At 36.5% G+C, this 72089-nt stretch overlaps 1 protein-coding gene and 1 pseudogene across 1 annotated transcript; both read left to right on the top strand.

The window, feature by feature from the left end:
* Positions 1-48450: 48450 nt before the first annotated feature.
* On the top strand, positions 48451-49449 carry LOC134387373 (vomeronasal type-1 receptor 4-like). The gene has a single exon (XM_063109859.1). It carries the CDS (start codon positions 48451-48453, stop codon positions 49447-49449), a length of 999 nt encoding a protein of 332 aa, XP_062965929.1.
* Positions 49450-71749: 22300 nt separating this feature from the next.
* LOC134387372 (myotubularin-related protein 6-like) overlaps positions 71750-72089 on the top strand; it is a 1354-nt pseudogene continuing 1014 nt past the window's right edge.

Genomic DNA, 72089 nt, shown 5'->3' with positions numbered 1-72089 from the left:
CAGAAAGTTATTCCATTTATGAATTTTCACAGTGGACATCACCATGTAACCAGTACTCAGATCATAAAACAGAATATCAGCAGTTCCCAGTTCCCTCGTGCCCCTTCCCAGCCAGTACTGCCTAAGGGCATCTACTAACTAGGCTAATAACACCATCTACTGTCATCATTGTTAGCCTAAATTCTTCCTTGATAATTTCTCAGTCTCAATTTAGCTCTCTCTTAGGCGTCTTAAGTAATATTATCTTAATGTTCATGTTCTATTCTGTGTCCATGGTGTGTGTATGCAGATCTCACTCACAATTTAGCCCTGAACTGTGCTTCTCATTATTTTGTGTCTGGTCTGCTCACCTGGAAATAATACCCAAGGTCGGTAGAATCTGAACTTAACACTGCAGGTTTAAAAATACACTCTGACTTTTTTCTATTTATTTATTTTTTGTAATTTAGACATAATTGATTATACATATGTATGGTGTACAGAGTTGACTATCAGTATTTGTATACAGTATGTGATGATCCAATCAATATCATTAGCATGTTCATCATTAGAAATCATAATTACCCTTTGTGTCCCTTACCCTATTACTCCATAACCCTCTCTCCCTTTCCTGGTTAGAGTAATTATATGTCTGTTCTTTCCCTCTGAGAGCTCAAAATATTATTGTGGTCTCTCTTTTTTCTTTATCTGCCACTTATGAGTGAGGACATGCGGTATTTCCTTTCCGTGCCTGGATTTTTTATTTAACATAATTTTCTCCATGCTCAACTATGGTGCTGTGAATGGTAGAATTTCCTTTTTCTTTATATGGTTGAGTAGTATTAAATTTTGTATGTATCAAATATTTTTCTTATCCAGTTGACTCTCAGTTGTAAATAGAGTTGCGATAATCATGGTAGTGCAGGTGTCCCTTCAACATGATTATTTCCATTCTTCTGGGTGTTTTCCGAGAAGAAGGATTACTAGATGGTATTGTAGTTTTATCTGTAGCTGTAAGAGTAACTTCCATACTGTTTCCAACAGGCACAAAAATGCTGAACATCACTTATCATCAAGGAAATATAAAGCAAACCGCACTGAGACATCATTTCATTGCAGCTAATGGGGCATCATAGGCCATATAGCTAAAACCCTAAAACTTGTTTAGGTCCTCCTCTATTATACAACATTTGATGCCTCCTCATTTCTCAATATGGGTACCCTGCCAAGAAATACTTCCATACATACAGTTGCACATGTTTTCTAATGGTGCTAAACTACCGTATATGAAATTACTGATTGAAAGTGTATTGTCCTATTTCAAAATGGAGCATTTCTAAATAAATTACCAAAGGCTTTCACAGTACAATTTCTCAGTGTAAAAATGAGATTGCCCAAAACATTATGACATCTGTAGGATAAAGTATCAAAATTTAATTGTTTCCCAAATCCAATGAGAAAAACACATCTCAATCAATTTAAAATTTTTAATTTGTAAAGTTGGTCAGTATTCATGTTTGTGGATAGATTTGTTTTTCTTATTTGAGAGCTCAAGGAATACCATGAGTCAAAGACTAAGTGCTGGCAAATAAAGAGGGTTAGGTATCATTATACCAATTTTAACTTTCTTTGAACATTAAGGCTAAAGTAGGAAAATTATTTTTTCCCAAAGTTAATCAGACAACAGGGTTTAAAGCCATTAAAGTTCAAAGACAAAGAAAGAATTCTTCAAGCAGCAAGAGAAAAGTGTCAGGTCACTTATAGGGGAGCCCCCATCAAATAACAGGAGAATTCACAACCCAAACCCTGCAGACCAGAAGAAAAGCAAATGAGAAGTTAAAAATACTAAAAGGAAAAAATTGCAAACCAAGAATTCTTTACCCTGCAAGCCTCTCCCTCATAAATGAGGGAGAAATAGTGTATTTCCCAGACAAACAAAAGTTGTGGGAGTTCACGATCACACGACCAGCCTGGAAAGAAATTCTCAAGGGAGACATTCATCTGGAATCTGAATAATGGTGACCACTATCACAAATACACAAGAAGGAGAAAAAATCCACAGTTAAAACAAAAATGCCAGCAAGAAAGAGAAAGAGGCTAAATCACTCTGCCTTAAATTCCCAACTAACATTGAAGAAGAGAAATAAAAGTGGATATAATGATCAAAAGATATTTAAACCACCTATACAAGTAGCAATTAAATGACAGGAATTAAACAACACTTCTCAATAACTACCTGAATGTGAAAGGACTAAACTCCCCATTCAAAGAAATGGATGAACTGACTGGCTTAAAAAGCTAGACCTAAGTATGTGCTGTCTTCAAGAGACCCACGTCACCTCTAAAGACACTCATAGGCTAAAAGTGAAGGGATAGATAAAGATATACCAAGCAAATGGAAACCAAAAACAAGCAGGAGTAGCTATTCTTATATCAGACAAAATAGACTTTAAACCAAAACCATTAAAAAAATACTAAGATGGCCATTATATAATGATAAAGGGAACTATCCAGCTAGAAGACATAACAATCATAAACATGTATGCAACAAATACCAGAGCACCCAGATATATTAAGCAAACACTCTAAGACCTACAGAAGGAGATATGGCCTAATACATTAATGGTGAGTGATCTGAACAACCCTCTCTCAGTATGGAACAGGACCTCCAGGCAACAAGTCAACAAAGAGACAGGATTTAATCTACACGCTCGACCAACTGGATTTGGCAGATATATACAGAACATTTCACCCAAAAGCTAAAGAATACACTTTCTTCTCATCAGCCCATGGTACATTCTCCAGGATAGACCACATATTAGGTCACAAATCTAGTCTCAGTAAATTTTTAAAAATTGAAATCATTGCAACAATCTTTTCAGACCACAGTGGACTAAAAGTGGAGATAAACAATAAGGAAACTGCCGGAAGCTATGCAAATACATGGAAATTAAATAATAGTCTCCTGAAAGACCTATGGGTCCAAGAAATTAAACAGGAAATCAAAAATTTCTAGAAACTAGGGAAAATAAAGACATATCATACCAAAACCTGTGGGATACTACAAAAGCAGTACTAAATGGCAAATTTATTGAAATAAATGCTTATATCAAAAGAATGGAAAGATTTCAAATAAATGACCTAACACTGTGCCTCAAAGACTTGAAAAACAACAATCCAAACCTAAAAGTACTAGATAGAAAGAAATAATTAAGAGCAGAGCAGAACTAAATGAAATAGAGACCCACAAAACAATAGAAAAGATCAATGAAACAAAAAGGTAAATAAAATAGACAAACTATTAGCTATGTTATTGAAAAAGACAGAAGACCTAAATAACACAAATCAGAAGTGAAAAGGGAGATATTACAACAGATACCACAGAAATATGAAGAATCATTAGAGACTATAATAAAAAAGTGTATGAAAACAAATACAAAAATATGGAAGATATGGATGAGTTTCTTGACATATACAAACTGTCAAGACTGAACCAAAGAGAGACTGAAAACCTGAACAGACCAATAACAAGCAAGGAGACTGAAGTGGCAATTAACAATATTCCAGCAAAGAAAAGTCTGGGTCTGGATGGTTTTACAGCTGAATTCTATCACACTTTTAAAGAGGAGTTAATATCGCAGTTCTGGTCAAGATGGCAGAGTAGTCAGTTCATGGTGTTGCTCTTTCCCACAGAGTGAGCAATTTGCAGCTTTTGAGGAGCAGCGATGGAGGACCCGAAATCTGTGCTGGAGCAGACAGGAGCCTTCCATTGTGGGACAACAGTTCAGGTTGCTCCCCATTACATAGAGAGACATTAGAGCTTCTGGGCTCACACAACCCAAGCCTGCCTGCCAGAGAAGGCAGGCAGAGCCAGGGTGGGACTTCCAGCACAGGCAGTCCCATCACTGTGAGTGACTGGAGATCCTCCAGGCTCCCAAGCCCCAAACCAGGTTAGCCAGTGAAGAAAGGTGGGGTTGGATTTCTGGCCCAGGCCATCCTGTCTCTGTGAGTAAATTGAGAGGCCCCAGGCCCCCATGTACTTAGCCTGACCATCTCGTGAAAGCAGGTGGGGTGGGGCTTCCAGTCCAGGCTTGTTTCTACTGTCCAGAAGCAGCAGTCCCTTCAGGATCTAAGCCAGACATCAGGGTGAAATGAGTGGACTTTGATACCCCCAGCCATGATGCCAAAACACCAAAGTAAAGTAACCAGAAATATGAAAAATCAAGAAAGTACATTGCCACCAAAGGAAATTAATAATGTTCAAGTGCTAGATCCTATAAAACAGGAAGTCTTTGAAATGACAGACAAGGAATTTAGAGTAACTATTCCAAGGAAACGAAATGAGATACAAGAAAACTCAGTGAGACAACACAATGAATTGAGAAAAAATATACAGGATCTGAAAGAAGAAAGGTACTAAGAAATCAATGCCTTGAAAAAGAATGTAGCTGAGCCAATGGAGCTGAAGGATTCATTCAGTGAAATAAAAAACAGAGCAGAGAGTTTAACCAGCAGACTTGAACAAGCAGAAGAGAGAATATCTGATCTCAAACACAGACTGTTTAAATTATCACAGGCAGACAAGAAAAAAGAATTTTAAAAATTGAAGAAAATCTGAGAGAGACAACTGACAACCTTAAGTGCTCAAATATCCGAATCATGGGTATTCCAGAAGGGGAAGAAAAAGGAAATGTCATTGAAAACATATTCAATGAGATGATAGCAGAAAATTTCCCAGATATAGGGAAAGTTACAGATCCCCAGAATCAGGAAGCCCAAAGATCACCAAACACATTCAACCCAAAAAGGTCCTCTCCAAGATATGTGATAATCAAACTGACAAAACTAAAAGACAAAGAGAGAATCTTAAAAGCTGCAAAAGAGAAGTGGCAAGTCACCTATGTGGGAGCCCCAATCAGAATAACATCAGACTTTTCATCAGAAACTCAAAAAGCCAGAAAAGAACAGGATGATGTATTCAAAACACTAAAGGACAAAAATTGCCAGCCAAGAATACTTTACCCAGCAAGGCTCTCCTTCAGAAATGAAGGACAAATAGTATATTTTGCAGAAAAACAAAAACTGTGGGAGTTCACTACCACACGACCAGCCCTACAAGAAATTCTCAAGGAAGTACTAAGTTAGATACCTCAAAAACAACCATTGCTGCCATGAATACACAAGAAAGAGCAATACCTAAAAGCAAAACAAAATGCTAACAAAAGAGAAAAAAATAGTTTATCTATCACCCCAAGAAACAAATAAATACAGAAGACAAACAGAAAATTTGAAAGAGAGGAACAAAAGATACTTAAGACATCTAAACAAAAATCAGTATAAGGCTAGGAGTAAGTCAAAACCTTTCAATAATAACTCTGAATGTAAAGGGATGAAATTCCCCACTGAAAAGACACAGACTATGGTATTAAAATGATGGACCCAACAATATGCTGTCTCCAAGAAAATCACTTGGCCTGTAAATTCACACAGAGACCGAGAGTGAAAGGATGAAAAAACATATATCATGGAAGTAGAAATGAAAAATGAGCTGAAGTAGCTATTCTAATATCAGATAAAATAGACTTGAAAATGAAAACCATTTATAGCGCTAAAGGTGGCAAATATATAATGATTAAAGGATCTATCCATCAAGGAAACATAACAATCATAAATATGCATGCACCCAATGTTGTAGCAGTGATATTTACAAAGGAAACAATATTGGATCTAAAAAAAGAGGTAGACACTAATACCATAATAGTGGGGGACCTGAACACCTACTCTCATCATAGGACAGATCATCTAGGCAAAAAATCAGGAGAGAAACACAAGATCTAAACAATGCTTTAGATCAATTGGACTTGGCAGATGTCTACAGAACATTCCATCCAACAGCCTCAAAATACTCATTCTTCTCATCAGCACATGGAACATTCTCCAGGATAGACCACATGTTAGGTGACAAAGCAAGTCTTAACAAATTCAAAATAATTGAAATTGTTCCATGTATTTTTTCTGATCACAATGGATTAATATTAGAAATCAATAATTGATTGATTGAATGAAACTCTGAAAACTCTACAAACTCATGAAAATTAAACAATGTTCTACTTAATGACATGTGGGTCAAAGAACAAATTAAACAGGAAATCAAAAAATTTCTTGCAACTTATGAAAATAATGATACATCATACCAAAACCTGTGAGATACTATAAAAGCACTATTAAGGGGGAAATTTATCACATTAAATGCTTACTTCATAAGAATGGAAAGATGGCAAAAAAATAACCTAACACTTCACCATAAAGATCTACAAAAACAAGAACAATCCAAACCTAAAGTGCGTAGATGAAAATAAATAATTAAGATCAGAGCAGAACTGAATGCAATAGAAACATGAAAAAAATACAAAAAATCAATGAAACAGAAAGTTGGTTTGAAAATATGGAGGAAAAGGATAAATCTCTGGACACACACAAACTACCAAAACTGAGCCAAGAATATGTAGAAAATCTGAACAGACCAAGAACAATAAAAGATATTGAAGCTGTTATCAGAATGCCCCCAACAAAGAAAAGGCCAGGACCAGATGGACTCACAGCAGAATTCTACCAAACATTCAAAGAGGAATTGAGACCTACTCTCTACAAACTATTACAAAACATTGAAACAGAGGCAATTCTCCCAAACTCTATGAAGCAAACATCACCCTGATAGCAAAACCAGGAAAAGATACAACTAAAAAAGAAAACTACAGGCAGACACTCTTGATGAAAATAGATGCAAAAATCCTCAATAAAATACTAGCTAACAGAATACAGCAACCCATATGCAAAATTATACACCATGATCAAGACAGATTCATCCCAGGGATGCAAGGCTGGTTCAACATATGCAAATCAATAAATGTGATACACCATATCAATAAAATCAAACACAAGGACCATATAATCAACTCTATCAATGCTGAAAAAGCATTTGATAAAATTCACACATTCATTATAAAGACTCACTATAAGTTAGGTATAGAGGGAAAGTATCTCAACATAATAAAATCCATATATGATAAACCCACTAACAATATCATCTTGAATGGGGAAAAGCTGAAAACTTTTCCTTTAAGAACAGGAACTAGACAAGGATGCCCACTCTCACCATTCCTATTCAACATAGTGTTGGAAGTACTAGCCAGAGCAATCAGAGAAGGAAATAAAGGGCATCCAGATTGGAAAAGATGATTTCAAGCTGTCCCTGTTTGCAGATGACATGATCCTATATATCAAACAGCCTAAAGCCTCTACAAAAAAACTCTTGGAATTTATAAATGATTTCAGCAAAGTAGAAAGATACAAAATCAACACACAAAAATCAGTAGCATTTCTATTCTGCAATAGTGAACATGCAGAAAGAGAAATCAAGAAAGCTTTCCCATTTACAATAGCCACCAAAAAATAAAATAATTAAGAATAGAGTTAACCACAGAGGTGAAAAATCTCTATAATGAGAACTAGAAACCACTGCTGCGAGAAATGAAAGAAGACACAAGAAGATGGAAAGATATCCCATGTTCTTGTATTGGAAGAATCAATATTGTGAAAATGTCCATACTACACAAAGTGATATACAAATTCAATGCAATCCCCATCAAAATTCCAATGATATTTTTCTCTGAAATAGAAAAAACTATTCAGACATCTATGGGGAATAACAAAAGACCATGCATAGCCAAAGCAATTCTGAGCAAAAAAAAATAAAGCTGGAGGCATAACACTACCTGAATTTAAACTATACTAGAAAGTTATAGTAACCAAAACAGCATGGTACTGGCATAAAACAGACACCCTGATCAATGGAATAGAATAGAGAATCCAGAAAATAACCCACACACCTACAGCCATCTGATCTTTGACAAAGACACCAGCCTATACCCAGGGGAAGAGACTGCCTCTTCAGCAAATCATCCTGGGTTTAGTGGATATCCATATGTGGGAGAATGAAACTAAACCCATACATCTCACCATACTTTAAAGTCAAATCAAAATGGATTAAAGAATTAAATATACACTCTGATACAATAAAACTTGTTAAAGAAAAGATAGGAGAAACACTTCAGGAAGTAGGACTGGGTACAGACTTCATGAACATGACCCCAAAAGCATGGGCAACCAAAGGAAAAATAAATAAATGGGACTATGTCAAACTAAAAAGCTTCTGCACAACAAAAGAAACAATTAACAGAGTTAAAAGAGAACAAACAGAGTGGGAGAAAAAATTTGCAAAGTATACATCTGACGAAGGATTAATATCCAGAATATACAAGGAACTCAAACCACTTTATAACAAAAAAACAAGTAACCCAATTAAAAAATGGGCCAAAGAGCTAAATAGGCATTTCTCAAAGGAAGATATATGAATGGCCAACAGACGCATGAAAAAATGCTCACCATCACTCAGCATTCGGGAAATGCAAATCAAAACCACACTGAGATACCATCTCACCCCAGTTAGGATGGCTAATATCCAAAAGACTGTGAATGATAAATGCTGGCGAGGTTGTGGAGAAAAAGGAACTCTCATACATTGTTGGTGGGATGCAAAATGGTGTATCCTCTATGGAAAATGGTATGGAGCTTCCTCAAACAATTGCAGTTCTATCATATGACCCAGCTATCCCACTGCTGGGAATATACCCAGAGGAATGGAAATAATGAAGTCAAAGATATACCTGTTCTCCGATGTTCATTGCAGCACTCTTTACAATAGCTAAGGGCTAGAATGAGCCCAAATGTCCATCATCAGATGAGTGGATATGGAATATATGGTAGGTCTACACAATGGAATTGAACTCTGCTATAAAAAAGCATGAAATACTGCCATTTGCAACAACATGGATGGACCTAGGTAGAATTATATTAAGTGAAAAAAGTCAGGCACAAAAGAGAAATATCACATGTTCTCACTTATTTGTGGGAGCTAAAAATAAATAAATAAATACACAAATAACCTGGGGGGGGGAGGGAAAAAGACACAACAATTACAATTCCTTGATGTTGATACAACAAGCAAACAGAAAGAACATCGTTGCAGGGGAGGGAGGAGAGGGAGGAGGGAGGGAGGTTTCGGTAATGGGCCACAATAATCAACCACATTGCGTATTGACAAAATAAAATTAAATTAAAAAAATTTTTAATTGAGTATTTAGCAACACTTTTACTTATTTATTTATTTAAACATAATTGACTATACACATGAGTGTGGTGCAGCATTGAATACAATACCTGTGTGTAATTTGTGATGCTCAAATGAGGATAATTAGTATATTTGCATATTATTATTCTTTACAAGTAACTGAGTTTTTACTTTGTTTTCCTTTCTATTTTTGGTTGTCTTATTCTACTTGTGCCTGTATCAATTCTCTTTAGTTTTTTAAAGATTTATTTTGCTGTTTTTTTCCATCATTTTTTGTTAAGTTTTTAATCTAGTCTTTGTATTTATTTCCATAATAGAGATTTCATAATTCATTTTTATAAGGGATTTTTCTTTTTTCCTAAACGTTTACTAAAAGTTAATGGTATGTTTTGAACATATTGGGAAATCAGTTTTTTTTCTATTTTTATTTATAACTTATAATTGTGTTAAGATCTATTATTTTGCTAAATTCAACTCTTGAAATTTACTGACACTCAGTGAACTGCTTCCTGTATGACTATATTTATTACTTGGTACATATGTGCCTGGGGACGAAAGATGGGAAATTTATACTGACTGTGTGTGTTGTTTTTATGGAAGTTAGTTTGAGAGTATACATTGATTTTCTCAAGTTTCTTATATTGTCAATGATATTTTGCATACTGGTTTTGAAAGTTACTAAAAGATTTTGATTAAAATATCCCATTGTCTTATAAGTGACTTGATGATTCTCTCTTGTAGCTTTTAAGATTCTTTTTTTGTCTTTGAGTTTTGCCAATTTGACTATAACGTGTCATGGAGAGGACCTTTTGGGGTTGCATATGTTGGGGATCTTTGAGCATCCTGAATCAAAAAATTCCAATAACATTTTTCTCTGAAATGGAAAAAAAATCCTAAAATTTATATGGAATAAAAAAATACCACGAGTAGCCAAAGCAATCTGAGCAAAAAAATATAAAGCTGGAAGCATAATACTATCTTACTTTAAACTATACTACAAAGCTATAATAACCAAAACAGCATGATACCAGCATAAACACATACACATGGATCAATGGAATAGAAGAGAGAATCTAGAAAAAAAACCATACACCTACAGCCATCTGATCTTTGACAAAGGAACCAAGTCTACACACTGGGGAAGAGACTGCCTCTTCAGCAAATGGTGCTGGGAAAACTCGACGTCCATAGGGAGGTGAATGAAACTAGACCCATACCTAAACATATATCAAAATTAACTCAAAATGGATTAAAGAATTAAATATACACCTTGAAACAATAAAACTCCTTAAGGAAAACATAGGAGAAACAGTCCAGAAAATAGGAGTGGGTACAGACTTCATGAATATGACCCCAAAAGCACAGGCAAGCAAAGGATAAATAAACAAATGGGATTAGATTGAACTAAAAAGCTTCTTCACAGAAAAAGAAAGAGCAGAGTGAAAACAGAACAAATAGAGTGATAGAAAATATTTGTAAAATATACATCTGACAAAGGATTAATATCTAGAATATACATGGAACTCAAACAACTTACAGCAAAAAAAAAAAAAAAAAGAGTAACAATTAAAAAATAGGCAAAGGAGGTGAACAGGCATTTCTCAAAGGAAGACGTACAAATGGTCAACAAACACGTGAAAAAATGCTCACCATTATGCAGCATTCAGATAATGCAAATCAAAACCACTTTGAGATACCATCTCATTCCTGTCAGATGGCTAATACAGAAGATTGAGAATGATAAATGTTGATGAGGTTGCGGGGAAAATAGAGCTCTCCAGCACTGTTGGAGTAACTTCAAAATGGTTTCGAGGTTCCTCAAACAATTACAGGTAAATCTACCATATGACCCAGCAATTCCACTGCTGGGAATATACCCAGAGGAGTGGAAATCATCATGCCAAAGGGATACCTGTATTCCAATATTTACTGCAGCACTATTTACAACAGCCAAGAGTTGGAACCAGCCTAAATGCCCATCATCAGATGAGTGGATACAGAAAATATGGTATATATGCACAATGGAATTCTACTCTGCTATAAAAAAAGAATGAAATACTACCATTCCCAGAACATGGATGGACCTATAAAAAATTATATTAAGTGAAATAAGTCAGGCACAGAAAGAGAAATACCACATGTTCTCACTTATTTGTGAGAGCTAAAGATAAATAAATAAATACACAAACGATCAGGGGAACAGGGAAGAGGACCCAACGATCACGATTCCTTGAACTTGTTAAGACAAGTGAACAGATATGATGTTGATGGTGGGGGAGAAGGAGGGGGAGGGAGGAATCAGTAAAGGGACGTGAAAATCAACTACATTGTATATTGATTTAAAAAATTAAATTAAAAATACTACAAAATAAAATATCCTGCTACTAATGTGGATGTTCTGTCTTCCTTTAATTGTCTATCTTTTACATTATGTATATTGCTGCTATATAGTTTGTATACAAAAATTTTTAACTTTTAATTTTTATTATTACTAAAATGGTCTTATATAAATACATTAAAACTGGTAACTTAAAGTGTTTTTGTTTAATATTATTGAAGGAATACCAGCCTTCTCTTTGTTAGCTTGTAGTTTGTCATCTTCCGTTTTCTATGTCTTCTGCACAGGATATGCAAGTCCTAAAAATCATGTAGTGGTCTTTAGGTTCAGTTTGTCTCATATCCATATAGTCACTTAATCTTTTTTTGCATTAGGATTTTCACAGTACATACATACCTCATTTTACTGCACTTTACTTTATTGTACTTCACAGATACCACAGTTTTTACAAACTGAAATTTGTGGCATTTATGTGTCAAAAAGGTCTATGAGTGCCACTTTGCCTACAGCATGTGCTTATTTTGTGTCTCTGTGTCAAATTTTGGCAAATCTCATGATATTTCAGTTTTACTATTTATAATATCTGTTCTGGTGTTCTGTGATTAGTGATCTTTGGTGTTACTGTTGTAAATATTTGGCACACCATGTGCAGTGCTTACATATAATGGCAAAATTAATCAATAAATGCTACGTGTGTTCTGACTGTCATACTGGCTGGTTGTTCCCCCATATCTGTCTCTCTTTTTGGACTTTTCTATTTGCTGAGAAACAACAATATTAAAGTTGGGCCAATTAATAACTATACAGTATCCTGTAAGTGTTTCATGTTAAATGAAAAGCCAGAAATAATTAAGCTTAGTGAGGAAGACATGTCAAAAGGCTAGACATGCCAGATAGGCTGAAAGCTAGGCGTCTTGTGCCAAACAGTTAGCTAAGCTGTGAATGCAATGAAGAAGTTTTTGAATGAAATCAAAAGGGATATTCCAGTGCACACACAGATGAGAAGAAAGGAAAACAGGCTTTTTGCTCATATGCAGAAAGTTTTAGTGATATGGATAGACGATCAAACCAGCCAGAACATTCCATTAAAACAAATCATAATCCAGACAAAGGCCTCAACTCTCTTCAACTCTGTGAAGGCTGAAAGAGGTGAGGAAGCTGCAGAAGAAGCATTTTAAGCCAGCAGAAGTTGATTCACGAGGCTTAATGAAAGAAGCTGTTCCCACAAATTAAAAATGTAAGCTGAAGCAGTGAGTGCTGAATATTTTAAACTACTGTTGAGGCCTGCTGCTCAGGAATAAAAATTCATTTCAAAACATTTGTGCTCATTGACAATGCCTAAAAGTTCTAGTAAAGATGTCCAATTAGATTAATGTTGTTTCTGTGTCTGCTAACACAACGCTCATGCTGCAGCCAATGGATCAAAAAGTAGTTTTGACTTTTAAGTCTTATTATTTAAGAAATACATTTTGTAAGGTTATAGCTGTTGCTGATAGTTACTCCTCTGATGGATCTGAGCCAAGTAAGTTGAAAAACTTCTGAAAAGAATTTTCCATTCTAGATGCCATTAAGAACATTCATGTTCCAGTCAAGATGGTGGAAGTGATAATCCCCAGAGTCACTCTCTCCCACAAATAAACCATTACCACTATTAAAAAGCAATGGCAGCCAAGATGGGGTCACTGAAGCTGAGGGGAACAAGAGGAGAGACCTCTGAATTTCATGAAGGCAGGAGAAGCCACAGTGAGAGAAATAAAGGATTGCTCCCACCATTTCATATCCTAGCTGGTTCAAGCTGGATCTGGTGGGCACATGGAGCAAGAGTTGGTAAAAGCCACAGCTGTGCCCTTTGTATGAAGGTGTGTGGAGGTGGCACGGGATAAAATGGCCTTGCATGCCCCCAAGACCGAACAAAGGAGCAAGGAGCCACAACAGCTGAAAAAAAGGAGCCACTCAGTGGCTGGTGAGTCACCATAAGGGACCAGTGCATGGCATGTCCCATGGGAAGTGTTTGGAGTATGGGCAGTAGGGGAGATGAGCCCACTGGGGGACCACTGGGGTACAGCATGGACAGCTGATATTCCCGCCATCAGCAGAGGACCCCTCAGTGGAGACGGGTCAGGAATACAGATCTGCAGGGGGTGCAGTTTGATGAAAAGTATCAGACCCAGACAAGAGTTTCCACACAACCCAGGTGCACCAGAACTCACATGACCTGGAAGTACATACAAGGTCAACAATTAAAACCTGCGTTGCTCAAAAAACCTTCCCCAGGGAATCAGCAGCAAAGCAGCAATTTAGCTCAAGCACAGGGCTCAAGTGCTTATCCCCACAGAAACCTCCCCCATTTTAGAAGTAAGCAAATGACAATAATTTATTTCTAGTGCAGAGTTTAAGTAATGGGAACAGTAAATAATCCAGCACAGAACTGAAAGAAAACAGAAAACACCCACAGACGAGGGACAAAGTTTGATATCAACTAGCAAAGTTCTCACATCACCAAAGAACACATACAAAAAATAAAGGGGCCAGAAGTCACCAGGGCTCCCAAGCCAAGAAGTGGGGAGAGCCAGGGCTCTAAGCCATGTTCCCGACATCCACAACCAGCCAAGTGGTGACCACCACCTGGCTGCAGGAAGCACCCTGGGCTCCTGAGCAAGGGCAGCAGGGGGCTAAGCGTTTCAGTCACACACCCTTGACATCTGCAACCATCCTGGTGATGACCACCGAGCCAGCACTGGAAGTCCCCTGTTCTTCTGAGTCAGGGTGATGGGAGTCTGAGGGCTTCAACCACATCATCCTGACTCCTGAAACCAGCCCATCAGTGACCAAGTCATCACTGGACGCACCCTGGTCTCCCCTGCAGGAATCACGGGGGTGCCATAGGCCTCAACCTCATCCCCCTTCCTCCTTCTCCCACCCTATTTCCTTCCTGCTTCCCCTCACCCCCTCCCCACTATCTGCTCTGCAATATCTTAGAATGCAAAAATTAATATTAGTAAATAAACAAACCGAAGAAAGATTCATAATTCATGGGAAGAAGTCAAAATAGCAACAGTAATGGGAGTTTGTAAGAAGTTGATTCCAACCCTATAGATAGCTTTGAGGAGTTCAAGACTTTAGTGGAGAAAGTAAGTTCCGATGTGGTGGAAATAGCAAGAGAACTAAAATTACATGTGGAGCCTGAAGATGTGATTTCATTGCTGCCTTCTACAATAAATGTTAAATGCATGCAGAGACTCTTCTTATGTGAGCGAAGAACTTGGTTTCTTGAGATAGAATCTATTTTGAGGAAAATGATGTGAACCTTTTTGAAATGAAAACAAAAAACTAGAATATTACATAAACATCATTTTAATTCTCTGAAGAAACTCCATACTGTTTTCCACAATGACTTTACCAATTTACATTCCCACCAACAATGTAGGAGGGTTCCCTACTCTGTGTTCATAGTGTAGAAAGCTAGATTTGTAATTGGAGCTTTCAGTAACATAACCAAAATAATCCTATCCAAGCCAGCATGGTAGCTTCATATTGGGTAGCAGCGGAAGACTGAAAAATTGACTTCCAAGTCAGTAAACTTTTCAACTGTAATTTTAAACACTACACTACACTGATTTAGTTATTAGACAAAAATGTCCACAAACAGTACTTTATTTTATTTAAAGCATCTGTTTAATTGAACCTTTAATAATTTTGCAAAGGGTATGTGTGTATTTTAATAAAGCCTGATCTGAATTTATATGTTTTCAGCTTTATTATTTAACATTTTAAACAAATAATCCGTTTTGAAAACAAATTTTTTAAAAAAAATTTAACATTAAAATATCAAGTAATCTGATTTAAAAACTGGCAAAGCACCTGAATAGGCAGTTCTCAAAGGAAGATATACACATGGCTAGCAGACACAGGAAAAAATGCTCAGGATCATTAAGCATTAGGGAAATGCAAATCAAGACCACATTGAGATACCATTTATTCCAATTACACTGGCTATAATCAAAAAGCCAGAGAATAACAAATACTCAGGGCAAGGATCAGACAAAGGGGAGCCCTCCTACACTGTTGGTGGGACTGTAAATTAGTGCAACCACTATGGAAAAATGGTATGGAAGTTCCTCAAACAATTATAGATGGAACTGCCATACAATACGGCAATCCAATTTCTGGGTATGTACCCAAAGGAATGGAAATCACCATGTTGAAGAGATACCTGCACTCCCATGTTTATTGCAGCTTTATTTACTGTAGCCAGGGGTTGGAACCAACCTAAATGCCCATCAATGGATTACCTGATAAGGAAAATGAGGTATATATACAGAATGGAATACCACTTTGGCAGGAAAAAAAAAAAAAAAAAAAAAACCGAAATTCTTCCATTTACAGCAACATGGATGAACTTAGAGAAAATTATGTTAAGTGAATTTCACCAGGTACAGAAAGAGAAATACTGCACATCCTCACTCATAATTGGTAGCAGAAGAAAGAAAGAAACATCAATCACAGTAATTCATTGAACTTTCAAAAGGAGATAACAGGACAGTGGTTCCTAGAGTTGCAAAGGAGTGTCAGGGAGGGCAGCTAGTGAGAAATTGGTAAAGGGATGTGAAGAATGACCACATTTTGTAATGGTGAGTTTACTAATTATCCTGATTTGATCATCTCATATAGTACCTATTTCTTGGTATTAAAACCTACCCCCAACATATGCATAATCAATTATGCTTCAATTTAAAAATTATTATTTAGATAAATATATGTTTCTTAAGAGTTTACAGAATATAATGCCATCCATACAATGTGAAAATACATGAAAACCCAAATATTATATATTTTTAAATCAAAACCTGCATAGGCATTAAATGCAAATATAAACCACAGGAGTTTTTACTCTGAAGAAAATAATCAAATATATTAATTTTTTAAAATGTCATAGTTGTAGCTGTTCAAAGATATTTACAATATTCTATTTATTTACCTGTGTTGTAGATAAATATATCATTTTCATATTATTTATTTTGCATCACATATTATATCTGAAAAGTTTAACAGTAAAGGTTTTGGAGCTATTCCAATCTCTACATTGTGGCAAGAAATTTTAAAATGAGAAAAATGCTCCATAGTAAACCATGTGTGTTACAATCCTGAGTGAAATCAGTGATGGTACAGCTACAATAAAACTCAATGCACTGAATTATGTAGTGGCTTTGGGGAATGTAAAGGAAGTTAAAACACACCGTGAAAGCAGGAGGCACAATAGCTTCCAGTGAAACAGTGAGTGTGTTCTCTGGGGTGCTGTTCAGTGATCAAATTATATCAAAAGTTGTGGTAATTTTTTTCAGCTGGGAGAAAGCTAACTTTTAATAACTTTCTAGATCCTGAAGTTTACTTTATAATGTAGTTTTAACTTGGGATAACATGCGTCTTCAAAAATGGACTTCGCTTTAGTTAATAACCTAATAAATTTACCAGGAGAATCATTTTGCATCTGGGAGAGTGATTTGTTGCTCCTCCGGGTGCATCAACATGATGCACAATAAACAAGGTCATTGAAACAGCAGGTGAAAAGATGATCAATGTCCATTGGGAGAGGAAGTCCTGCCATCCCTTCTCTGATATACAGTCATTGCTGGTTGGACCCAGTCTTTCCAAAATGTTCCACTTGTCTCACCCAGCATTTCTGAGATTTTCACTTGCACATTGAAGCCAACAGCCGTTAGAAAATATTCTGCAGCACAAAGCCTTGAGAATGAGAGGAAGGTATAAAGACCTTTTTTATATCTTCATTCCACAATCCATTATTTTTTACACAGACTTTAATGTTCTTTTAGATTTATCTTTCTAACATTTTTTCTGTTGTAATGTATGTGTATTTTCTTTCTTTCTTATTTATTGACACTACTTCTCTTTTCTTCCATATATTTTTTTCAGTTTCTTCAATCTTTCATACTTTTTACACTTTAATATCTCATAGTTCTCCAAATGTGTTATTGTCTTCCTTCAACTGAGCTTCAGATTTTCTCCATTGTATTTTACCTTATTGCATACTTATTTTGTTGCAAATTGAATCAATCACTTTTAGATTAATTTGTAACATTCTTTCCAACTAGGGACTTTACACTTTTATCACATATTAACTTTTAAGTTCATCATGCTTTATGCTCCTTAAATGTTATCATCCTTAAAATTGTGTTTTAAAACCATTTGTATGCTGGAATAGGTAAGAACGAATGACTTTTTTACTGACCTTGCTCTCAGTAAACTTGAAGATCTCTCTTGATAATACAAATAATTTAACTATTATCATAGTTGTCCTCTTAATTTATATAATCTCAATGATAAAATATAGTGTAATTTAATTGTCAGTTCTCATAAATTTACATTCTTTCTTTTCACTAAACTCTCTCCAAAAAGATAACTAGAAGTGGTATTAGCAAATATTATTACATATATCCTATCTAAAAGGAAAAGATTTCAAAATTTAACCATCGATATAATACTGTTGACATTGTAGATATTTTGTTCTAGTAGGTTAATTGTTTTTATTGCTACAAATTAAAATTTTAACCGTTAATGTATGGTGAATTTAATCACACAATTTTACATATCTAGGAGGTATTTATGTATCTTCTCCCTTAATTTACTACTTTGATTAATTATACAAATGAGGTTTTTGGTACTGAAATTGCTTTGCATCTTTGGATCATTCTCATGGTCAATTGCTTTCTATTTTTACATAGTGTGGAATTCATTTTTACTGTTATTTTGTGTAGGTTGTTTTTTATTTGATTCGTGAAATAGATAGTCTTGTCATCTACTTTGCATACTATCTTTATTATGCATTGCTACCGACATTATGCTAACATCATAATGTGATAAATAGAATGCCTTTTTTTTTTTTTTTTTTGTCTATCTGTAGGAAGCGTTTGTAGATATTCTTTGTATTGTGTGTATTTGGCTTACTACACTGTTGAAGCATTTTGGGGGATTTCTTAAGAAACGTTTTTTGTCCGCTATTCAATGTTATCATGAGTAGTATTTCACATTTATGATGTTCTACAGTTTTAATATCTTTTATTTTCAATTGTCTTATAGGAATTTGCCCATATTTCTTAACCTTCCTAATATATTGGCAGTTAATCACAATATCGTCCTCTATAAATTATATGCAGCTTCTCATTTGCTATCTCTTTTTAACAATTTCATTCAGGTTTTGTGTGTACCTTTCTTTGAGGCAGTGGTATGGATGCACTAGAGGCTTGTTAGTTCTGTAATTCTTTACAAGATACTGACATGACTTTTTTTCCCCTATACATTTTGGTCATTTTCTACTATTCCACTTTTACCAATATCAGTTTCCTGTCTATTTTTAGAGATTTATTTTGCTATTCCTTTTCTAATAACATTGGTTTTTTCAATGCTTTCTTTCTGATCTTCACATTCATTTCCTTAACAGGCATTTCATAATTAAACTTTTTGATGAGAGAGAGAGAGAGAGAGAGAGAGAGAGAGAGAGAGAGAGAGAGAGAGAGAGAGAGAGAGTGTGTTTACTATATAGATACTGTAAAGGTGCTTTTGTTTTGATCATATTGAGAAATGAGTTTTTTGTTGTTTATTTGTTATATTTATAACACATTATAAATGTGTTAGGATAAATCGTTCTGCTAAATTAAACTCTTGAACTTTGCTGATGCTCACTTCAGTATCTGTTGTATGGCTATATTTACTACTTGGTTCAAATGTGCCTGGAACAGAAACATGGGCATTTTCTGGTGACTGTGTGTTGTTGTTTATGGCAGTTAGGCTGAGAGTATTTATTGAATAGTCAAAGTTTTTATATCCCAACTGATATTTTTTCTCCTGGTCATGTTAAATAGTAAAGGAGTTTGGTTTAAAATCTCCCACTATAATGATGAATTTTCCTATGTTTTCTTATAATTCCGTATGTTTTACACTATGTATATATTGATGCTACATGCAATTTCACCCACAAATTTAAATGTTTTATTACTATTAAAATGTCCTTCTTGTCTAACTCATAGTTTGTCTCACTCAATATTATTGAAGGTGCACCAACTTCCTATTTTTAAGTTTGTAGTTTATCATCTTCCATTTGTTTTTTTGAAACTCTCTATACCTTCTTCATAGGACTCGTATCACTTAAGAAACGTGTAATGGTATTGAGGTCTAGTTTGTCTGACATTCATATGGTCACTTCAGCTCTCTTTGGATTAGTATTTACACAGTACAGACAAACCTTGTTTCATTGTTGTGCTTCACTTTATTGCACTTCACAAGTATTGTGTTTTTTACAAATTGTAAATATCTGATATCCTTGTCTCAAACAGGTCTATTGGTCTGATTTTTCTAACAGCATGTGATCACTCTTTGTCTCTATGTCACGTTTTGGTAACTCTCACATATTTGTAGACTTTATTATTACCATGCCTGTTTTACGATCTGTGATTAGTGATCTTTGGTGTTACTATGGTAATGGTTTTGGGGTGCTATGAACCGTACTTGCCCAAGATGGAAAAAAATGTATTAATAAATGTCATTTGTGTTCTGACTACCCCAGTGACGAGTCATTTCTCCATCACTCCCCCCATTTTGGGGGCTTTCCTATTCTCTGAGACACACCATTATTGAGAACAGGCCAATAATAATCATACAATAGACTCCAAGTGTTTAAATGAAAGAGTCACACATATTTCACTTTAAAGCAAAAGCTAGAAATGCTTAAGCTTAGTGAGGAAGACATGTTGAAAGCCAAGACAGGCTGAAGCTAGGTCTCTTAGGACAAACAGTAGCCAAATTCTGAATGCAAAGCCATGGTTCTTGAAGGACCTTGAATATGCTACTCCAGTGAATACACAAATGAGAAGAAAGAAAGCAAACAGCTCTTTTTCTGATATGGAAAACATTTTAGTGATCTGATAGAAGATCAAAGCAGCCACATCATTTACTTAGGCCAAAGCCTAATCCAGCTGTAGAAGAAAAGTTTCAAGCTAGCAGGAGTTTTTTCATGGGATTTAAGGAAAGAAGCCATCTCCATAACAGAAGAGTGCAAGGTGAAGCAGCAGGTGCTGATGTAGAAGGTGGAGCATGTTACCGAGATCAAGCTAAGGTAATTGATGTAGATGACTACACTAAATGACAGATTTTTAAATTAGATGAATGCTCTTATATTGGAAGAAGATGCCCTGTAGGACTTTCATAGCTAGAAAGGAGAAGTCAATACCCGGCTCCAAAAGGTCAAAGGACAGGCTGACTCTTGCTAGGGGCTAATGCAGCTGGTGACTCTAAGCTGAAGGCAATGCTGTTACCATTCTGAAAATCATATGGCCCTTAGAATTATGTTAAATTTACTCTGCCTTTGTCTATATGTAAAACAACAAATACCAGATAGCAGCACATCAGTTTAGAGAGTGGTTTGCAGAATACTTTATGCCCACTTTTAAGAAGTTCTCAAAAAAAGAAAGATTCCTTTCAAAATATTACTGCTCATTGACGATGTACCTCATCTCCCAAGATTCCTGATGGAGATGTCAAAAGAGATTAACGTGTTTTTATGCCTCTGACCACCACATTCATTCTGCAGCCCAAGGATCAAGGAATAATTTCATTTTTAAGTATTAATTTTTCAGAAATACATTCTGTAAAGCTATATCTGTTATAGATAGTTATTTGTCTGATGGATATGGGCAGAGTAAATTTAAAATATTCTGTGAAGATTCAGCATTTCAGATGCCATTGAGAACATTTGTACATGACTATGAAGGGTTTGATACTTTAGCAAAAAAAAAAAAAAAAATGTAGCTGCAGATTGTAGATGTGGTGGAAATAGCAAGAGAACCATAATTGTAAGCATGGAGATGCTCCCAAATTGCTGCAGTCCCATGATAAAACTGTAACAGATGAAGAGACGTTTCCTATGATGAGGAGAGTGGTTTTTTGAGCTGGAATCTCCTGGTAGTGAAGATGCTTTGAATATTGTTGAAATGCAAAAAATAGAAATGATTTAGAATTTGACATAAACCTAGTTGACAAAGCAGCATCAGGTTTTGAAAGGATTGACTCCAATTTTGAAAAATGTTGTGCTGTGTGTAAAATGATATCAAACAGCATTATGTATTACTGAGAAATATTTCATGAAAGAATGAGTCAATTGATGTGGAAAACTTTGTTTTCATCTTATTTTAAGTAATTGTCACGGCCACCCCAACCTTCAGCAACTACTGCTCTAATCAGTCAGCAGCCATCAACATCAAAAAAAGGCTCCTACCACAAAAAGATTATGATTTACTGAAGGCTCAGATGATCATTAGCATTTTACAACAATACTGTATGCATGTTTTAATTAAAATTTCAACTTTTTAAAGACATAATCTATTCCACACTTTAATAGAATACAGTATAGTGTAAATATAACTTTCACATGCACTGGGAAACCAAAAAATTGGTGAGATTTGCTTTATCATGATGTTTATTTTATTGCACTGGTATGGAACAGAACCCACAATTTCTTGGAGATATACCTATTCATCTTTTTCCATTTTATTATTTTTGACCTATCTGTGCACTTGTATTTAAAATGTGAATCTATCGGACACCACATATTTGGGATCAGTTATTTTTTTATTGAAACATTGATTACACTTATATATGGGGTTGAGTTTATTTTAATACATGTATACAATGTGTGGTGATCAAATCAGAGTAATTTACATTTCGATCATTTGAAAACAATGATTTCTTTGTGCTGCAAACGTGTATTTCCTCTCTTCTAGCCATTTGATAACATGCAGTAAATTATTGTTAATTATAGATGTCTAGCTATGCTGTACACCTTAGAAATTATTTTTCCTATCTAGATGTAATTTTGCACCCATTAACAGCCTCTCACTATCATCCCACATTGCTCCCCTTTCTACCTCTCATAAACTCATTAAATTGCATTCAACCTGTAGACCACTTTGGGTAGAATACCCACTTTAACTACGTTAATTCTTTCAGTCCATAAATATGGGCTATCTTTGATTTATTTATGTCCTCTTCAATTGCTATCTTCAAAGTTTTATATTTTTCATTGTAGATGTGTTTCACCTCCGTGGTTAAGTTTATTCCTAGATATCCAATTTTTTTGTTGTTATCTTAAAAGAAATTGTTTTCTTGATTTCTTTTTCAGATGATTGGATATTAGTTTATAGAAATGCTACTGAATTTTGTATGTTGACATTTTATCCTGCAATTTTAATGAATTTGTTTATTAGTTCTTTTTTAAAATTATGAATATTCATGAAATGCAAAGCTAATTGCCACCCCTCATACCCTTGTTGGGAGGGCCAGATTCATCCTGGCTGCATACTCACAACAGTCTTTTGGGGGAATATTCAGGGTTTTAAATATATAAGATCATTGAATCTGCAAACAGGGACAGTTTGGCTTTCCCCTTTGCAATTTGGAGTTCTTTTATTTCTTTCTCTCATCTGATTGCTCTAGCTAGGACTTCCAGTATTATGTTGAATAGAAGTGGTAAAAGTAGGCATTCTTGTCTTGTTCCTGATATAAGAGGAAAATCTTTCAGCTTCTCTCCATTTACTGTGATGTTAGCTGCGGGTTTGTCATATGTGGCCTTTATTGTACTGAGGTTAGTACCTTCAAACCTAGTTTATTAAGAGCTTTTAATAATGAACGAATATTGAATTTTGTCAAATGCTTTTTCTGTGTCAATTGAAATGATTATATGGTTTTTGCCTTTATTTCTATTAATGTGATGTATCACAATTATTGATTTGCATATGTTAAACTATCCTTGCACCCCTGAGATAACTATCACTTGATCACAGTGAAGGAACTTATTAATGAGTTATTGGTTTTGGTTAGTATCTTATTGAGAATTTTTGCATCTATGTTTATCAGGGATATTGGCCTGTACTTTTCATTGTTTGTTCTTTCCATGTCTGTTTTCAAATCAAAGGAATGCTGTTCTCATAAAATGAGTTTTGCATTATTTTCTCTGAAATTTTCTGAAATATTCTGAAGAAAATTGGTAGTAGTTTGTCTCTAAATGTTTGGTGGAATTCAGCAGTAAAGCCATCATCAGGTGCTTGGCTTTTCTTTCACGAAAGACTTTTTATTCCTGATTTAATTTCATCGCTTGTTATTGTTCTGCTTAGATTTTCTGTTTCTGTATTATGCAGTCTTAATAGATTGTATTTGTTCAGTGACCTATTCATTTCTTCTATTTTATGAAATTTATTGGCATGTAGTTGTTTGTAATAATCTCTTATGAACCTTCGTATTTCCGTGGCCCCTGTTGTAATGCTTCCTTTTTCACTCATGATTTTATTTATTTGAAACTTCTCTCTATTTCTTGATTAGTCTGCATAAAAGGTTATCAACTTTGTTTATCTCTTCAAAAACTCATCTCTTTATGTTGTCAATGTTTTAATTTTTTTCTCTTAGTTTCTATTTCATTATTTCTTCTCTGAGCTTTTTTATTTCTTTCCTTCTCCCTATTATTGATTTAGTTTGTTATTGTATTCTTACTTCCTTTAGACATATCATCATGTTTATTACAAATCCTTTTTCTTTTTTAGATGTAGACCTTTGCTGCTACAAACTTTCCTCTTAGAAGTGCTTCTGCCATGTTCCATAGATTCTGGTATGATCTTTCTACATTCCCATTTGTCTCAAGGAATTCGAATTTGCCTTTTAATTTATTCAGAATCCATTCATTGTTTAGAAGCACGTTATTAATTTCCATGTATTTGTAAAGTTTGCAGAGTATTTTCTTGCTGTTCTTTTCTAGATTTCTAGCTCTGTGGTCAGAAAAGATACTAGAAATTATTTCTACCTTTTAAAAATTTGTGTAGATTTGCTTTCTGGCCTAAAAATTGAGAGATCCTAGAGAATGTTCCATGTGCAGTTGAGGAGAATGTCTCCTCTGCAGCTGTTGGGTGGAATGTTCTGTAAATGTGTGTGGGGCCCATTTGGTCTATGGTGCAGTGTTCGTCAGATGTTCCTTTGTTTATTTTCTGTCTAGTTATCTTCCCATTCTTGAAAGTGAGCTGGTAAAGGCCTCTACAATTATTGATTAGAAATCTTTCTCTCCTATTAGGGCCTATAATGTTCACTTTATATACCTGGGTGCTTCAGTATTGGGTGCATATATACCAACATTTGTTATACCCTTTGTGGAATGGATTCCTTTATCATTGTTTAATGACCTTCTTTTACTCTTTTTTCAGTTTTTGATTTAAAATCTGTTCTATCAGATATAATTACTACTACTCTCACTCACTTTAGGTTTCCATTTGCATTGAATATCTTTACCAGCCCTTAACTTTTTGCCTATGTTTAACATTAATAATCAGGTCAGTCTCTTGTAGGCACCATAACACTGAGACTAGTGTTTTATTAATCAGTTAAGATAGTATCAGTCTTTCAATTGAAGTATTTAATCCCTTTACATTCACTTATTTCTGATATGTGAAAATTTATTCCTGCCTTTTAAAATAATACTTCCTGGTTGTTTTGTAGATCATTTTATTCTTTCCTTTATCCTCATTATTTACGACTGTATTGGTGGTTTTCTTCTGTAAGAAGCTTTCTTTTCTTTCTCTTTCTCATTTGCATATTTGTTATCATATCTTTTTTTGTGGTTTCTATGGAGCTAACATAAAGAGTCGTATATTATAATATGCATTCTTAAGCTGAGAGCAAATTAACTTTGCAAGAAAATATTTGAGATTCTCCTCCCACAAACATGATTTATATTTTTGTTACCTTAATATACATTTGTGTCTATTGTGTATTCCTAAGCCACTAGTTGTAGTTCTTGTTGTTTTTTGACCATTTTGACTTTAAATCTTTATACTAGAGAACTGAAGAATTTACATAGCACTCTTACTTAATGGGTGCATTCTGAATTTGAATTTTGAATTTACCTCTAAATTTGAATTATGAGTTTATCACATCTGGTGACATTTATACTTCTTAATGTTTTCATGATGATTGGTATAATCTTTTCATTTGCAGCTGTAGCACTTATTTAGGCATTTCTTATAAGGCTGGTCTAGTAGTGATGGATTCCCTCAGCTCCTTGTCTGTAAAGGTCTTTACTTCTCCCTTATATCTGAAGGATAACTTTTCTGGATAAACAATTCTTGACTGATGGTATTTATTCTTTCAGCTCTTTGAAGATATTATCCCATTCTCTCCTGTCCTCTAATGGTTCTCTTCAGAAATCTGCTGACAGTCCACTGGAGATTCCTTCGTATGTGACTTGACACTCTTCTCTTTTAGCTTTTGAATTCTCTCTTTGTCTTTGATTTTTGATGGTGTAACAATGATGTGCCTCAGAGAGGAACTTTCTGGGTTAAGGCTAATTGTGAGCTTTGAGATTTCTGAATCTGAGTGTTCATATATCTCCCACTGCTTGGAAATTTTTCAACTATTGTTTCGTTTAATGGGTTTCCGTGCCTTTCTCCATCTTTTCTCCCTCTGGAACACCTCTTATTCGAGTGTTTCTTTGCTTAATCATCCCATAAGTCTTGTAGTCTTTCTTCATTCTTTTTTATTCTTATTTCCCTTTTCCCCCTCTGACCGGGCTATTTGAAAAGGTCTGCCTTCAAGTTCAGAAATTCTCTCTCCTGTTAATCTAGTCTGTTGTTGAATGTCTCAATTGTATTTCTTATTTCATTCTTTCAATTCTTCAGCTCCAACATGTCTGTTTGGTTCTTTTTAATGATATCTATCTCTTTCTTAAATGACACATTTAGATCACAAATTCTCTTCCTGATTTCATTGAACCGTTTTTCTATAGTCTCCTGTATCTCATTGAGTACCCTTTTGACCATTATGTAAAATTCCTTTACCAGCATTTTTAACTGTCCTTTTATTTGGCATCTGTCCCTGGAGACTTATTGTGTTCCTTTAGGGCATCACATTTCCTTTCCTTTTCATGACGTTTCTGTCCTTAGGTTGATATCTGTGCATCCAATTGACTAGTTGCTTTTCCCAATTTTATACAGTGGATTATGTGGAAATGACTTTTTCCTGTGAATCCTGGGTTGTCTGTTGGTTATGTTCCACTGGCTTTAATATTTGGTGGACCCAGTAGCATAGTCACTATGTAGAGTCTTTGGGCAAAATCCTCTTCAGTGATGTGTGCAAAAGTTTGTACCAACAAGGGCAATATTTCACGAGGTTGGAGACTTTGTGCTGTGTTGGTCCAGGCATGTGCAGGTGTAGAGGGCTGATCAGCAGTTTGATTGTCTCTCTGAACCTCAGAGTTACTACCTGACCAGCTATCAGGACAGATGTGGGCATGCAGGTCTGTGGTTGTCTCTCCCTGAGGGTGGTGCACAGCCTGATGAGCATTTGAGCTGGAAAGTGGTTGGCCTGGGTGAGAATTGGGGGTACATGTGGCTCTGGGAAGGACTATCAGAGGATTGGATGTCATTTCCTGGCCAGGAACTAGCATGTGTGTGTGGGTATAGTTGTGCCAGGTGGCTCAATGGAGGCCTGCTGGGTAATGCTGACCCACCACCCAAACTGCTGTCAAGCAGGGAATAGGTGTGCAAATGTGCAGCATGACTTAGCAGTACACTTGAAAGCTGCCAGATCAGCCGTTGAGGCCAGAGAAGGTGTGCAATGGTGGAACAGGGCACAGAAGCTCTTTGGAGAACCTCTGGTGGAGGCAAAGCCTCTATGCAACTTTCTGTTGAGCAGGGAACAGGTGTCTACCAGTGCCACAGGGCCCAGCAGCTTGATGGAGGGCTGCAGGATCAGCCGCCAAGCCTAGGGCAAGCCTGCAAAGCCATAACAAGACACAGCGGTTCCGTATTTGCCCACTTGTGCTAGACAAGGCTGCTATGGTTCACTTTCTCTCAAGGAATAACACTATACTCACCCAGCATGGCGTGGCAACTCTGTGGAGGGCTGCAGGATCAGCCAGTGAGACTGGAGAAAGCCTGCAAGGGTGCAGCCATGCTCAGCATCTCTGAAAAGGCTTGCCATGGAGTGTCAAAGCCACTGCCTCATGTGCTGTCAGTCAGAGAGAAAGTGTACACCTGGTGCTTCTTAATCTGGCAGCATTGTGGAGGCCTGCCACAGGAAAGCACAGCTCTTGCTATATTTGCAATTAGGCAGGGAACAGGCGTACATCATTGCAGAATGTCCTGGTGGCTCTGTGGAGGGCCACAGTGGGAGGCAGAACTAGTGCTGGAAAGGCTGTAGGCTGGCATGGGCACCTATGGGTCCAGTGTGACAGCAGGTCATGCAGGGTGGGTGTATGTGAATAAGAGCACTGGTGCTTATTGATGTCTTCCGCACTGAGCAGGTGCCATGTGGTTTTGGATGCAGGGATCTTGGTCCTTCTGTCTGGCCTAGGCTCCAGTCACCGAGGGTAGTGTGTGTCCCATGTGGGTTTAGATTCTGTGATCTTGGTCTTTCTGTCTGGTGTGGGCTCCAGTCAGCTGGGGTCATGGTCCTACAGGTGCCTATGTGAATGTGGTAGAATGCAGGTGGGGCCTCAAAATGGAGTAAGTCAGCTTGCATTGTCCCCCAGGGCAGGAAGCACTCCAGCTGCAGGTTTGAGTTTAAGATGGCAGAGTGCCATAGCTGCTTAGGTCCCGAAAGGGGGTTACTCTCCCTGGGATTTTACTATGAGGCCATGAATTTGCACAAATTCCAAGCTACTCCCGAAATGTGTTTGAAGCCTCAACGGACCGAGTAATCTCTCGCGGCAGAGATTGCTGGCTTTTGTGGTGGCAGTGGAAAAAGCTAGAGTTTTTTTTTTTTTTAATTTTATTTTGTCGATATACATTGTGGCTGATTATTGCTCCCCATCACCAAAACCTCCCTCCCTCTTCCCTCCCCCCTCCCCCCAACAATGTCCTTTCTGTTTAAAGCTAGAGTTTTTCCAGCTTAACCTTTATCCATCTGACTCTCAGCCTGTCTAATCCCAGCAGAAAGACAGAGAGACAAAGCAGGATGCCTTATTCTGTTCCCTGTTGTGCTCTCCCAATCTTCTTTGGTTTATACTTTTTTTGTCACTCTCCTGGTGCCCTGCAGTGTGCATCTGTCTCTTCTGTCAACATATAGTTTTTTGTTTGTTGTTTTTATCTCTTTAGTGGCAGGCGATGAGTGCCAGACAATTCTATTTGGTCATTGTCCACCACCCTCCTCCAAAGATCAACATGGGTGTGCAGGTATCCCTTCCACATGATGATTTCCATCCCTTTGGGAATGTACCCAGTAGTGGGATTCCTGAAGCATATGATAGTGATATCTGTCGCTGCTTGGAAAACCTCCATACTGCTTTCAATAATGACTGTACTAATTTATAGTCCATGAACACTGTAGAAGTATTCCCCTTTCTCCTCATTCTGGCCAGAATTTATTTTCTGTCTTTTTGATATAAGCCAGTCTAACTGATGTGGGATGATATCTTAATGTGTGTTTTATTTGCATTTCTCTGATGATTTGTGATGTTCAACTTTTTTTTATATGCCTGTTGGTCTTTTGTATGTCTTATTTTGAGAGATGTCTATTCACCTCTTTTGTTGATATTTATTTTTATTTTTAATTTTTTTAAGATAACTTTTATAGGGCCGACCCCGTGGCACACTCAGGAGAGTATGGCGCTGGGAGCACAGTGGCGCTCCCACCGTGGGTTTGGATCCTACACAGGGACGGCTGGTGCACTCACTGGCTGAGCGCAGTGCGGACGACACCAAGCCAAGCGTTGCGATCCTCTTACCAGTCACAAAAAAGACAAAAAAAAAAAAAAAAAAAGATTACTTTTATATATATATGTGGGGTCCAAGGTTGATGTTCACTAGCTGTGTACAATGTGTGATGGTCAGATCAGCATAGCTCGTTTATACATCATTGCAATGTGTAATCCTTGTTTGTGTCCATTAATCAATTTCTCATTAAACTATTTCCCTCTCTCCCTAACTTCTCCCCTTTTCCACCATTAGTGACCACAGTTCTTTTCTCTCTTTCTAAAAGTTCAACACACTGTTGTGATTGTTGTTTCTTTCTTTGTCTCCTTCTGCCTACTGTTTATGTATTTACGGATTCAGCTCTCACTAATGAGTGTGAGCATGTAGTATTTCTCCTTGTGCACCCAGGGCGTTTCACTTAGCATAATTGGTCGAGGCTAATCCGTGTTGCTGCAAATGGAGAATTTCATACTTTTTATGGCTAAGTAGTGTTCCACTCTGTGTATATACCATATTTTGCTTATCCAGTCATCCATCAATGGACATTTATGTTGGTTCCATACACCGGCTATTGTAAATAGAGCTGTCATAAACATGGGCGTGCAGGTATCCTTTTCTTCGTGATGATTTCCATTCCTTTGTGTATATACCCAGAAGTGGGTCTGCTGGATCATATGGTTGATCGATCTGCAGTTGTTTTAGGAACCTCCATACTGTTTTCCAAATTGGCTGTACTAATTGATGGTCCCACCAACAGTGTGGAAAAGCTCCCCAATCTCCACATCCATACCAGCATTTGTTATTGTCAGTCTTCGTAATAATGGCCAGTCTGACTGGGGTGAGATCATATCTCAATGTGGTTTTGATTTGCATTTCCCTGATGATTAGTGATGCTGAGCATTGTTTCAGGTACCTGTTGCCCATTTGTGTGTCTTCATTTCAAAAATGTCTACTCTGCTCATTTGCCCATGTTTTAATTACATTATCTGTGTTTTATTTAAGTGTATCTTTGTATGAGTTCATTGTATATTCTGGATCTTAATTCCTTGCCATATGTATAGTTTACAAATATTTTCTCCCATTCTATAGGTTGCCATTTTACTATGTTGATTGTTTCCTTTGCTGTGCAGAAGCTTTTTATATTAATAAACAAATAATTCCATTTGTTTACTTTTGTTGTTGTTGTTTCTTGTGCTTTTGGAATCTTACTCACAAAGGCTTTGCCAAGCCCTGCATCCTGGAGAGTTTCCCCTATGATTTTCTTCTAAGAGCTTTAAAGTTTCAGGTCATATATTTAAATCTTTAATCCATTTTGAGTTGATTTTGGTATATGGTGAGAGGTACTGATCAAGATTCATTCTTCTAGACATGGGTATCCAATTTCCCCAGCATCATTTTGCCCATTTTTAATCAGATTTTGGTTTTTTACTATTGAATTGAATACCTTGTATATTATGAATATTAATTTCTTGTCAAATGCGTATTTTGCAAGTATTTCCTCCTGTTCTGCAGGTTGTCTTTTTGCTCTGTTGATTGTTTTCTTTTCCCTGCTGATTCTTTGTAATTCAATAGAATCAAATTAGTTTATTTTTCCTTTTGTTGCCTTTGATGAGTTCACATTCATAAAATCTTTGCCCAGTCCTATCTCTGTGTTTTCTTCTAGAAGTTTTAACATATCAGGTCTTATCTTTAAATCTTTAATCTATTTAGACTTGATTTTTGGCATATGGAGAAAGTAGGGGCCCAGTTTCATTCATCCACATGTAGGTATCCTGTTTTCCCAGCTCCAGTTATTGAAAAGGCTCTTCCATTTCCCCAATGTATGTTCTGAGTAACTTCATCAAAGCTCAGTTGGCTATAAATTCATTGAGTTATTTCCACGTTTTCTCTCCTGTTCCACTGATCTAGGTGTCCTTTTTTATGCCATACCATGCTATTTTGGTTGCTATATGTTTATGGTATATTTTGAAGTCAATTAGTATAATGACTTCAACTTTTATTCCTTTTTTCGATTCAGGGTCTTTTGCTGTTCCATATGAATATTAGGATTTTTTCCATTTCTCGGAAGAATGTTATTGGCATTTTCATAGGAATTACATTGAATCTGTAGATCACTTTGAATACTATGAACATTTTCACATTAATTCTTCCAATCCATGATCATGGGATGTCTTTTCTTTCTGTGTGTGTCCTATTTAATTTCTTTCATCAGTATTTGGACCTTTTATTGTACATATCTTTCACCTCCTTGATTAAATTCATTCCTAGGTACTTTATTTTTTAGGGGGCTATTGTAAATGGGATTGCTTTCTTGGTTTCTTTATCTGCTAGTTCATTGTTTATGTAGAGAAATACTTCTGATATTTGTATTTTGATGTTGTATCCTGAAACTTTAGTGAATTTGTTTCTCAGCTCTAAGTTTTTTTGGTAGAATCTTTAGAATTTTCTCTCTGCAAACAAGCACAATTTTACTTCTCTTTTCCAATTTGGATACCCTTTATTTCCTTCTCTTCCCTAATTACTCTGGCTACATCTCCCAGTACCTTGTTAAATAGGAGTGGTCAGAGTGGGCATCCTTGTCTTCTCTCTGTTCTTAGATGCGAAGGTTTCAACTTTTCCCCTTTCACAATCATGTTAGCTGTGAATTTGTCATATATGGATTTATTGTATTGACATAGTTTCCTTCTATACCTAATGTTTTGAAAGTTTTTACCATGAAGGATGGTGAATTTCATCCAATGCTTATTCTCCATGTATGGAGATGCCCACAATGGATTTTGTCCATGATTTTGCTGACGTGGTGTATCACTTTTATTGATTTGTGTATATTGACCCATCCTTGCATCCCTGAGATGAATCTCACTTTATCCTGTTATATCATCTTGTCTATGTGCTGTTGAATTCTGTTTCCTAGTATCTTGTTTAGAATTTTGCATCTATATTTATCAAAGATATTTGTCTGCACTTTTTTTGTTGTGTCTGCATTTGGTTTTGGTATCAGTGTGATGCTATCTCTTGGAGTGAGTTTCAGAGAATACCCTCTGCATCTGTTTTTTGGAATAGTTTGAGTAGAATGAGCCTTAAATCTTCTTTGAAAGTTTGGAAGAATTCAGAAGCAAAGCCATCTGGTTCTCGGCTTTTCTTTGTGGGGAGACTGGTGATTTCTGCTTCAATCTCATTGATCGTTATTGTTCTGTTGAGGTTGTCTATTCTTGGTTCATCTAGGGAGTTCATATGCGTTCAAAAATTTGTCCACTTCCTTCAGATTTTCAAATTTGTTTTTATACACTTGTTCATAACAGTCTCTAATCATTCTATGTATTTCTGTGATATCAGTTGTAATGTGTCCTTTTTCATTTCTGGTTTTTGGATTTGTGTCTTCTCTCTTCTTTTGTTAGTTTAGATAGTGGTTCGTCAATTTTGTTTACCTTAAAAACTCAATGTTTTTTCATCATGTTCCGTGAGTTCTGCTACATGTATTTTTATAGTAGTAATCTTTTTACAGATTTCCTTCTTCCTCTCCTGGATAGTTGTGCTCGGTTCATTGTGTCATCTAAATGAGTCTTTCTGTATTTCCTTGAGTTTCCTTAAGACATTTACTCAGAATTCCTTTTCAGTCATTTCAAGGATTTCATGCTGTGTGGGCTCCAGCTCTTGAGAGTTATTGTATTCCTTTGAAAGACACACATTTTTTTGCTTTTTCATATTTTCAGCATCTCTACATGTAGTCATCTCATAGAGCAGTTGCTTCTTCTATTACTCTTTTTCTCTGGACTTCGCTGTTGACTTCCCTTGTGAGAATTCAGCCAAGTTCTCAGTGGTTTGCCTGGACAGCTGCAGTGGCTTCTGTGACTGCTATGGTACCTGGCAACCCTTGCAAGTGGCAGTGGTTGGACTGGTGGCTTCGAGGTCTGCCCATGTGGCAGCAGTGGTGAGCTGCTTGCATGATATGTTGCCTGTCTGGCAGTGCTTGTGGTGGCAGTGATTACAACAGTGGCACTTTCAGCACCTGCCCATTTCGTTATGGTGTCAACAGCAACTATCTCCCTGGCATGTGCACTGTTCTTGGTGGCAGTGGGGTAACCACGTGGGTGTGGCAGCAGCATTGGTGGCTGCAACTGACTCACATCTTTTGTGTCCACAGTATCAGCAAGGTTACCTCATGAGGGCCGCAGTTTTACTTGCAGATGCAACTGCCTCCTTCTGCTCTATGATGTCTGCTGTGACAGCAGGGTTACCTCGAGGGGATGGCACCAGTGCTAGCAGCTGCACCTGTCTCCCTCACATCTGCGATGCCCCCAGTAGCAGTAGGGTTACCTCATAGGGTTGACAGCAACACCAGCACCTGCAGACGCTTCTGTCATGTCTGTTGTGTCTGCAGCGACGCTGCGGTGTGGCAATGGTGCTGGTAGCTGCAACAGTCTCCCTCTCGTCTGCAGTTTCTTCAGTGGCCAGGGGTTACCTCGAGAGTAGCAGTGGTGCTAAAGACTGCAACTGCCTCCCTCATGTCTGCAGTGTCCTCGGCAGCAGCAGAGTTAACTTGTGGTAGCTGCAGCAGCTGTGGCTGCAATGGCCTCTGTGCTCACATCTGCAGCATCCTTGGCAGTAGTGAGGTAAACTCATAGTGGCAGCAGCAGGGGTGGCTGCAACTGCCTTACTCACATTTGCAATGTCCTCTGCAGCAGCAAAGTAAATTCACTACAGCGACAGTGGCACAGACAGCTGCGCCTGCCTCACTTGCATTGGCAGCAAGATTAACTCACAGAGGTGGCAATGGAGGTGGTGGTTGCAGCCACCTCTTTCATGTCTGTGGAGTTTGCTGTTGCAGCCTTGGGCCACCTGCAGGGCTGCTGCTCTGTGAGGTGTTGCTCTGTGACGGGCAATGGTTCTGGGAGTGTGCAATGGCTCTGGTGACTGGCAGTAGTGGTGGTTGGCCCATTTTGATCTTCTATTGGAGAAATGCATCCTGGGCACCTCTAGGCCACCATCTTCCCCAAGAGACTCTCAGTTACATTTAGGGTTATTATTGAAAAGTATTGACTTACTTTTGGCATTTTACTGATTTTTGTATGGTTCTTTTAAATATCTTTTGCTCTTTACTTCACTTTTTATTGTGTGTCTTCACGTTTGTTAGTTTTTTGCAATGGTAAAATATAGTTTATTTCTCTTTCTTGGTTACATATCTGCACAGATTATTGAAGAAATTGTCTTTTCACCATTTGTATTCTCAGTGTCCTTGTCAAAGGCGAGTTGATCATATAGGTGTACATTTATTTTGTGGATCTGTATTTTATTTAATTGGTGAATGAGTCTATTTTTATGCCAGTACCATATTGTTTAGATTACTGTAGCTTTGTTATAATATTTCAAAATCAGGCCGTGTGATGGCTGCAGCTTTTCTTTCCTCAAGATTGGTTTGACTATAGTTTGTCTTCTGTAGTTTTACATAAATATTAGTGTCCTTTATTTTATTCCTGTGAAAAAGTACTGTTGGATTTCTAATTGGGATTGCATTAAATCATAGATTACTTTCAGTGGTATGAGCATTTCAACAAAATTAATTGCTTATTTTTTCTGCCTTTTCATTTCTATGGCTAGCACTTTCACCACTATGGTGAAAAAAAGTAAAGATACCACACGTGTCTTGGTATTGAGGAAAAGCTTTCCGTGTGATGTTTGCTTTGGGTTTGTCATGTAATGCTTATATTATGTTGAGATATATTTCTTCTGTACCTAATTTGTTGACAGCTATTATTATATAGAGATAGTGAATTTTTTCCAAAAAATTTTTGCATTTTTAAGATGATTATATGGTTTTGATCTTTCACTCTGTTAATGCGGTGCATCACACTTACAGGTTTTCATATACTTAGCCTTCCTTGAATCTCAGGAGTATATCTCCATTGGTCACAGTGAATGATCCTTTTAATGTACTGTCGAAGCTAATTTATTAGGATTTTTGTTAAGAAATTTTGTAGCTATATTCATCAGATATATTGGCCTGCAACTTTCATTTCTTATAGTGTCTTTGCCTTTTTTTTATTTGTTATGAATATTCCTCAGATACAAAGCTGATTCTCACCCCTTGTGCCAAGATATGAAGATCAGATTCATACTGGCAGCATACCCATTACCACAAATTGCGTTTTCCCGCCATGTCCCACACCCCATCATCCCATCTGCACTCCCCCTCTCCCTTTGCCCCCCACTCCACTTTGTAGCCCAAGGTATGTTCTGTCCCTCTGCACTTCCAACACACTGTGGTCTTTCTTTCCTTCCTTCTTTCTCTCTTAGTTCCCACTTTTGAATGAGTACATGTGGCATTTATCCGTCTGTGCTTTGCTTATTTCACTCAACACAAGTTTCTCGAAGCTCATCCATGTTGTTGCAAATGGAAGAATTTCATTCTTTTTTGTGGCAGGGTAGTATTCTATGGTGTATACATCGGACAATTTCCTTACCCAATCATCCATCAAGGGACATTTCGGTTGGTTCCATATCTTGGCTATTGTAAACACAGCTATGATGAACACGTGAGTGCAGGTATCCCTTTGACATGATGACTTCCATTCCTCTGAGTATATGCCCAGAAGGGGGATTGTTGGATCGTATGTAAAATCTACATATAGTTTTTTGAGGAACCTCCATACTGTTTTCCATACTGGTTGTACTAATTTACAGTACAACCAACAGTGCAGGAGCGTTCCCTTCTTCCACACCCTCACCAGCCTTTGTTATTCACCACCTTTTTGATTATAGCCTGTCCAACTGGGGTGAGGTGATAACTCAGTGTAGTTTTAATTTGCATTTCCCTAATGACAAGTGACGTTGAGCAGTTTTTCATGTTCCTGTTGGTCATTTGTATGTCTTCCTTTGAAAAATGTCTATTCAGTTCCTTTGCCCATTTGTAAATTGGGTTATTTGTTTTTTTACTGTGTAATGGCTTGAGTTCCTTGTAATTGTGGATATTAATCCCTTGTCAGATGCATAGTTAGCAAAAAGTTTCTCCCAATCTGTACGTGGTTGTTTCACTCTGTTGATTGTTTCCTTTGCTGTGTAGAAGCTTTTTAGTTTGATAAAGTCCCACTTGTTTATTTTTTCTTTTGCTGCTTGTGCTTTCAGGCTCATGTTCATAAAGTCTGTGCCCAGACCTAGTTCCAGAAGTGTTTCACCTATAGTTTCCCATAGTAGTGTTACAGTTTCAAGTCTTATACTTAAGTCTTTAATCCATTTTGAGTTGAGTTTAGTATATGGAGAGAGGTGCATATCCAGTTTCATTCTTATGCATATGGATGTACAATTTTACCAGCACTACTTGTTGAAGAGGCAGTCTTTTCCCCAATGTAGATTGTTGCCTTTGTCCAATATTGGATGGCTGTAAGCCTGAGGGGTGAATTCTTTTTTGTTTTGTTTTGTTTTTTTGTACATTCTATTTCTTTTTAAAAAATGGTGGTACAATACACGTAATATTTACCAATTTCATCATTTTTATGTGTGCTGTTTAATGACATTAAGTACATTCGCATTGCTATGCAACCATCCCCACCGTCCATTTTCAGAACTCTTTCTGTCTTCCCAAACTGAAACTTGTACTCATTCAACAATTCTGCCCTTGCCCCAGCTCCTGGAAACCACCATTCTACTTTCTGTTTCTATGAATCTGACTATGATGGGTACCCCATGCAAGTGTAATCATATAGAATTTGTCCTTTTTGATTGGCTTATTTCAGTTAGCAAGATGTGACAGCAGTATTAGTCTGCTTGGGCTGCTACAACAGAAAACCACAAACTGGGTTGCTTAAGCAATAAAAATTTATTTTCTGGAGGAGAGAAGTCCAAGATCAATATGCCAGCCGTTTCTGGTGGGGGGCTCTCTTTAAGGATTGTACTTGACTGCCTTCTCGCTATGTCCTCACATGGACTTTCTTTGGTGCACTCACAGAGATAGTGAGAAAACGAGCTCTCTGGTGTCTCTTCTTATAAGGATGCTAATCCTATTGCATCAGGACCCTACCTTTATGACCTCATTCAACCTTAATTTCTTCCTTAGAGCCACCGTCTCCAAATACAGTGACACTAGGTGTTAGGGATTCAACTTGTGAATTCAGAGAGGACACAAACATCAATCCATAATGGCCCTCAAGTTTTTATACATTCTTTACACAGAATTGGAGTCCTGCTCTACATTCAGTTTCAGAACCTGGTCTTTAAAATGAAATTTTAATAGTTGTAGAGTGATGTAAGGCTGATAACAGTGGCGACAATAACAAAAATCCAGCAGATTCTTCCTTCTTTCTCTGCAGTTCAGAGTTCTAGTCCCTCGAGACAATTATACTTGGCCCTTTGTGTCTGTGAGTTCTGCATGCTCAGATTCAATCAATTGCATATAGAAAATATTTGGGAAAAAAGATGATTGCATCTGCACTGAACATGTACAGACTTTTTTCTTGTCATTATTCCCCAAACAGTGCAGTATAACAACTATTAACATATTTTTAACATTGTATTAGATATTATAAGTAATCTACAGATGATCTAAAATATATAGGAAAATGTGTGTAGGCTACATGGAAACACTACACCAGTTTATAGCAAGAACTTAAGCACCTGTGGATTTTGTATCCATGGGGAGTCTTGGAACCAAAGCCATTTAGACACTAAGGGATAACTGTACTTTGAAATCTCTTACTATTTCTTCTGGTATTACCTTTATATTTGTAAATAATCTTTTAATTTCTTGATTTTTAAATTTTATACATCAGCTATGACTGCCTACAATGGGAGGATTCAGTTGTTTTATACCTCCCACACGATGCACAAACTCATTTCTCCCACATTTTCCCGATATATTGTTGTCATTTCACTATATTATGTTAAATCAATATTCAGTGCTTATGTCTATGTAAATATTTTTTACAGCTGACACATTAGAAGGACAGGCATTTAAGATCAAAGATAACGCCACTAGACAGTGTGGCTTCAAATCCTGGTTTTGCCACAATAGCTGTGTGATTTGGGGCATTTCTCTTCATTGTTCTCTGCCTCAATTTCCCCATATTTAAAATGGGAACAGCAATAATACCTATCTGTTAGAACTGCTATGAAGATTAAAAGATTAAGCACTCAAAGTAGTATTTGCCACATAGTAATTGGCATATATTGGCATAAATTGTCATATATTACTGTGATTCCTTGTATAATTTTTTATTTTTCTTGGAGTTAATCATTGCCTCAGTTTTAGTTTCCTTACCTTTGAAAATGCTTATAAATAATTCAGCCTCAAACTTTCTAATGGAGTTAGAAAACTCCTATCAATATGGTCAAACAGTAGCAATCTATTAATTCCTGGACCCTTCTATATTCCTGCTCCATTTTGGAAGATTGCTCTCTAGGTCTAATGTATGGCTAATTATTATTTCCCTCATCATTCCTTTATTTTTTTATTTCTGTGTTCTCAATTTTCCTCCACTGGTCTGAGTGTCTATTTTTATGCCAGTACCATGCTGTTTTGGTTACAATAGCTTTGTAGTATAATTTGAAGTCAGGTAGTGTTATGCCTCCAGCAATTTTTTTTTTCTTTTTTTGCTTAGGATTGCTTTGGCTATTTGAGGTCTTTTGTTTCTCCCTATGAAAGTTAAGATTGTTTTTTTTCCCATTTCTGTGAAGAATGTCATTGGTGTTTTGATCATGATTGCATTAAATCTGTAGATCATTTTGGGTACTATGGAAATTTTCACAAGGTTAATTCTTCCAATCCCAGAGAAGGGAATATCTTTCCATCTTTATGTGTCTTTTCAAATTTCTTTCAGAAGTGGTTCGTAGTTCTCATTATAGAGATATTTCACCTCCTTCATTAAATTGATCCTTAGGTGTTTTATTTTGTTTGTGTGGCAATTGTAAATGGTCCCACTTTCTTGATTTCTCTTTCTGTTAGTTCAAAATTGCAGAATTTAAATGCAACTGATTTGGGGGCATTTATTTTGTATCCTTCAAAGTCACTGAAGTTATTAACCAGATCTAGGAGTTTTTTGATAGAGTCTTTAGGTTTTTCTATATATATAGTATCGTGTCATCTACAAATAGAGACAATTTGACTTCATCTTTCCAGTCTGGATTCTCTTTATTTCTTTCTCTTGCCTGATTGCTCTGGCTTATACCTCCAGTACTATGTTAAATAAAACTGGTGAGAGTGGACATCCTTGTCTTCTTCCTCTTCTTGATGGAAAGGTCATCAGTTTTTCCCCATTGAGAATGATACTGGCACTGGGCTTGCCATAAATGGCTTTTATTATGTTGAGATACTTTCCTTCTATACCTAATTTGTTGAGAGTCTTTATCATAAACAGATGTTGAATTTTATCAAATTCTTTTTCAGCATCTATTGAGATAATCATGTGGTCTTTCTCCTTGAGTTTGTCGATGTGATGTATCAGATTTATTGACTTTTGTATGTTGAAACATACCTGCATCCCTAGGATGAATCCCAGTTGATCATGATGTATAATTTTTTTGATGTGCTGCTGTATTCTGATTGCTAATATTATGTTGAGGATTTTTGCACCTATGTTCATCAAGGATATTGGCCTATACTTTTCTTTTTTTGTTGTGCCTTTATCTGCTTTTAGTGTCACAGTTATGTTGGCCTCATAGAATGAATTTGGGAGAGTAGCTTCAGATTCCATTTTCAGAAATAGATAGAGGAGAGTTGGTATTATCTCCTGTTTAAAAGTTTGATAGAATTCAGGTGTAAAGTCATGTGGTCCTGGACATTTCTTTGTCAGAAGACTGCTGATTGCCAATTCAATCTCATTGCTTGTTATTGGTCCTTTCACATTTTCTATCTCTTCTTGGTTCATTCTGGGTAGTTTTTATGTGTCTAGAAACTTATCCATATCTTTCGTATTTTCATATTCGTTGTCATACAGTTGTTTATAACAGTCTCTAATGGTTCTTCATATTTCTGTGTTGCCAGTTGTTATGTCTCCCTTTTCATTTCTGATTTTTGTTATTTTCCTGCTCTCCTCTTTTTGTTAACCTAGCTAATGGGTTGTCTATTTTATTCATCTTTTTGTTTTGTTGACCTCTTCTATTGTTTTGTTGGTCACCTTTTCATTTAGTTCTGCTCTGATCTTAATAATTTCTTTCCATCTATTACCTTTCCATTTGGATTGTTGTGGTTTTCAAGTCCTTTGAAGTGTAGTGTTAGGCCATTTACTTGAACTCTTTCCATTTTTTTGATGTAAGCATTTATTGCAATAAATTTGCTTCTTAGTATCACTTTTGCAGTATCCCACAGGTTTTGGAATGATGTATCTTTATTTTCACTACTTGCATGAAGTTTTTTACTTCCTGTTTAATTTCTTCTTGGATCCATAGGTCATTCAGGAGCCTATTGTTTAGTTTCCATGTATTCGTATAGTTTCCAGAGATTTGCTTATTAATAATTTCCAGTTGTAGTCTATTGTGTTCTGAAAAGATTGTTGGAATGATTTCTATTTTTTAAAGTTTGTTGAGACTATATTTGTGACCTAATATGTGGTCTATCCTTGAGAATGTTCCATGAGCTCTTGAGAAGAAAGTGTACCCTACATTTGTTGGGTGAAATGTTCTGTATATATCTGCCCCATCCAGTTGTTCTAAGGTGTAGACTAAATCCTGTGTCTCTTTGTTGATATGTTGCCTGGAAGATCTGTCCCAGACTGAGAGAGAGAGGTGTTCAGACAACCCAGTATTTACGTATTAGGCTCTATTTCTTTCTTTAGGTCTAAGAGTGTTTGCTTTATATATCTGGTGCTCCAGTACTGAGTCCAAATATATTTATGATTGTTATGTCTTCCTGCTGAATAGATCCTTTTATCATTATATAGTGGACTTCTTTGTCTCTTTTTATGTTTTTGATTTAAAGTCTGTTTTGTCTGATATTAGAATAGCTACTCCTGCTCATTTTTGGTTTACATTTCCGTGATATGTCTTTTTCCATCCCTTCACTTTGAGTCTGTGTGTGTCTCTACAGGTGAAGTGGGTCTCTTGAAGAGAGCATATACCTGGGTGTAGCTTTCTAATCTAATCAGTCTGCGTCTTTTGAATTGTGAGTTTAATCCATTCACATTTAGGATAGTTATTGACAAAGATTGTTTAATTCCTGCCATGTAATTGCTTCTTGGTTAGATGATTTAAATATTTTTCATCATTACTTCCCCTTTTATTTCTCTTCTTCAACGTTAGTTGGAAATTTAAGGTGGCATGACTTAGATTATTTCTCTTTTTCGCTGGCATTTTTGTTTTAACTGGATTTTGCTCTTTCTTGTGTATTTGTGACAGTGGTCATCATTATTCAGATTCCATTTGACAGACTCCCTTGAGAATTTCTTGCAGGGCTGGTCGTGTGGTGGTGAACTCCCACAACTTTTGTTTGTCTGGGAAATACACTATTTCTCCCTCATTTCTGAAGGAGAGCCTTGTTTGGAACAGAATTAATGGCTGGCAATTTTTTTCTTTTAGTATTTTGAATATATCATTCCACTTTCTTCTGGCCGGGTGGGTTTTGGTTGAGAGGTCTGCTGTTAATCTGATGGGGGCTCTCTAATAGGTGACTTTACACTTCTATTGCTGCTTTTCAAAATCTCTTTGTATTTGAGCTTTGTAAATTTAACTGTAATGTGTCGTGGGCCAGATCATTTTTCATTGAATCTGTTTGGGAACCTTTGAGCTTCCTGGATCTGAAGGTCTGTATCTCTCCCTACACCTGAGAAGTTTTCTCTTACTATTTCCTTGAATAGGTTTCCAATACATTTTCCTTCCTCCTCCCCTTCTGGAATTCCCACAGTTCTGATGATAGAGTGCCTGAGGTTTTCTGCTATCTCTCTTAGATCTTAGATTTTCCTCATTATTTTTAATTCTTTCCTCCTTTTTTTTTTTGTCTGCCTGGCTAATTTTGGAAAGACTCTCTTCAATATGGGAAACTCTTTCTTCTGCTTGCTCTAGCCTGTTGCTCAATATCTCTGTTGTATTTTTTATTTTATTGAATGAATCATTTCTAGGAATGCTGCTACACTTTTTTTTAAGGTATTAATATCTTTGTAAACTTCCTCCTTCATATTCTGGATATTTTTTCTTGTTTCATTGTGTTCTCTAATTTAGTCTGCTTTTATTTCTTTGGATTTCTTCAGATCATTGCTCGGAATTCTTTTTCAAACATTTCAAGGATTACCTGTTCCATGGAGTCTAAAATTTGAGCATTACTGTGTTCCTTCAGTGGTACCATATCTTCTTGTTTAATTGTAGTTCCAGTATTTTTTCATTGACATTTGGGCATTTTCTGGAGCATTTGCTGCTTCTATTACACTGAGGTTGGCTATGAGCATAAAGATTACTTCCTGCATTTGCAGGCTTTACTGGTGACTCTTCTTACATCAATGTAGTTGAGTGAGCAGTAGGTTACTACTGCGGTAGTGGACTGGTCCTTGCTGCTACTGTGGTGGTGAATTGTCTTTGCTTGACAATAGGTGTGGTGGTGGCTATATTACACCACGTTGAGTCTTGTTTCAGAATCTGTGGTGGTAGAATGATCCCCCAGTGCTGTGCAGGTCTCCTCAGTTCACTTCAGTGGGGTGTCTATGGGGGCTGGCGCTGCTTCCTTCTGGGTCCAAGGATGGTGAAGGTGTCACCCATGCCACGTGGGTCTCCATGGGTCCCCCTGGCAGGGCAGTCAGCAGGAGCTGGCACTGCTTCTTTCCAGGTCTAAGGATGGGGAGGGTTTGCCCATGCTGCACAGCTCTGCTGGGCACACATTGGAAGGGTGCACCAAGGGGGCTGGTTCTGTTTCCCACAGCTACAAAGATGTGGGGGGCCGGCCCGTGGCTCACTCGGGAGAGTGCGGTGGTGGTAGCACCGTGGCTGCAGGTTCAGATCCTATATAGGGATGCCTGATGCACTCACTGGCTGAGGGTGGTGCAGACCACACCGTGCCGAGGGTTGTGATCCCCTTACCGGTCAGAAAAAAAAAAAAAAAAAAGATGTGGGTGGGGTCGTCCAGGTCAAGGAGGCCACGGGGTCTGGTGCTGCTTCCCTCTGGGTCCAAGGATGGAGCAGGTGTTGTCCAGGAAGCATGTGTCTCCTAGGCTCACCTGAGCAGGGTGAGCCACGGATGCTGGCACTTCTTCCCTCTGGGTCCAAGGAGGGGGGAGGTGTCATCTGTGCCTCAAGCTTTCGAATTAGGACAATACACGTTTTGTAAAATGAGTTTGGAAGTACTCTGTCCTCTTCAATTTTTAGGACGAGTTTGGGAAGGGTTGGTTTTAGTTCCTTAAATGTTTCATAAAAATTTAGCAGTGAAGCAGTCTGATCCTGGGATTTTTTGGCATGAGATTTTTAAAATTAGTGATTCAATCTTCTTACTCATTTTCTTCTGTTCAAATATTCTAGTCCTATATATTTCAGTTTTCATAGTTTTTATGGCTATAGAAAGGTGTTTGTTTTTTCTAGATTTTTCAGTTTGTTTGCATATAATTGTTCATAGTAACCTCATAATCCTTTTAAATTTTTTGGTATAATTTGCCATTTCTTCTCTTTCAGTTTTAATTTTATTTGTTTGAGTCTCCATTCTTTTTTCTTGGTTGAGTCTAGCTAAAAGATTTTCTCTCTTTTATCTTTTCTAGCTTTTTTTTTACATAAATTTTTTTTATCATTCCATGTCATATTCTCTTTCTGTGTCTGTGTCTCTGTGTATATATAGACACAGACAAAGATGCCTATTATCATTCTATCTGTCTACCTATCTTACTACCTATCTAGAAAGATAACACTATTCTTTTTCTTTTGTCTATTCTTCCTTTTTCCTGACATCTGACATGATATGTTAATAGTTTAAACCCTATACAACAGAATTTAATTTACAGGATATAAAAAGTTTTAAGAAGAATACTAGTAAACAAATAAAATTATATGGACATTTTTCTGTCATTATTTTTGTGGACGGTTTTGTAAATTTTCCATTCTCTGAGAAAGGGATAATTGCATTATTGTATTTAGAAGCATTATTTTGTTGATATTCTTGCAAGTAAAATGGACAGATATGAATATCAAGATGACAAATGAGTGGACAGTGTTCGACTTTAACTTTTCTACTTAACACTATCTCTTTTCTTTTCTTTTAATTTTTTTATTTAATGTTTTAGTGTAACATAGGTGAACGCATATATCCATGAGGTACAGATTTGAATATCAACACTCATGAGCAATATGTGATGCTCAAATCAGAGTAATTGTTACCTTCAATAACCTACACTGTCATTGCTACTTCTGGCCCCTTACCAATTTCTCCTTCCCCCTCCCTTCCTGTTTCTAGTAACCTCAGGTCTCCTTTAAAGTTCAATGTATTATTGTGAATGTTGTATCTTTCATTCTTTCTTTTTAAAAATTTATATGTTTATTATTTTAACTCCCACTTATGAGTGAGAATATACAGTATTATTCTTTCCTTGCCTGGCTAATTTAACTTAATATTATTTTCTCTAAGTCCATCCATGTTGTTGTCAATGTCAATATTTCATTTTTTTTAATGGCAGAGCAAGACTCCATTGTGATATATACCAAATTTTCTTTATCTAGTCATCTGATGATGGATATTTAAGCTGGTTCCAACTCCTGGCTATTGTGAATAGAGCTGTGATAAACATGTTGGTGCAATTATCTCTTTGACATGATGCTTTACATTCCTTTGGGTATATGCCCAGCAGTGGAATTGATGGATGGTATGGCAGTCCTATCTGAAGTTGTTTAAGGGATCTTCATTTAATTTTCCAAAACGGTGGCACAAATTTACAGTCCTACCAACAGTGTAGGAGGGTTGCCCTTTCTCTGCATCCTCACCAGCTTTTGTTGTTCTCTGTCTTTTTGACGATAGCCAGTCTAACTGGGATAAGATGATATCTTAATGTAGCTTTGATTTGCATTTCTCTGATGCTCAGTGATGTTGAGAAATTTTTACATGCGTCTGTTGGCCAGGTGTACGTTTTCCTTTGAGAAATGCCTGTTCAGTTCCTTTGCCAATTTTTAAACCATGTTATTTGTTTTTGCCTGTTAAATTGTTCGAGTTCTTTCTATATTCTGGGTATTAATCCTCTGCCATATGCGTAGTTTGCAAATATTTTCTCCCATTCCACACATTGACTTTTGGCTTTGTCTGTTGATAGTTTTGCTGTACAGAAGCTTCATAGTTTGATATAATATCATATGTTTATATGTCCTTTTGTTACCTGTGCTTTTATATGGCTCAGAGCCACAGTCTCCGGGATTCCTTTCCCTGTAAATTTCCAGAATAAATTTGTTCAAACAGATCAGTTTCATTTTGGGAGATAAAAAATGTGACAGATGCTTGTAATTTTTCAAATATAATATCAACCAGACTCAATGACAGGCACATAAGCTCCCAATTAGCTGCAACCTATAACTTTCCATATTAAATGTTTCAATCCAACTAACATGCACCTGGCTACAGTTTCTTTCAGATGTGGAAGCTTCAAAGAGACATCTCCTCAAGTTACCCCTTTATCCAATATTGTTGACAAGATATTCATGGCAATTAATATTTTTCACTGTCTCTTTCATGGCCTCCTTTGCCGCCACTTAAAAGCATTGTGAGTTTAGTGACTTTCTTTTCAATAAAGCATGTTTTACATATCTATAAGCTCTAATACTGATTCCTTACTTTAGAAAGCTTCTGGTTGCATTATTTTCTTGATCAAATGTGACTGATATATTATCTTCATTATTCCACAGTCTCTATATCCTTTCTCTACACATGGTCAACATGTTGCTCTGTTGTGAGTGTGTCTTATAGTTTGAAATTGTTTGTTTATTTGTATTTATCCTAAGGATTTTCTTTTATTGAATGCCAAAAATGCTGCAAACTAAACTATGCCAGTTCCACATAGTGCCATTTTTCATTGTAAGTTTTTTACTCTTTCCTCTGCTCTTCATAGAGTGGAGATACATACCGTCTATCCAATCATAAGGGGTGCTAAACTAGGGCTGGCTATGTTCAAATGGGAGCCTGCTATATTATCCATGTTCTCTCACCCTCAGTAGCAAGAAATCTAAACTATACATATTAAAGTATATTATGGGAATTGAGCTGCATGATATAATTATGAGAGAGTTTGGATTGCTACGTTAAGGCACAGGAAGCGAGGAGAGAAATAGACTAAAGACAAAGGCTAATAGTATGGAGTGAGACAGGCCACTGCTCAGTAAAACTAAATAAGTAATGAATAGTCAAAAAGCACAGGGTGAACCTAAAGCTGTCACAGCACATATTAAACATCATAGTTTCAAAAGGGAGAGTGTGGTCAACAATTGTGAACTATATCAAGTATCACAATTTCAAACACTTCAAAATAATAGAATGTGAACTAAAAGGTTGCAGGCCAATTACAGGTAGAACTACCGTGATATCCAGCACTCCCACTACTCGGTAAACACCCAAAGGAATGGACGTCATCATGCTGTAGGGATACCTGCCCTCCCATTATCACAGCTGTATTTGCAATAGCCAAGATATGAAACCAGCGTAAATGTCCACTGATGGATGACTGGATAAGGAAAACGTGGTGTATACGAATAGTGGAAGATTACTCAGCCTTAAGAAAGAATGAAATTCTGCCATTCACAGCAGCTTGGTTGATCTTACAGAAAAGTATGTTAAGTGAAATGTAAGCTAGGCACAGAAAGAGAAATACTGCATGTTCCCATCCATAATTGGTGCCAATAGATAAATAAATAAGAGAGATGGAAAGAAGGAAGAAAAAGAAAGAAAGAAAAAGGAGAAAGAAAGAAAAAAAAGCAACAATCACTATACTACATTGAACTTTCAGAAGGAGGGAACAGAACTACAGTTACCAGATGTGGAAAGTTGGAGGGAATAGGGGATCGGAATTAATGAGAAATTGGTTAATGGATTTTTAGAATGATTATGCATTGTCATAACAAATAAGCTAAGTGTCCTGATCTGACCATCACATATTGTACACAAGTATTGAGAGTCATCTTTGTACCCCACAAACGTGTATATTCATTTATGGTTCAGTAAAATAACATTAACTAAGGGTTGCAAGAAGGAGTTAATGAAATTATGGAGGAATAATTCTCTCATATTGTGTGTACAATAAATACTTTTGTTGTTCCTCCATTTCACAAGGCAATGAGAATATCTTCGCTGTGGTAAAATAGATGCCAGAGTAGAGCATTATGGTAAAGGCAGGAAGTACAGCCTTCTATGTTCAGAATACTCTTATGGACATTGTTTGTATATAAAAGGAGACATATGCAGCACTCACTAGGAGTGTATTTAGAATAGAAGGATTATGTTTGATGGCAGAAACAAATGAATGCGTAGAAGAATGAGTCTTCAAGAGAATGATATAGTAAATAACTCCAAAATCCAATAAATACACCTGAAATATTCGCATTATGAATTTAAATGTCAACCTTAATGAATGACATATAATTCCTATTTTAGTGTGTGGACCTACTAATTCTGTTTCTAAAACAAGCATACATAAAATATCCAGACCAAAATGCAGATTTTAGATATTTTGCAATAAGCAATATACATGAACTTTATTAGATTGGGTTTATCAACCATGATATGATTGCCACGTGGGGACAGAAATCTCCTTGTGGTGGGGGTTGTTCTGAGCATTGTGAAAAATATTGCAGATATTTTGGCATCTATTCCCTGCATGTCAATGGCTCTACATCAAGTTGTCAGGACCAAAAATATCTTTGAACACCACTGGTTGACCCATGTGTTGGGGTGGGAAAAGTAAAAAGGCTTTAGTTGGAAAACTCATGTTACTCGAGTGTAGAAAATATGCCTTAAAAATGCAAATTTGTCTTTCATACAGGTGAACCCCGTATACTACCTAATACACAAGAATGCAGAGCATTAGTATTTGACTGTCTCCTTCCTCATAACACCAACTACTTTACTCTAAGGTTCTCAAGAATCCCTGGAATCCAGTCGCTGGAAATCCCACCTCTGGGCCTGAAATACAAAGGAGTTGGACGTTACAAAATCCTCCTCTCATATTGAACTGTCAATCAATATATTCTTCCACAGGCTCCATTATTTATTATTTTACTATATAATACGTTAATTTATCATTGGAGGCCTGGATAATTAAAACATCTCAAATGTCATTAAGATGTTTCTAAATGACACAGTTTTTGCTTTTCTTCTTCTGTCTCAGATTTGTTTTGGTTTCATAGGGAACTCATTCCTATTTATATTATATATGTACACCTTATTAAATCAGTCTCACCTGAAGAAGCCCATAGGTTGGATTCTCACACAACTGACCTTGGTCAATGTCTTGACCATCATGTTTGTACTAATACCAGAAAGCATGCATTCCTTTGGGGTAAGACATTTCATGGGTGATGTTGGTTGTAAAGCAGTTTTGTATATGTACAGAGTTACCCGGGGTCTTTCCATCTGTACTACCTCACTCCTGAGTACGTTTCAAGCCATCACTATTTGTCCCAATAGTTTTAGACGGGCATGGCTTAAATTTAAACTCTCCACATGCATTTTTCCGTCTTCTCTTTTCGTCTGGATTATCAACATGCTGATCTACATCAACATCATTGGAACAGTAGGAGCCAGTACCAATTTCACCATGGTTGGTCGAGGATATTGTCATGTGTACTGTGAAACAAGGTACATTGGATTCCAGGATTCATCATCATTCATTAGCACCATTGTGATTCGTGACCTCCTATTTGTGGTCCTCATGATCTGGACCAGCATCTACATGGTTATTCTCCTCTACAGACATCACAGGAAAACCCAACATATTCACAACACCAGCATATCTTCCCAGACCTGTCCTGAATACAAAGCCACCCACACTATCCTAGTGCTGGTAAGCTTGTTTGTGTTCTTTTATTGCTTAAACAACCTTATGACCTTTTATTTGTTTTATAGACCTGAGAAAAACTCAAGACTGGAAAAGATTAGTGGAATTCTTTCTTCATGCTACCCTACAATCTTTCCATTCATACTGATGAAAAGTAACAAAATTTTTTCCCAGTTTACTTTTCCCCTTCAAAGAAGACAGTTACCTTGTCTCAAAGGGAATAGAATGGCTAATCTGACATCTCCTACTTCCTTTCATAACAGAAGGGTCTCCATAACAATTTAAATATTTATAGTTAAAAGCCGTATGGTTGTTCACCACTGAAATCAGACTAGTTCCAATTAAGATATTCTGTGGATTTAGAAAACATTCTGATTTTGAAACCTTAATATACGTAAAAGTACAGAAATATCATTTTAATAAATTTCTCACTGTTTACATTTTTAAGTTATGCTGTATAAAGAATTATATCCATGTATTAATAAAACATTTAAAAAAATTTTTTCTTTAAAACTTCTTTATTAGAACATAGTTGATTGTACATATTTCTGGGGTACTCTTTTCAATATCAATATTTGTGTGCCATACGTGATGCTGAAACCAGGATAATTAATATATTGAACAATATAAAATGTAGTCATTTTATCTGGCCATTTACCAATTTCTTCTTTCCACCCACTCCCTCTCCCTCATCCCGCATCTGCTAACCTCAGTTCTGTTTTCTCCTTTTGAAAGTTCAACTTATTATTTCATCTTTGTTTCTTTCATTCTTTTTTTATATAGTTGTTCATTTTTTAACTCCCATTTGTGAATAATAACATGTGATGTTTCTCTTTCTGTTTCTGCCTTGTTTCACTTAGCATGATTTTCTCTACGTTTATCCATATTGTTGCAAGTAGCATTTCACTTTTTTATGGCAGAGTAGTGTAAATGCATTACATGTAGCATTGTGTAAATATACCACATTTTCTTTATCCACTCATTTGAAGATGGACATTGAGGTTGGTTCCAACTCTTGGCTATTGTAAATAGAGCTGTAATAAACGTGGGAGTACAGGTACCCTTTCAACATGATGATGTCCATTCCTTTCTGTATTTGTCCAGCAGTGGAATTGCTGAATCACATGGCACATCTATTTGTAGTTGTAAGAGGATCTCCCATAAATTTTCCCATAGTGCCTGCACCAATTTACAATCCCACCAACAGAGTAGGAGTGTTTCCCTTTCTCTGCATCCTCACCAGCACTTGTTATTCTTTAGTAATAGCCAGAACAACTAGGGTGAGATGACATATCAATGTGGTTTTTTGGGTTTTTGTTAAGTTAACTGGTAAGGGGATCTTAACCCTTGACTTGGTGTTGTCAGCACCACACTCTCCCAAATGAGAAAACCGGCCATCCCTATATAGGGATCCGAACCCGCGGCCTTGGTGTTATCAGCACAACCCTCTTCCAAGTGAGCCACGGGCCCGCACTATCAATGTGGTTTTGATTTTCATTTGCCTGATGCTGAGTAATGTTGATCATTTTGACATGTGTCTGCGGACCATTCGTATATCTTCCTTTGAGAAATACCTATTCAGCTCCATTGAGTATTTGTTAATAGGGTTATTTGTTTTCTTTCTGTTAAGTTTTTGAATTCCTTGTATATTCTGGATAGTAATCCTTTGTCAATGCATAGTTTGCAAATATTTTCTCCACTCTGTAGGTTGACGTTTTACTCTGTTAATTGTTTCTTTTGCTGTGCAGAAGCTTTATAGTTTGCTATAATCCTATTTGTTTATTTTTCCTTTTGTTGCCTGTGCTTAGGGATGATATTCATAAAGTCTTTCCCCAGTCCTACTTTCTGAAGTGTTTCCCCTATGTTTTCTTTCAGAAGTTTTATACTTTCAAGTCTTATGTTTAAGTCTGTAACCCACTTTGAATTAATTTTGTTATATGGTGAGAGGTACAGGTGTAGTGTCCTTCTTCTCCATATGGATGTCCAGTTTTTCCAGTACCATGTTCTAAAGAGGCTATCTTCCCCAATGTACATTCCTGTTGCCTAGTCAAAGATCATTAAGCTGTAGGTTCATGGGTTGATTTCTGTGTTCTGTCTTCTGTTCCATTGGTCTAAATATCTGCTTTCATGCCAATACCATGCTGTTTTGTTACTGTAGCTATGGATTATAGTTTGAAGTCAGGAAAGTACGTGCCTCCAGCATTATTAATTTTGCTCAGGATTGCTCTGCTATTCACAGTCTTTTGTTGTTCCATATGAATGTTAGGATTGTTGGGGATTATTTCCTCCTATGTCTGTGAAGAGTATCAGTGGTATTTTGATGAGGATTATATTGAATGTGTAGATCCCATTGGGTAGTATGAACATTTTCAAAAGGTTAATGCTTACAGTCCAAGAGTACGGAATGTCCTTCCATCTTTCTCTGTCCTCTTTAATTTCTCTCAACAGTGATTTGTAGTTCTTGCTGTAGAGATCTTTTCACCTCCTTGTTTAAGTTGATTCCTAGTTTTCTATTTATGTGTGTATGACTATTGTAAATGAGCTATTTTTAAAAATTGTTTCTTGTGCTAGTTCATTTTTGCAGTATAAAAATGCTACTAATTATTGCATGTTGGCCTTTTATCCTGCAACTTTACTGAAATCATTTATCAACTCTAAGAGGCTTTTTTTGTAGAGTCTTTGGGCTTTTCCATCTAACAGACAATGTCATCTGCAAACAAGGACAACTTGACTTCATCTTTTCCAGTCTGACTACCCTTTATTTCTTTCTATTAACTAATTGCTCTAGTTAGTACTTCCAATATTATTTACATAGGAGTGGTGAGAGTGGGTATCTTTGTATTATTTCCATTTTTAAGGGAAAAGTTTTCAGCTTTTCCCCACTCAGGAGGTATTGGTTGTGGGTTTGTTATATATGGGTATTATTGTGTTGAGGTACTTTCCTTCTATACCTCATTTGCTGATAGACTTCATCATGAAGTGATGTTGAATTTTGTCAAGTGATTTTTCTGCGTCTATTGTGATAATAAAATTTTTGTCCTTGATTTTGTTGATTTGGTTTATCACATTCATTGACTTGCATATGTTGAAACATCCTTCTATCCCTGGGATGAATCCTACCTGATCATGGTGTGTAATTTTGTTGATGTGTCGCTGTTTTCTATTTGCTAACATTTTATTGTGGATTTTTGCTTCAATGTTCATGAGACATATTGGCCTGTAGTATTCTTTTTTTTTTTTTTTTTTTTTTTGGTACCTTTGTTTGGTTTTGGTATCAGGGTGATGCTGGCCTCATGGAATGAGTCTAGAACAGCCTCTGTTTCAATTTGCAGTAGTTTGAAAAGAGATTGCATTCCTTCCTCTTTAAGGTTTGGTAAAATTGAGCAGTAAAGCCATTCAGTCTTGGAGTTTTCTTTGTTGGGAGAATCCTGATTAGTTCTTCAGTCTTGTATATTATCAGTCAGTTTAGATTTTCTGTTTCTTCTGGATTCAGTCTGGGTCATTTGCATTTGTCCAGAAATTTATCCATTTCTTTTAGGTTTTTAAATTTGTTGCTGTATATTTGCTTTTAGTAGTCGCTAATGATTCTTTCCATTTCTGTGGCATTGTTTGTAAGGTCTTCTTTTTCATTTCTAATTTTTGTTATTTGGGCCTACTCTCTTTTATTTTAGTTAGCCTACTAACGGTTTGTCTATTTTGGTTATCTTCTCAAAAAACCAGCTGTTAGTCTGATGGGGACTTGATGCTTTTCCCTTGCTGTTTTTAGGATTCCCCATTTGTGTTTCAGTTTTGCCAGTTTGACTCTAATGTGCCTTGGAGATGGCCTTTTTGGATTGAATTTATCTATGGATCCATAAACTTCCTAAATTTGAAGGCCTCTGTCTCTGCCTATACCTGGGAAGTTTTCTGGTATCATTTAGTCAAATATGTTCTCAATGCCGTTTTCTTTCTCCTCCCTTTTGGACTACCCATGATTTGGATGTTTGTGCAATTAAGGTTGTCTACTATCTCTGTTAGATTTTCTTCATTTTAAAAAATATTCTGTTTTCTTTTTTTTCTGCTTGAGTTACTTCAAAGAGATTGTCTTCAAGATCAGAAATTCTTTATTCTGCTTGCTCTTGCGTGCTGCTTAAGCTCTTAGTTGTGTTTCTTGTTCCGTTGAATGACTCCTTCAGTTCCCTGAGTTCTGCTCTGTCTGCTTGTTTTGCTCTTTTTAACGCAGCTACCAGAAAATTTAAAATTAAATTTAATATTCTGGATATTAATCCTTTGTCAGATGTGTATCTTGCAAATATTTTCTCCCACTCTGTTGTTTGTCTTTTACCTGTGTTAATTGTTTCTTTTCCTGTGTAGAAGCTTTTTAGTTTGATATAATTCCATTTATTCATTTTTCTTTTGGTTGCACATGCTTTACTGGTCATATTCAGGAAGTCTGTGCACAGTCCTACTTCCTGAAGTGTTTCTCCTATGTTTTCTTTAAGAAGATTTATTGGAACCAGCCCAAATGTCCATCATCAGATGAGTGGATATGGAAAATGTGGTATATCTACACAATGGAATGCTACTCTGCTATAAAAAAGAATGAAATGCTGCCATTTGCAACAACATGGATGGACCTAGAGAGAATTTTATTAAGTGAAACAAGTCAGGCACTGAAAGAGAAATATCACATGTACTCACTAAAAATAAAGAAATGAATACACAAATAAACTGGGGGGGAGGGAAGAAGACACAACAATTACCATTCCTTGAAGTTGATATGACAATTGAACAGATAGGAGGTGGTTGGGAGGGAGGGGGGCGATGGAAGAGAGAGGGAGGTTTCGGTAATTGTCCATAATAAGCAACCACATTGTACATTGACAAAATAAAATAAAATTTAAAATAAAAATAAAATTACGTTTGAAATGTATTATATGTGTATTAAATTGTGCTGCCCTAAAAATCTTCTTTTATTCATTTAACTAATGCATATTGCCCACATTCTGTATTTCAGTCACTATTTTCATTATTACAAGTGCCTTGGTGACTTAAAGAGATGAAACAGAATAACTGGTAAGATTATAGAGAATTTCATGAAATAGGATAAGTAAATGCACATGTAATAAGGGCTATAAAAATAGGGCTGATTCAGAGAAGTGGGAGTTCTAGGACTTTCACCTAGTAATGTAGAAGAAAATGCAGCGGTGTGTCTCTCAATGTCTGCATAAATCCAAACATAATGATCGCCATATCAATATTATGCTAATCCAGGTCCTTACAGCAAATCTGCTATAATTCCAAATAAAAATATCTTTTCATTTCAATAATTTTAATCGGAAATAGCATGACACTTTCCCAGTCTACCGGGGTCCATTTTCTTTAAATATATTTAGTTTGCAAACTTTTTTGCAAAACATCATTTTTCCTTGTTTTTATCTTTCTTCCCCTATTTTGTAACCTCTTTTCTAGTTAATTCATTGTTCAATTAACATTATTGGTGATATCATGCAAGGGGTAGATAGTTTCAGTTCTTGCACACCTTTTTTCCCAACCATGGCCGATGAAATCTATCCTCACTTACCTTAGGATTCATAAGCTTTGATCTTATTCACTCAGTGGTTTCCTTTTCCACTATTGTCCAGATTTATGCAACTCAAATGAGATATCCCACACCAAAATGTTTTCCTTTGAACAAACTCATCTTTCTCCATGAAGTCTTAAAACTTGTGCTTTATCCTTAGATAAACTTTCATACAGTGTAAATTCTACTGCTTTGATAAGAATAAGTATGTTTTTATAGCTGCTTTACCTGGGTGCAGTTTAGGTTGTGCAGTTCAGACAATCTTCACCTTTGAAATTGTCTTCCATTATTTAGGAACTGTCTTTCCTTTTCAGTTCCATTTTATTTCTGGAACTGACATTCCTTATTAGCAAATGAGCAATGCCTCCTGGATGGCTCTACACCTTCTTTCTCTACCCTCCTGCCTGTCATGGTTTCATCACTTTTATCAATACAATTTGAAGTTTTTCTTTAGTGTATTTGTCCAGGCTAGGTCCTGGTTTCAGCATTAGGCATCCACTCCTTCAAAGATATCTACTAAATTTTTTCATCATCTTATTTTAAAATACAAGAAATATACAGAAAGTTATTCCATTTATGAATTTTCACAGTGGACAACACCATGTAACCAGCACTCAGATCATAAAGCAGAATATCAGTCGTTCCAGATCCCCTTTGCCCCCTCCCAGCCACTACTGCCTAAGGGCATCTACTAACTAGGATAATAACACCATCTACTGTCATCATTGTTAGCCTAAATTCTTCCTTGATAATTTCTCAGTCTCAATTTAGCTCTCTCTAAGCGCCTTAAGTATTATTATCTTAATGTTCATGTTCTATTCTGTGTCCATGGTGTGTGTATGCAGACCTCACTCACAGTTTAGCCATGAACTGTGCTTCTCATTACTTTGTGTCTGCTCTGCTCACCTGGAAATAATACCAAACCTCGGTAGAATCTGAACTTAACACTGCAGGTTTAAAAATACACTCTGACTTTTTTCTATTTATTTATTTTTTGTAATTTAGACACAATTGATTATACATATGTATGGTGTACAGAGTTGACTATCAGTATTTGTATACACTATGTGATGATCCAATCAATATTATGAGCATGTTCGTCATTACAAATCATAATTACACTTTGTGTCCCTTACCTTATTACTCCATAACCCTCTCTCCCTTTCCTGCTTATAGGAATTATATGTCTGTTCTCTCCATCTGAGAGTTCAAAATTTTATTGCGGTCTTTCTCTTATTTCTTTAGCTTCCACTTATGAGTGAGGACATGCGGTATTTCCTTTCCGTGCCTGGATTTTTTATTTAACATAAATTTCTCCAAGCTCAACTATGGTGCTTTGAATGGCAGAATATCCTTTTTCTTTATGTAGTTGAGTAGTATTACATTTTGTATGTATCGCATATTTTCCTTATCCCGTTGACTCTCAGTTTCAAATAGAGTTGTGATAAACATGGTAGTGCCGGTGTCCCTCTGACATGGTTATTTCCATTCTTCTGGGTGTTTGCACAGAAGTGGGATTACTGGATGGTATTTTAGTTCTATCTGTAGTTTTTAGAGAAACTTCCATACTGTTTCCAACAGGCACATGAAAAAATGCTGAACATCACTAATCATCAAGGAAATATAAATCAAACCCCACTGAGATATCATTTCATTGCAGCTTATGGGGCAAAATAGGCCATATAGCTAAAACCCTAAAACTTGTTTAGGTCTCCACTATTGCACAACATTTGATGTCTTCTCATTTCTCAACATGGGTACCCTGCCAAGAAATACTTCCATACATACAGTTGCACATGTTTTCTGATGGTGCTAAAGTACCCTACATGAAATTACCGATTGAAAGTGTATTATCCTATTTCAAAATGGAGCATTTCTATATAAATTACCAAAGGCTTTCACGGTACAATTTCTCAGTAGTAAAAATGAGATTGCCCAACACATTAAAACATCAGTAGGATAAAGTATCAAAATTTAATTGCTTCCCAAATCCAATGAGAAAAACATATCTCAATCAATTTTAAATTTATAAACTGTAAGGTTGGCCAGTTTTCATGTTTATGAACAGATTTGTTTTTCTTATTTGAGAGCTCAAGGAATACCATGAGTGAAAGACTAAGTGCTGGCAAATAAAGAGGGTTAGGTGTCATTATACCAATATCAACTTTCTTTGCACACTAAGGCTAAAGTAGGAAAATTAATTTTTCCCGAAGTTAATCAAACAACAGGGTTTAAAGCCATTTGCAAACATCAGTGAAGTGCTCTTATCTTAAGTGTGCTAGAGCATAAGAATTTAATAAAGATCTTAATCTGGATCTCCTTATATTTCCCAATGTACTTTATACAAACATTAAATCAATCAATACTAAGTGGGGACTGTGTTCCCCACACACTTGGTTGTCCTTAAGTTAGGTACAGTCTTTTTCCCACCCCCACTTTGTTGAGGTATAATTGAAAGATAAAAATGGTATATCATTAAGGTGTAGAAGTTTTAATTTTGATATATGTATACACTCTGAAATGAGTGCCACAATGAAACTAATTCAAGTATCATCACCTCACATAGTTTCCTGTTTGACATGAGAATACTTGATATGTACTAACATACCAAATTTCCCATAAGATCTCTTGTTAAATCTTGTCCAATAGCTGTACTTCGATATCCAGAAACTATTTCTGTTGTATAAATTCAACTTTGTACCCATTGACCAATGTCTTTCCATTTTCCCCTACCTCCAGCTCCTAGCAACCACCATTCTGCTGTGTGCTTCTAAGGGTTTGACTATTTTAGACACCTCATATAAGTGGGATACTGAAGGATTTGTTCTCAGAGAAGTGGAATCTTGCAGGTTTTGTGACAGGCTTATTTCACTAGCATAATGTCTTCTGGTTTTGTCACCTTCCTTTATAGATCATGACTTCTTTCTTCTGTAATGTGGAATAATACTTCACAGTATCAGTGGTCTTCTAAAAGCTTGTGGAAATATTCATCTTATCTTTTAATTCTATATTTCTGAAAACTCTCTGAAGTATCCTTGATTGTATATACAAGATTTTATTTACCCTTTCATCTGTTGAAAGACATTTAGGTTAAATCTGTATCTTGCCTTTTGTGAATAATGCTGAAATGTACATGAAAGGGGAGAGATCTCTTCGAGATACTGACTTCATATCTTTGGATATATATCCACAAATGAGATTACTGGGTCATATGGGAGTTCTATCATTAATATTTTGAGGAATCTCATACCGCTTACCATAGTAGCTGTACCAGTTTACATTCCAATCACAGTGTACAAGGGTTCGTCTTTCTCCACATCCTCACCAACACTTGTATTTTTCTTTCTGATAGTAGCCATTTTAACAGGTGTGAGATAATATCTATTTGCTACATTGAATTACATTTCTCTTAGACTTTTTTTGATAGTATGCAGATGAGCATTTTTACTTAGAAAGCACATAGTCATTTCAATGTACATTATTGTATAATAAAACATCCAAAACATGATAAGAAATAGAAGTCTATATAAACATTAAAATGTGGACCCTTGCTGAGGGGACCTCAGCTGCAGCAGAATCGTGCAGCTACTGGCAGCCCCTACTCCCTCCCTTGGACCTGGAGGGGAACACCAGCCCACAGGGTCTGAACGGCAGAGGTGTGACCAGCAGAACTGTGTGGTGCTGGGGGCTCATTCTATGATCACAGATTCTGGAACAGGACCCAAGTTGGTTTAAAACAACCACCACCAAAACTACTGTCAGGCAAAGAAAATTCACCACCACAGTAGCAAACAGGGCCACTCCACAGCCAACCTCAGTTTAACAGAAGAAGTAAACTTTCTACCAAATGACCAAATGTCAATGAAAAAATACTAGAAGTACAGACAGACAAGAAGAAATGACACCAACAATAGAATACAGTAATGCCCCAAAGTCATACTCCACGGAACAGGGATTCCTTGAAATGTCCGAAAAAGAAGGCCAAGCAATGATCTTTTAAAAAGTTGAAGAAATAAAGGAGGACTCAATTAGAGAACACAAGCAAAGAAGAAAAAGTATCCAGAATATGAAGGAGGAAATCTACAAAGAGATTAATATCTTTAAAAAGTGTGTAGCAGAACTTCTAGAAATGAAAGATTCACTCACTGAAATAAAAAACACAACTGAGAACTTGAGCAGCAGGGTACAGCAAGCAGAAGAAAGAATTTCAGAGCTTGAAGCTGTTCTTTTTGAAATAAGTCCAGCAGAAGAGAAAGGAAAAATAATAATTAAAAATAATGAGGAAAATCTGAGAGACAGCAGGCAACCTCAAGCACTCTACCATCTGAATCATGGGTATTCCTGAAGGGGAGGAGAAAGGGAAAGGTATTGAAAACCTACTCAAGGAAATAGTAACAGAGAACTTCCCAGGTGTAGGACAAGATACAGACCTTTGGATCCAGGAAGTCCAAAGGTTCCTAAACAGATTCAACTCAAAAATATCCTCCACAAGATACATTATAGTTAAATTTGCAAAACTCAGAAACAAAGGGAGAATTCTTCAAGTAGCAAGACAATTGTCAGGTCACTTATAGGGGAACCCCCATCAAACTAACAGCAGACTTCTTGACCATAACCCTCCAGACCAGAAGAAAATGAAGTGCCGTATTCAAAACACTCAAAGAAGAAAAATAGCAAACCAAGAATTCTTTACCCAGAAAGGCTCTCCTTCATAAATGAGGGAGAAATAGTGCATTTCCCAGACGAACAAAAGTTGTGGTAGTTCACCACCACACAACCAGCCTTTCATGAAATTCTGAAGGGTGTCATTCATCTGGAATCTGAATAATGGTGATAACTAGCACGAATACACAAGAAAGAGCAAAATCCACAGTTAAAACAAAAATGCCAACAAGAAAGAGAAAGAAGCTAAATCATCCCATCACAAATTTACAACATACAAGAAGAGAAATAAAAGATGAAGTAATGATCAAAAGATATTTAAACCACCTAAATAAGTAGCAATTAAATGACAGGAATTGAGAAATACCTGTCAATAACTACACTAAATGTGAATGGATTCTACTCCCAATTCAAAAGACACAGACTGACTGATTGGATTAAAAAGCTAGAGCCAAGTATACACTGTCCTCAAGAGACCCACCTCACTTATAGAGACACAAAGAGACTAAAAGTCAAGTGATGGAAAAAGATACACCAAGCAAATGGAAAGCAAAAATGAGCAGGAGTAACTATTCTTATATTGGACAAAATAGACTTTAAACCAAAGAACATAAAAAGAGACAAAGAGGGCCCCTATATAATGATAAAAGGAAATATCCAGCAGGAAGGCACAACAATCATAAGTATATATGTACCCAATACAGGAGCACCAAGATATATTAAGCAAACACTCAAACTGAAAGAAAGAAATTGGCCCTAATGCATTAAGAGTAGATGATCTGAACACCCCTCTCACAGTATGGGACAGGACTTCCAGGCAGCAAGTCAACAAAGAGACACAGGATTTAATCTGACCTTAGAACAAGTGGACGTGGCAGGTATATACAGAACATTTCACCCAACAGACACAGGATACACTTTTTTCTCATCAGCTTATGGTACATTCTCCAGGATAGACCACATATTAGGTCACAAATCTAGTCTCAGCAAATTTTAAAAAATTGAAATCATTGCAAGTATCTTTTCAGACCACAATGGAGTAAAACTGGAAATTAATAATAAACCAAACCCTGGAATCTATTGAATTACATGGAAACTAAACGATAGGCTCCTGAATGACCTAAGAGCCCAAGAAGAAATTAAACAGCAAATCAAAAAATTTCTTGCAATGAATGAAAGGAAGGATACATCATACCATATTCCATGGGATATGGCAAAAGCAGTACTAAGAAGCAAATTTATGGCGATAAATGTAAACATCAAGAGAATGGAAATACTTCAAATAAGTGACCTAACACTATACATAAAAGAACTTGAAAAACAACAACAATGCAAACTGAAAGGTAGCAGATGGAAAGAAATAATTAAGATCAGAGCAGAGCTAAATGAAATAGAGGCCCAAAAAACAATACAGAAGATCAAGAAAAAAAAAAATTTGGTTTTTCAAGAAAACAAATAAAATAGACAAACCATTAGCGAGGCTAACAAAAAAAAAAAAAAAAAAAAAAAAAAAAAAAAAAAAGAAGAGAGAATGCCAAAATAACCAAAATCAGAAATGAAAAGGGAGGCATTACAAGTGATACCACAGAAATACAAAGAATCACTAGGGACTATTATAAAAGGAAAATATAAATATCTGGGAGAGATGGATCAGGTTATAGACACATACATACTACACAGACTGAACCAAGAAGAGATTAAAAAAAAAAAAAAGAAAAGAAAAGGAAACCCGGACACACCAATAACAAGTAATGAGATTGAAGTAGTAATGAGCAATCTTCCAACAAAGAAAATCTCAGGTCTGTATGGCTTTAAAACTGAATTCTATCAGACTTTTAAAGAGGAGTTAATACCAATTCTCCTCAAACTATTCCAAAAAATTGAAACAGAAGCTGATCCCCCAAACTCAATCTATGAAGCTGATGTAACTCTGATACCCAAACCACATTAAGACACACACGAAAAGAAAATTACAGGCCAATGTCCTTGATGAATCTAGATGCAAAAACCTTCAGCAAAACAGCAATAAAAATAAAGCAACACTTTAGAAAAAATTCGGCACCAAGATCAAGTGGAATTAATCCCAGGGATTCGAGGATGGTTCAACATACAAAAGTCAATAAATGTGATATGTCACATTAACAAACTCAAGGGCAGCGACCATATGATTATCTCAGTAGATGCTGAAAAAGCATTTGACAGAATTCAACATCCGTTCTTGATAAAGACTCTCAACAAATTAGGTATAGAAGGAAAGTATCTCAACACAATTAAAGCCACTTACAACAGGCCCAGTGCCAGTATCATCCTCAATGGGGAAAAGCTGAGGGCCTTTCCCTTAAGCACAGGAACAAGACAAGGATGCCCACTCTCACCACTTCTATTTAATACAGTAGTGGAGGTACAAGTGAGAGTAATCAGGCAAGAGAAATAAATAAAGGGAATCCAGATTGAAAAAGATGAACTCAAACTGTCCCTATTTGCAGATGATATGATACTATACATAGAAAAACCCAAGAACTCTATTAAAAAACTCTAAGAGTTGGTTAATAACTTCAGTGATATTGCAGGATGCAAAACAAATGTCCCCAAATCAGCTGCATTTATATACTCAAATAGTGAACTAACAGAAAAAGAAATAAAGAAAGTAAGCCCATTTACAATTGCCATGAAAAAAAAAAAGCTACCTAAGGATCAATTTAACCAAGATGGTGAAAGATCCCTACAATGAGAACTTCTAACCACTTCTGAAAGAAATTAAAGAAGACACAAAAAGATGGAAAGATATCCCATGTTCTTGGGTTGGAAGAATTAACATTGTGAAAATATCTATACTACCCAAAGCTATCTATAGAATCAATGCAATCCCCATCAAAATACCAATGACATTCTTTGCAGAAATGGAAAAAACAGACTTACCTTTCATGTGGAACAACAAAAGACCCCAAAGAGCCAAAGCAATCATGAGTAAAAAAAATAAAGCTGGAAGCATAACACTACCCGATTTCAAATGATATTACAAAGATATTGTAACAAAAACAGCATGGTACTGGCATAAAATCAGACACTCAGACCAGTGGAGCAGAATTGAGAACCCAGAAATCACCCTTCAGGCTTACAGCCATCTGATATTGGGCAAAGAAAACAAAATCTACATTGGGAAAAAGACTGCCTCTTCAACAGTTGGTGCTGGGAAAATTGCATATCCATATGCAAAAGAATGAAACTAGATATGCATCTCTCACCATACACTAAAGTCAACTCAAGATGTATTAAAGACAAGTATAAAACCGGAGCTGTAACATTAGTAAGGGAATATATAGGTGAAACACTTCAGGAACTATGTCTGTGCACAGACATTATGAACATGAGGCCAGAAGCACAAGCAGCAAAAAAAAAAAAAAAAAAAAAAAAAAAAAAAATTAAATAAATGGGACTATATCAAACTCCAAAGCTTTTGCACAGCAAAGGATACAATCGATAGAGTGAAACAACAACCTACAGAGTGGGAGAAAGTTTTTGGTAACTATGCACCTGACAAGGGATTAATATCCACAATATACAAGGAAGTCAAGCAATTACACAGTAAAATAAAAAATAAACAAGTTAAAAAATGAGCAAAATAGGTAAAGAGACATTTTTCCAAAGAAGACATGCAAATGGCCAACAGGTATACGAAAAAATGCTCAACATCACTTGTCATCAGGGAAATGCAGATTAAAACTACATCGAGATACCACCTGACCCCAGTTAGACTGGCTATAATCAAAACGATGCTGAATAACAAATTCTGGCAAGGGTTGGAGAGAAGGGCATGCTCCTGCACTGTTGGAGGGACTGTAAATTAGTACAACCAGTATGGAAAACAGTATGGAGGTATCTCAAACAAATACAGATAGATCTTCCATACAATCCAGCAATCCCTCTTCTGGGATTATACTCAGAGGAATGGAAATCATCATGTCAAAGTGATACTTGCACTCCCATGTTCATCATCTCCCCTGCACACATGTCCCATCTCTTGGGAAAGCTTAAGTGGGTGTCATTCCATGAGGACTGGACAGTTCTGACAGGTAATCACAATGTCAGCATACTGGATTTATAGCTCTGTTTACAAGAGCCAAGGTATGGAACAAACCGAAATGTCTATTGATGGATGATTGGATAAGAAACGGTGTTATATATACACCACAGAATACTACTCTGACATAGAAAAGATTGAAATTCTCCCATTTTCAGCAATATGGGTGAGCCTGGAGAAACTTATGTTGAGTGAAATAAGCAAAGCACAGAGGAATAAATTCTGCATGTACTCTCTCATAAGGGGGGGTTAGAGAGAAAGAAGGAAGGATGGAAAGACCACACTGGTGCAGTGGACTTGCAGAGAGAGAGAACATACCTAGGGATACAAAGTGGAGTGGGTGGGGAAAGGGGAATTGGAGGTAGGGTGGGGGATATTTGGGTGGGGAACATGGGGTACAAACACAATTTGTGGTAATGGGCATGCTGCCAGTATGAAACTGGCCTTCACATCTTGGGCATGAGGGGTAACAATCAGTTTTTATCTCATGAATATTCATAACCAATAAAAAGTGCAATAAAATAAAAAATAAAGAAAAGAAAAACAAACTACTAACTATGAACCGAGAAGAAATAGAAAACATGAACACACCAGTAACAAGCAACAGTGTTGAAAAAGTAATCAGTAGTCTCCCAATTAAGAAAAGCCTAGGACCAGATGGTTTTACTGCTGAATACTACCAAACACTTAAAGTGGAATTAATACCAATTCTCTGGAGACTCTTCCAAAAATTGAAATAGAGGCCATTCTCCCAATCTCACTCTAAAGGCCAGCATCACTTTGATACCATGACCAGAAAAAGAAAAAAAAAAAAAAAAAAAAAAGAGGAAACTATAGGCCAATATCTCTGATGAACATAGAGGCAGAAATCCTCAACAAAATATTAGCAGACAGACTACAGCAAAACATCAGAAAAAATATTATACACAACAATCAAGTGGGATTCATTCCAGGGATGCAAAGATGACTCAACATATGCAAGTCAATAAATGTGAAACATCACATCAACAAAATGAAGGGCAAAAATCCATATGATTACTTCAATAGATGAAGAAAAAAATTCACCATCACTTCATGATAAAGACTGCCAGAAAATGAGATATGGAAAAGAAGTATCTCAACGCAAGCAAAGCCATATGCAAGAAACCCACCACCGATACCATCTTGAATGCTTTCATTCTTTCAGGGTTTCCCTTAAGAACAGGAACAAGGCAAGGATATCCACTCTCACCACTCCAATTTAACATAATTTTGGGAGTATTATCCAGAGCAATCAGACAATAGAAAGAAATAAGGTGCATCAAAATTGGATATGATGAAGTCAAACAGTCCCTGTTTGCAGATGACAAGATCTTATATATAGCAAAGCCTAAAGATTCCACTGAAAACTCCTAGAATTGAAAACTGATTGCATTAAAGTTGCAGGATGCAAAATCAACATACAAAAATCAGGAGCATCTTAATACTCCAATAATGAACTAGCAGAAAAAGAAATCAAGAAACAAGCCCATTAACAATAGTCACCAAAATATAAAATACCTAGAAATAAATTTGAACAAGGATGTGAATGATCTCTACAATGACAATGGCAAATCACTGCTGAAAGAAAGAAAAGAGGACACAAAAAGATGGAAAGATATTTTTATGCTTTTGGATTGGAAGAAATAACAGTGTGGAAAGGTCCATACTACCCAAAGTGATCTACAGATTCAGTGCATTCCCCATCAGAATACCCATGACATTCTTCACAGAAACAGAAAAGCCAATCCTAATATTCATGTGGGAAAATGGAAGTCCTCAAATAGCCAATGAAACCCTGAGGAGGAGGGGGAAAAAAAGAAAGCAGGAGGCATTACACTACCTGACTTCCAATAATACTACAAAGCTATAGTAATCAAAACAACATGGTATAGTCATGAAAACAGACACGTGATCCAACGGAACAGAATATCAACCACATATTTACAGCTAGCCATTCTATGACAAAGGCAACAAGAACGTACATGGGGGGAAAGGCTATCTCTACAATAAATGGTGTTAAGTTAATTGGACGTTTATATGTGGAAAAATGAAACTAGACCTGTACCTGTAGCCATGTACCCAAATCAACTCGAAATGTGTTAGAGACTCAAATATAAGATCTGAAAGTATAAAACTCTTGAAAGAAAACATAGGGGAAATACCTCGGGAAGCAGGACCAGACAATGACTTTATGAATGAGATCCCATAGCACAACAAAAGAAAAGAATTTAAAAAGAGAGATTATATCAAATTAAAAAGCTTCTACATAGCAAAAGAAACAATTAACAGAGTGGAAAAAAAACCCTCCAGAATGGATGAAAATATTTGCAAACTGTACATTTTTACAGGAATTATATCCAGAATATACAAGAAACTCAAACAAGTTTACAGTAAAAAACCGAAGAACCCAATATGAAAATGGGCAAAGGAGCTGAATAGGCATTTCTCAAGGGAAAATATACAAATGGCCGACAATCACATGAAGAATGCTCAACATCACTCAGCATCAGAGAAATGCAAATCAAATACCAATGAGTTATCATCTCACCACAGTTATAATGGGTATTATCAAAAAGACAAAAAATGAAAACAAATTTTTGGTGATGATGCAAAGAAATAGGAACTCTTATACACTGTTGGTGAAAATGTAAATTAGTACAGTCATTGTGGGAAACAAAAAGGAGATTTCTCAAAAACTAAAAGTAGAACGAGCATATGATCCAACAATCCCACTGCTTTTTATTTCTCCAAAAGAAAGGAAATTATCATATATAAGTGTTATCTGTACCCCATGTTTACTGCAGCACTATTCACAATAGCTCACATATATAATCAACCGAGCTGTCCATTGATAGATGAATGGATAAAGAAAATGTGGTATATAAACAATGGAGGACTGCTCAGTCATAAAACATGTAGAATTTCTGTTATATGTTGCAACATGGATAAGCCTGGAAAATATCATGTTAAGTGAAAAAGTCAGGCACAGAAAGATAAGTACAGCATGTTCTCACTCATGTGGGAGCTAACAACAACAACAACAACAAGAACAAGAAAACTACATTGAACTTTTACAAGTAGACAGAAGAATTGTTATTACTAGAAGGGGATGGGAGGAAGATGGGAGGGCAGGATGGGGTGGGTTGATGAATGCAAAATTACAGCTAGATAGAAAATATAAGCTCTACCATTGTGCAGCAGTGGTAGGTATCTATAATTAACCATAATTTATTGTAAGTTCTCAGGTGTCTAGAAGAGAGGAGATTAAATGTCCTCATCACAAAGAAATGATAAAGTTTTGCCACAAGGAATATGGTAATTACACCAATTTGATCATCCCACATTGTATACTTGTATGGAAATATAACTCCGTACCCTGTAAGTATGTACAATTAATATGTTTCAATTAAAAATAAATAAATTATTTAATAAATAAAATCAATAAAAACTAAAAACAAAAAGAGAGAGCAAAAAGCCTTATCACAAACCACGTGTGTTACAATCCTGAGCGATACTCGTGATGGTACAGCTGCAGTAAACCTCAGTGCTTTGCGTCACGCTTGTGCTATGTGAAATGTACAAGAAGTTAAAACACACTGTAAAAGCCGGAGACAAAATGGCATCTGGAGAAAAAGTGATTGTATCCTCTGGGTGCTGCTCAGTGGTCATATTTTATCAAAAGCTGTGGTATTTTTATCACTGAGTGAAAGGTGACTTTTATTATTTTCTAGATCCTGAAGTTTACTTTATAATGTACGTCAACTTGGGAAAACATACACCCTCAAACAGTGACTTTGCACTCTTAATTATAACCTAATACATCCACCAGGGGAATCATTTTGCATCTGGGAGAGTGATTTGTTGCTCCTCCGGGTGCATCAAAGTGATGCACAACAAACAAGGTCATTGCGATGACAGGTGACAAGGTGATTGATGTCCATTGAGAGAAGTCCTACCATCCCATCCGTGATACGCAGTCATTGCTGGTCAGACCCAGCCTTTCCAAAATGTTCTGCTTTGTGGACCCAGTGTTTCTGAGATGTCTCACTTTCTCAATGAAACTGTCTACCTTTAGTAAAGATTCTGCAGCACTCAGCCTTGGGAATGACAGGGAGGTATAAAGCCCTTTGCTATCTGAGTTCCTCATTCTATGCTTTTTTGAACCCAAGGACGTTTTGTAGAAATTTAAAGCTGGTGGTGGAGGGCGTGTCTGTATTTTAAAAGTTGCATAAGCCGTTTTTTTTTTTTTTCCGTCTGTCCCAGGGTCGTCAGTGACAAATAGATGAGGCTGGGAGTAACCAGACATTGTACATCTAAACCAACATTCTCCTCCCAATTTGAAGAAATATCAAAATTTGTACTGATAAAGGATTTAGCTTGACAGCTGGTTTTTAATGTTATCCACATAGCTGGAATTTTCTTGAATGTCAATAATGGCATTCTTTTTGTGTTTTAAAGGGTCTTACTTTTTAAATTATTATTATTCGCATATTCATTATTACAAACCATGATTTTTCTTTATGCCCTTTACCTGACCCATCAGCCCCCAACTCCCTCCCTCCGGCCATCCCTCCATCTCTAGTAACCGTTGGTTTCTTCTGTCCTTCTAAAAGTTCAAGGAACTGTTGTAGTCCTTTGGTTCCTTCCTTCCTTCCTTCCTTCCTTCCTTCCTTCCTTCCTTCCTTCCTTCCTTCCTTCCTTCCTTCCTTCCTTCCTTCCTTCCTTCCTTCCTTCCTTCCTTCCTTCCTTCCTACCTAGTTATAAGTGAGAGCATGTGATATTTATCTTTCCTTGTCTGGCTTATTTCACACAACATAATTTTCTCCAGACTCATCCAGGTTGTTACCGATGGCAGAATTTCATTCTTTTTCTTTATTGCTGAGTATTATTCCATTGTGTACATATATCAGATTTTCCTTATCCAGTCATCTGCCGAAGGGCACTGAGGTTGGTTCTATATTTTGGCTATTGTAAGTAGAGCTGCAGTGAACATGGGAGTGCAGGTGTCCCTTCCATATGATTTCCATTTCTTTGAATATATACCCAGTAGTGGAACTGCTGGATCATATGGTAGTACTATCTGTATTTGAGGAAACTTCTTTACTGTTTTCCATAGTGGCTGTGCTAATTTACAGTCCCACCAACATTGGAGAAGAGTTCTCCTTTTCCCATATCCTCAGTAGCATTTCTTATTAATGGTCTTTTTAACAATGGCCAGTCTAACTGGGTTGACATGATATCTCAATGTGGTTTTGATTTGCATTTCTCTGATGACTAGTGATGCTGAGCATTTTTTCATGTACCGTTGGCCATTTGTATGTCTTTGAAAAATGTCTATTCATCTCGTTTGCCCAGTTTTAAATCGGATTACTTGTTTTCTTACTGTATAGCTGTTTGATTCTTTATATGTTCTGGATATTAAGCCCTTGGCAGACGTATAGTTTACACATATTTTCTCCCATTTTTTAGGTTGCCTTTCTGCTCTGTTGATTGTTTCCTTTGCTGTGCAGAAGCTTCTTAGTTTGACATTAGCTCATTTGTTTAGTTTTTATATTGTTGCTTGTGGGTTTTCGGGTCTTATTCATAAAGCCTTTGCCCCCACCTACTTCCTGGAGTGTTTCCTCTCTGTTTTCCTTCAGTCATGTAATGGCTTGGGGTCTTATATTCTGGTCTTTAATCCATTTCGAGTCGATTTTGGCATATGGTGAGATACTGGTCCCGTTTCATTCTTCTGCATATGGATGTCCAATTTTGCGAGCACCATTTATTTACTGAAGAGGCTGTCTTTTCCACAGCGTATGTTCTGGTTGACTTTGTCAAAGATCGGTTGGCTGTAAGTATGTAAATTGATTATTCCTGGGTTTTCTATCCTGTTCCATTGATCTGAGTGTCTGTTTCTATGCCATTACCATGCTGTTTTGAGCTTTGTAATATAATTTGAAATTGGGTAGTGCCTCCAGCTTTTCTGTTTTTTGGGTTTTTTTAAGCTCAAAATTGCTTTGGCTATTCAGGATCTTTTCGTATTCCATATGAATGTTAGCATTGCTTCTTCTATTTCTGTGAAGAAAGTTGTTGATATTTTGATGGAGATTGCATTGAATTTGTAGATTGCTTTGGGTAGAAAGGACATTTTCACGATGTTAATTCTTCCCATACCAGAGCCTGGTATGTCTTTCCACTATTTTTGTGTGCTCTTTAGTTTCTTTCAGTAGTGTTTTGTAGTTCTCATTGTAGAGATCTACATTAACCTCCTTGGTTCAATTGGTTCCTAAGTATTTTATTTTGGGGGTGACTATTGTAAATGGGCTTGCTTTCTTGATTCCTTTTTCTGCTAGTTCATTATTGGAGTATAAAAATGCTCCTGATCTGTGGGTGTTGATTTTGTACCCCGCAAAATTATTAAAATTGTTAGTCAGCTGTAAGGGCATTCTGGTAGTCTTTAGGTTTTCTATCTATAAGATCATGTCATCTGCAAACAGGGACAACTTGACTTTGTCCTTCCCAATCTGAATGCCCTTTATTTCTTTGTCTTGCTTGATTGCTCTGGTTAGGGCTTTCAATACTATGTTGAATAAGTGTGGTGAGAGTGGGCAAACCTAATGGTTTGTCTATTTTATTTATCTTCTCAAAAAACAACATTTTGTTTCACTGATCCTTTGTATTGTTTTTGGGGTCTCCATTTCATTTAACTCTGCCCCGATGTTAATTATTTCTTTCTCTCTAGTACTTTTATGATTGGATTGTTGCTGTTGTTCTGGTTCTTTGAGGTGTACAGTTAGGTCATTTATGTGAAGTTTCTCCATTCTTTTGATGTAAGCATTTATTGCAATATATTGCCTTGTCGGTATTGCTTTTACAGTATCCCACAGGTTTTGGTAGGATGCATCTTTTTTCATTAGTTTCAAGAACGTTTTTGATTTCCTTTTTAATTTCTTCTTGGACCCATAGGTCATTCAGGAGTCTGTTGTTTAGTTTTCATGCACTGGAGTAGTTTCCAGAAATTCACTTGTAATTGATTTCCAGTTTTAGTCAATTGTGGTCAGAAAAGATACTAGGAATGATGTCAGCTTTGAAAAATTTGCTGAAACCTGTTTTGTGACCTAACATGTGGTCTATCCTGGAGAATGTTCCATGTGCTGATGAGAAAAATGTGTATTCTCTAGTTGTTGCATGAAATGTTCTGTAGATGTCTGCCAGGTCCAATTGGACTATGGTTAAGTTTAAGTCCTGTGTTTCTTTGTTCATTTGTGGCATGGAAGATCTTTCCAATGCTGAGAGAGGGGAGTTCAGGTCACCCAATATTACTGTGTTAGGGTCTATCTCTTTTTTTGTTTGTTTTTTGTTTTGTTTTGCTTTTTTTTTTTTTTTAGATCTAAGAGTGTTTGCTTTGCATCTGGGTGCTCCAGTGCTGTGTGCATACATACTTATGATTGTTATGTCTTCTAACTGGAAAGGTCCCTTTATCATTATTTAATGACCTTCTTTGTCTCTTTTTATGGATTTTGGCTTGAAGTCTATTTTATCTGATAGAAGAATAGCCACTCCTGCTCAGTTTTTGTTTCCATTTGTGTGGTATATCTTTTTCCATCCCATCACTTTTAGTCTGTGTTTCTTTATAGGTGAGGTAGGTCTCTTGAAGACAGCATGTAGTTGGTTCTAGCTTCTTTGTAGTCAGGCAATCTGTGTCTTCCTAATGGGGAGTTTAGTCCATTTGCATTATGGTTATTGGTAAATGTTGCTTTCTGCCTGTCATTATATTGCTTTTTATTTAGATGTTTTAAATATCATTTGTTCCTTTTTTCCCCTTTTATTTTTCACCTTCGATGTTAATTAGATTTTTGACGTGACATGATTTAACTTCTTTCTCTTTCTTGTTAGTGTTTTGGTTTTCATGGTGGGTTTTGCTCTTTCTTGTAAATCCATGAGAGTGATTATCATTTTGCAGTTTCTGGATGCAGGGCTCCTTTGAGAATTTCTTGCAGGGCTGGTCATGTGGTACTGAACTCCCATAATTTTTGTCTGTCTGGGAAATACACTACTTCTCCCTCATTTCTGAAGGATAACCTTGTTGGGTATAGAATTCTTGACTGGGGCCCAGCCCTGTGGCTCACTTGGGAGAGTGCGGCGCTGGTAGCACCGAGACCGTGGGTTCAGACCCTATATAGGGATGGCCGGTGCAGTCCCTGGTTGAGCGTGGTGCGGACAACACCGTGCCGAGGGTTGCGATCCCCTTACTGGTCTAAAAAAAATTAATAATTATTGTCAGCAGTTCCAAGTTCCGGAGCAAGGGTAGATTCCCAGTTATTTCTACTATCATCAGGATAAGGAGGCTGACATTTGTTGATGTAGTCAACCACTATCAGGATTCAGTGCCAGATGCCTGGAGGATGAACATTTACTTCAAGCCATTAGTAAAGGCAATCCTGTCAATCGCTATATGTATGTCATGGATACCAGGCCCAAACTGAATGCAATGGCCAACAGAGAGCTGGGAAAGGTTATGAAAATGAAGACAACTATTCTAATATTAGATTTCAATTTGTTGAAATTGAAAATATTCATGTTATGAGGTCCAGCCTCCAGAGATTATTGGAAGTC

The sequence above is a fragment of the Cynocephalus volans genome, chromosome 10 (genome assembly GCF_027409185.1).
Source record: "Cynocephalus volans isolate mCynVol1 chromosome 10, mCynVol1.pri, whole genome shotgun sequence".
Taxonomy (NCBI): Eukaryota; Metazoa; Chordata; class Mammalia; order Dermoptera; family Cynocephalidae; genus Cynocephalus; species Cynocephalus volans.
Note: the sequence above shows the minus strand (reverse complement) of the source record. Positions and strands in the feature narration are given on the sequence as shown.

What these genes read in the sequence shown, in the direction of transcription:
- LOC134387373 (XM_063109859.1), top strand. Translation starts at nt 48,451, where the DNA reads ATGTTTCTAAATGACACAGTTTTTGCTTTTCTTCTTCTGTCTCAGATT.